Source organism: Phyllostomus hastatus, unplaced genomic scaffold (assembly GCF_019186645.2).
Source record: "Phyllostomus hastatus isolate PE091 unplaced genomic scaffold, TTU_PhHast_1.1 phas_scaffold_1066, whole genome shotgun sequence".
In the NCBI taxonomy this organism is placed as follows: Eukaryota; Metazoa; Chordata; class Mammalia; order Chiroptera; family Phyllostomidae; genus Phyllostomus; species Phyllostomus hastatus.
In genome coordinates, this window is record NW_025334004.1 from 19,931,582 (window position 1) to 19,992,529 (window position 60,948).

The window sequence follows — 60,948 nt, forward strand, 5'->3', positions numbered from 1 at the left end:
TCGTCTCCAAAAGTCCCTTCTGGCCTGAAATTTTTAGGACCAATATGAAGCAATCACTAATATTTGAAAAATACTTTCCAAAACACCAGTTTTCTTGAGGCTAATGACCAGCTTGAAAGGAATGAAGGGGATAGTTGAGGAAGCTGAGATTTAATTAGACTGAAAAACACACACTTAGCTAATCAGGTGCTAGATCTGGTCCAGGTTGCATGGCTTCTGGCTTCTGAGTGTGTATCCTTTATCCCTCACTGCCTTTCACCAAAGAGAATGTAAGACCTGTTTAGCAGGGAACGTTCACAAAAAGTGGAGAAATGCTGCTTTTGAGTTCTTCAGGAAGATTTTGGATCTGGGACTGAATGACAAAAACGGAATGGAGTGGTCTGTGTGGTCAGGATTGAGAATGGAGTTGGCCCTACACCTGGGTACATACTCAGAAGAATTGAAAACGGGTCCTGAAACAAATCATTGTACAGACATATCATCAGTGTTGGGAGAATGAATGAGCCTTTATGTCACTGGACATCTGGATTTCTTCACGGACAATCATTTAAAGGCAAAATCCTTAACTTCCAAAGTCCCCAAACATCTATCCTTCTCTTGCCTTTCCAGTCTAATCCTCACCCCTCCTCCTCAGACACCGCACTGTCCAATTCTTCCCCACACCTGCCGAATTTCCTGCCACCATGTCGTTGCTTGGTCGCTATCAACCATTCCTTGGACTATAATTGTATTCTCTTCCTTCATAGAAACACGTCTCCAGTTCTAAAAAGCATTCTTTGATTCTTTGAGCTGGAAGTGCTCCTCCCTCTTTTTCCTCTAAACCCTTTCCTCTTTCTTCTCTGTATACTTTACTTTTCTCTGATATTGTAATTATTCCTGAACTTGCCCTTAAGTGGTGCACTCCTTTAAGAGGAACGTGGACAGACACAGAACACAGGATTTAGGGATTCAAAACAATCTTATCTTGATCTCCTAGGATGCCAGGGGCCACTAATTTTTACCTCAAATTTGATACTAAACAGCTCAATACAGAGTAAGTACACAAAATATTTGTGGAATATTATTCATTCATTTGATTTCAAGAGCACTGCAACATTAAAACTCTTTTTTGATCTTTAGTCCCTAATTTATTTAAAAACTGGCTTTTGGAGTAGTAACATTTCGTACCAAAGCGAATTTGTGAAATAGCCAGGAACTCCCATGAGCATTTTTAGGGAGTTTTCTCCTAAAAAAAAAAAAGGGGGAGGCACTGAAGACCAAGACTCGGGGCCTCTTCCCCATGGCTCGATCCGGCTGTCACCAGGAGAACCTTCACCTGGGAGACAGGATTTTCTTTGTGACATATTTTTAAATCCCCCAGGTGGAAACATGCTAAACTGAAAGAAAATATCTTCGTTTTGTTGCTTTCAACCCTTATTCAGTTGACTACTGACACACATACCTCATCGTGGCACATGTTGAAAGTCATGAAATATTTACAGTGCCATGCCTAAGGCAGGTGATGTATAGTTTATTCATTCTACAGCTCTGCAAATTCTGAATACAGAGACTCAAAATGATCCTCTCAAGTTTTTGCGTCAGTGCAAAAAAACTTTCCTTAAAACTAAAACCAACTGTTCATCTCCAGAATTTGATTTTCATTCTGAAAGACGGTGTTCTCTAGATAAGATGATATAACCAAATCAAGGGGCTATAGCACATTCCTACAGCCATCAGAGCACATCCGCCTTGTGACTGAATCACTTCTGAGCAGGTGACACTCGTCCTGCCATTCCTAACATGTTAGAGCTACCACATAAAAGGCTACATCTAAGCATGTATTTGCTAAATGAAATAAAAAAATCTCAGTTGAATTTCCCAGAGTTCTGAACAACACCACCGTTTTCGCTGCCTCAGACAAAGTGCTGGCTACATCAGTGAGTTTGTAACCCTGGGCAACCACAAGTACCTGGTGGCAGACAGGATTCCAGGCGGGACTTGCCTAGAGCCTTTCTTTGTCAGAGACTGAGAAACTGTTTGATTAACTTCTCCATTTTATTCACCGGCCTCTTTAAATCATGTCGCCTCTGCACCTTTCCTCTCTCCAGTGATTCCTCAACCATCAACCTTTGGGATCTTTTTTTTTTCTTTTCCTTTCTTGCTTTGTACAATAGTCACTAGAATTAGTTCATGGGTGCTCAGTAAATATTTGTTGAGTAAACAGGAAATTCTTCGTGAACCTTTGTCACCACACGTGAGGTATTGTGCTCGGTGCCAGAGATGACATTGTGAGAACAAATGTGGCCTCTTACACCGTGGACTTCACAGCCCAGTGGGGAAAACAGACCATCAGCCAATCACGACCCAATAAATGCTGGCTCACAGATGCAACAAATGCTGTGTAAAAACAGCACGACGCCTTCTGGAGAGATCAAGAAAGTACCAGTATCGACACATCTCACTCCGAATTCGTGAATTATACGGTATGTGAATTGTATCTCATAAAGTTGCGATTTAAAAAAACAAGTACCTGGGGTTGGGTTGGAAGACACAGGCCTACAGGCCGAGCTATAACGTCCAGGGACAGTGCCGGAGCGTCCTCACTCGGTCCTCACAGCCTGTAACGGGCAGAGGCCCCCACCAACCTCACTTCACAGACACAGAAACGGGCTCAGGGAGGCTGTGTTTTCGCCCAGGGACTCACAGCTGTGCCTGGCGCCGTCTGCTCTACCACCGTGCTCCTCGTCGCTGCAGCCTTTCACATGCTCCTTCCACCGTGGAAAAATAAAGTAAAACTTTCCTTAAATAAAAACACCAATTTCCTCCTTGATTTAATACAATCATGATAAGAAGCAACCAACATGGCTTTCAATAAGTGCATTAGACACAAACTGATGTATTTATTCAACAGAATATTATTCAGTAATAAAGAGAAACAAGCTATCAAACCACAAAAAGACATAGATAAATCTTAAATGCATATTGTTAAGTTCAAGAAGACAGTCTGAAAAATCTACATGCTATTTGGTTCCAATTCTATGACACTGTGGAAAAGCCAAAAGTACAGAGACAGTAAAAAGATGCATTTTCCAGGAGCTTAGGGGAGAGGAGGGAGGTCTGAATAAGCAAAGCACAAGGTATATTTTTTTAGGTGGGGACACTATTCTATGTGATACTATAATTATGGATACATGACACTATGCATTTATCAAAATCCACTGAAACTGACAGCACAAACAGCAAACTTTAATGTATGCAAATTGGAAAAAATCATTTAGGGAGTTAGGAGGGTCCCCAGGTAGGAGGCAGAAGTTCACTGTATTAAAATGGAGGAGGCGACCCCACTGAAGGGAGTGGGAGGACAGCGTACGGACTTGAGTAACTCGGGCAGTGGGTGGAGTGGGAGAACCGAAGCACAAGGAACTGCGCGTACACATTGCACTGGGCCCAGAGTGAGGCTTCATCAGCTATTATGACTCCATCGTAGCCCCACTGCCATGTTACTCCTTCTTCTGACCCCAAGTTTTGCTCTGAAAATTTCTGATGGCAATCTCCTACTTTTTCTACTATAACTTACTGGATCACTTGTCTGATACTAAAGGATTTTTTAAATTTTTCTTTAAAGTATAATAATTCTATTATAATATGTCCTGTTGGTCATTCGAGGTCTAGTTATTTAGTTTTGGAGTGTTCCATTTACACGTGTAGTTTCAAACTTTCAGGTTTTTAAATGTCAGAAATGTTTTTTCTAGAAATTATACTTTTCAATGTTTGTTCTATTTCCTTGCTTTGATTTTCTTCTTTGGGGAAACCTATTTATTTATTATATGAGGTCTGTCTAGAAGCCCAACTATTGTTAATATAATGAAAATGGTTTGTGTGACATCAATGTAACCTGGCAGCCAAGGAGAGTGGGCTGGAATACACACACATGAACAGTGACAACTTCACTGTACTAGTCAGTGGGGTCAGTAGATGCTGTTGAGTGAGCATGTGTACTGTGTGGCCATCACATTCAAAAAGACTGAGCAAGTAGAGCCACAAATCTGCATCACAGTTTGCATTAAGCTTTAATATTCCTCCCTGGAAAATACTGGGATAATTCAGAAGGCCACAGCTATGGGCAACTGGTGATTGGCAGCCTCATCGTGACAATACACCCACTCATGCATCATGACTTATGCAGAGATTTTTGGTGAAACCAAATCACCCAGGTGACTCAGCACCGCTACAGCCCATATTTGGCACCCTGCAACTTCTGGCTTTTCCCAAAACTAAAATCATCTGTGAAAAGAAAGAGATTTCAGACCATCAATGAAATTCAGGAAAATACAACAGGGCAGCTAGTGGTGACTGGGTGAACTATGTGAGGTCCCAAGGTGCCTACTTTGAAGGGGACTGAGATGTCATTGTCCTATGTACAATGTTTCCTGTATCTTCAATAAAGTCTCTATTTTTCATATATTGACTTTTTTGCCTGTCTTCTACATTTGTCATTTTCTCAATCCTTTTCATTCATTTTACTTTGACTTTTTAAAGATTTCCTGTTATTCACCTTGTACTTAAGACACTGTCATGTTTATGTGTTCCTTTTAGTCTTCATATTTAAAATGTTTTTTCTAATTCCTTCCTGAGTTCTCACTAAATTTTTCAGCTTTTCTAATTGTTTTGTTTTTCTTGCATATAGTATCTTTAAATCTGTGTTTTTTCAAATATCATCATTTCCATCTGTTTTATGGACAAGTCTTTCTGATGTGGTTTCACTGAACGTCATTCTGCACCTTCTCAAGTTCGCCTAGCATTTTACCTCAGTCTGTTTTCTGTTGTTTTTTTATGTGAAATTAATCTTTCTGAAGTTCTAGAAGAGTTCATGAACAGTTTTTATTTAGGGCTCTTAGACTCTTTCCCCCACTTCTATGGTTGATTCATGACCTTCTTTACGCTGTGCTTGCCTTCTGCCATTTCCTGGCTGTTCCCTGACTGAACTTCTCCTTCCTTCGTCTCTCCCACACCGCCCTGGCTCCAGTTTGGGCCGAATTTCCAGAAGTTTCTCATCAGTGCAGGACTGTGCCGGCAGACAGTTCGTGAACCCTCACCCTCACCGGCTGGAGTGTGCAAACAAACAGCTCCCAGTCTCCGTGCTGTTCTCAGAGTGGCTCACTGCTTATCCCACGTCCATCAGACCCGCCCCCACTCCCACCCAGTCGCTTCCTCCGGCTTCCTCCGGCACGGACGCTGACAGCAAGCTCGTGGGTCTTCACCTGCTCATACTAGGGGTTTGTGGGGATACTTAGCACCTCTATTTGCTATAGTCTCATCCATGAGCTTTAGCTTTGCTATCCCTGTTTGTATTGTCATGGAACGATCTTTAGAAATTCAAAAACTGATAAAACTGCCACCACTTAGCCAGAATCTGCATTTTTGTTTTTGCATTCTGTGCCCGTGAACTTAATTCTTACTCTCTGTACAACTTTCAGCAACTGACAGCCACAGCATGGACTTTAAACTTGTCCAGCACCCTCCCCAGCCCCCCACCCCACCCCCCTCCAGCCCTCCTGTTATTGCACGTTGTGTCGTGTCACTGCTGGGGTACATCCCCCGGCTGTGGGGATACCAAGGGCAAGACCCCCTCAGGGTGTGAGCACAACCTGGGCTCCTTTCGCCACTGCCCACTCCCATCTGATGAGAATGCCTGAAGCTGTCAGTGCCGGGCAGCGGGATGCCGGGCTGGGCCCTCGGGCTGAGCGCGTGCTGAGAGCGGGGATGGTGGGCAGGCCCCCTCACAGGAGAGGCCACACCGATGGATGTTTTTCTTACCAAAGGGTGAACAGCTTCTGAAAGCCAGCCCTTGGATGCCGACAGCAGACGCCCTTCCTTGAATCCTAACTGTCTTGAACACAAATCGTCTCAAGGGTATGAAGGGAACAAGACAAAGAAACGAGATCGGCTTCCCTGGAATTATTCTATAAATGTGGCATAATGTTTGTTTTTTCACCCAACCTCTTTGTAAATCATTTATTTAAAAGAAGGGTGAGTCTTTCAGTCCACGTTTTTCTCTCGCCTTCCCTCTGAGCTCCTGCACAGTCCAGGTTTATCCTGGTCCTCCATCTTTCTGGGGCCGCCTCACCCAGTTTACGTCTCTTGGGCTTAAATGCCGAGACAGGCAGGTCGAGGCAGGGAGCTCTAGGAAACTTTGCTGCTTGGGCTTGGGCCAATTAAATCAACTTTGCTCCGAGGCTGCCTTGGGAAGTGACAGGCCTAACAGCCTGATGAACCAACAGTGGAGGTGCCGTCACACTTGAGTTACATTCTGCTTAAATTCCAAAATCAACTACAATTCACAACCCCCGTTTTCTGAGAGGGAGAAATATTCTGGGTATCAGAGATGATGGTTAGAGTCCTCAAGGGGAGGTCTCTCAACTTTTAAAGAAATGACAGATGAGAAACATGATGAATACATCCTACCATTTGAGGAGAAACTTCTAAGGCCAATCCAATGGACCATACTGGAATTACAAGCAAATGGGAACCAAAGGCATTCAAGAACTGATCTTTGGTGAGTCAAAATATGTCCTGCTTTTGTGAGGCCACGTGACAAACACAACCTGAGAACCAGCCATGTTATCTCGCTTCTGCCCACAGAGCACGTTGGAACCAACGGCCCCTGAGAGAAATGCACAGCGGACAGGCGGTGCAATTCGGCAAGACTGTTTTTCGGCACTGTGTCACTTCAGGCTCACCCCATCTGTAAAATTTTCCTTGCTGCCACCCTGGTTCTGAATGGCAAATGTAGATTAGTCCCTTTCATTTCCTACCCAGCTGGCTGGAGAAAGGAACAGACATCGCCAACCATGCTTTGGGGAATGGCAAAACCATGCTTCTATTTATTCATCTTCCAAAGCCACCCAAATCAAAGAGATGGGTTCAGATTTGAGACTATTTAAAAAAAAAAACCATAGCCATAGAGTACAACAGTCTACGGTCATTAAAAATGGTTAGATCTATATGTACCAATATGGAAGAGTAACCTGGCTAGATTGCCAAGTTAATAAAGCAAATTGGATATATACAGAATGACCCAATTTTTGTACAAGGGATATAGGTGTGTATGCCTAAATTCCTTTATATGTGCACACATACTCATTCTATATGTAACTGAATACTGAATACAAAGAATCAGCAAAAATATATAGCATGTATTATTAAATATATAAGCATACTCATATATCATATATTTATGTACTTAATATATAGCATCAGCCCTGGCTGGCGTAGCTCAGTGGATTGAGCGCGGGCTGCGAACCAAAGTGTCGTAGGTTCGATTCCCAGTCAAGGCACATGCCTGGGTTGCAGACCAGGGCCCCCAGCAACCGCACATTGATGTTTCTTTCTCTCTCTCTCTTTCTCCTTCCCTTCCCTCTAAAAATAAATAAATAAAATCTTTAAATATATATATATATATAGCATCTGCATTAAATATCTATATAGTAACAGAGGTTAGATGGGTACATTCTCAGCTGGGCCCTAGAGAAGCACGCCCTAGAACAAGGATGTGCATGTAAATAATTCACTGGGGGACGGCCCTAGAAACAATGGTGGGAGAGAGGGAGGCAAGACACGAAAAGAGAGGAAGAAATTGAAGGACGTGTTATCAAATGAGTTACCGTGGTGGACAACAGGGCTCCGTCCCGTGGGGAAACCTCAGGAGACAGTGTCGACCACGCCTCGGACACCCCAGCCGAGGGGGGAGAAGTCACCTTCCCATCCCCAGCCACGACGGCCTGAAGTCTGCCAGGACATCAGCTCTGCGGCCCCCCTCCCACCACCCCGTGTGCGAGTGGAGAGAAAGCCCACTGTCTACAGGTGGTAAGACCACGACAGCTGCGGTGCTACGGGGGAGACATCTGCCAACATCTACCGCAGTGTGGGTTGTGGAAGACTAGCTTTCGACATTGTGACTTTTTCATTGTTTTTTGCGTATCGATGACATTTTAAAATCGGGGGGAAAACTGATCATAAACATACTCACCAAAATATTCGGTTTTCTGAAGAAAAAGAGGCTTACCACTAAGCCAGACAATCTACAGGGAGGCCGGCGGGCTCTCCTCAAAGGGGCCCTTCCACCTAGAAGACGTCTGCCCTGGAGGCCACCAGCCCTGGAGGCCACCAGCCCTGGACACGGGCTCAGCCGACGTGCAGGGCAGAGAGTGCCGGGAGGAAAGAGACAGCTGAGACAAGGCACCTTTGGACATTTTATTCACTGGTCAGAAACACCGTCTCATGAGCAGCAAGCCGACCATGATAATGTACTAGCACCTGGAACCTGACCGCCACCGAGGACTCACAGCTTCACCGCCGCCAGCCAGGGCACTCGCTCACTGCGGCTGCGCAGGCGGCTCCGCGAGGGAGTGTTCGGCTTTGTGGGGACCCTGCCTCTGGTGCAGCGTGTTTCTTCTTGGCTCGTTCTCAACAATTTTTAAAAAAATCATAGAAGATCAAGTGTTTGCAAGAAAATATCAAAGAGGATAAGAAGATGTTCAGTTCTTCTTAGAGTCTCAAAGTAAAAAGGGGAGGTAGGAAAGGAGGGTGGGGGGGACATGTCGGGGGTCTGCCAGGTTTCTCCTTGCCCCGGAGCACTTTACAGAACAGACCCCGGGCGTGTTAGTGCTGCCTGGAGATGGGCTGCGTCTCTCTGATGAGCCACTCGAGAGCCTCCTGGCGGCCCTGCTTCTGCAGTTCCTTCCCGATCACATCCCTGCAGACCTGGTGGTAGTTGTTGAGCCAGTCGCACTACAAGAGGGAGAAAGACAAACAGACGCAGCGTGCTCACCATCGCACCTTCACCCAAGGCTACAGAGGCAGACAGGGAGGGCCCCACCTGCCAAGAGCACCAGACAAGAGTCGAACTCTTTCACCTGCTCATGGACAAGGGGCTTCCTTGTGTTCTAGTTCCCTGGACACAGGTGGGACAAGGCCACGTCGCTTACAGTGGAAATGCTCCAGAAACAGTCTACTGTGTGGGGACTGGCAACGACTGTGAGGGAACCATAAACACCCAACGGCAGCCATGGCCTCGGGCTTCCCTGAGAACAGAGTGACTTGTGACGAGGTGTTCCGCTGACAGGCCATTAGAAGAGGGAGGGGGCAGGGGGTCTTGTAGCTCCTGCACCCCCATGCAGTGGCCTCATTCCCCTCCACCAGAGCCATTTGGGGTGGTGGGGGGAGAGGGCCTGAAAAATTGCCCCTGGACTGCTATGAAGGCTCCTGCTTAGAGACACGCCTGAAGCTGGCCTGCCAACAGGCTGAGTTCCTATCCTGTTTCCACTGACCCGGCTGAATAAACTAGGATGTGGGTCTTGCATGTGTGGCCAAGGACTGCGGTACTGCAGGGTGGGCTGGGGAGTGAGCTTGACTGCCAGACCCTCAACTGAATGTGGCCACATCAGGAGATAAAAGAGGCAGAAAGGAAGGAGATCCCATAGGACTTGGTCCCTGAGTGCGGGCAGATCCACTGGGTCTGCTGGTTCAAGTTCTACAGCTGTAAAAGGGGGAGATCGTCCCCTGGAGGGGATTGAGGGGAGGGGATGAATGCTGGAGTGAAGCTAGTTTCTACCGAGAGGACAAGAGCCCACGAGGCGGGCCTGACTGGGCACCCAGCTGCTGCGAGGCTGGCAAACTGCCACTACCACGGGTGTGGTCGTTGTAATGAGCCAATGCCATTTAGGAAGGTGGTAGTGTTACAAAATCATGGGCTCTGGGGACTACTGTCTGGACCAGGGACCAAAGCCCAGCTAAGGGGTCAAGACATGAGGGCAGACCAATGGGGTGATGATGCCAACTGGTGTTGGCCACCCAGGCCTCAGATCTCCACTGATAAAGAGCCTACTGGCCCCTGCTGGCACTGGGGGAGGGGACTGTGTCTAAAGGAAGCTAAGTGCTGGGTCTGCAGCAAGGCCAAGCTGGGCTGCAAGGCACCTGCCGCCCAAAGCAGCTCAACAGTGAAGGCCACGGCATGAGCCAACCACGGACCACAGCAAAAGTCCCTTTGGATGGAGAGGGGGAAGAGGGTGAGGGTGAGCGAGAGCAGCCTGCCAAAGGCTGACCTTCCGCAGCTGCCAGTGTTCACATCCAACCAAAATCCTCTGCTGCCATCTGGCGACAATACATGGGAGTGCTGACCCAACCCCCAAACTCCCCCAAGTGACAACGGAGACAGTTTGGGAGAGACAGTGAAGGGCCACGACCAGGTATTGTAATAGCCCAGTGAACAGACTCTTACTCTGGGGTATTACTGTACTCTGCTTGATGTGCTCAATACTGTTGTCTACGGTTATCTTTGGAAAACCTTTATGATCCCAGGGTTGAGGTATCCATTCTGTAAAAACTAAAGGAAGAATAGTTCAGTAACTGGGTGTTCAAGGTACAGTGATGAGCACTGGATGGGACAGAGCCGTCTGGTCCCTCTGTGTCCAACGTCACAGGGCAGACTGTGAGCCACGGGTTACCGACTCTCCCCTTCAAGGCAGAGTGGCCTCACTTAACCTTCCTCACGCACTGCTTCCCCGGAAGAAGAGGGATGTCATATGGGAGAAGTGCCTCCGGATCAGCACACTGTATGTAGACCACGAGGACTGCATGACCGAGAGCATTACTCGGTAGGAAGCCATCACCTTGGGCTTCCAACGGAACACCAAGACTTACTACTCCTGGAGAGTCCCCAGCTGAGACCCTGGAGGCTGTGCCCAAGGGCCATTACAAGAGACTGTTCCCGACGGGGCAGAGGCGTCTACTCAGGGTGGCTCCTGTGCCCGCTGTGTTCTCGCCCCTTTCACCTAAGGCACCCCCCACGGGGCTGAGAAAAGCCACTGGACCACTGCAGGGACTCTCCCGGCGGAAGAGACACCCCTGACCCCGTGCTGCTGACAGGAGGAGGTTCCTGTTCTGCAACGTCTACAAGCTGAATGAGCCAACATCAGCAGGGCCCGTGTCGGTCCAGAGAGTGGGAAAGTTTGGCTGAACCAAGGACACTGATGGTCACGCAGAGGTGCCCAAGCACAGAGGGAAGCTAAGCGGAAAGTGGGTGACCTTCCTCTGTCACCCATCTGTGAGCCACGTATGGCAGAAGAGGCCTCTGGCTGGGGAATCCACGCCACAGCCCTGTAAGAGGGGGTCCCCAGGCCTCAGAGGGACGCTGCCTTGGTGCCCCGCACCAGGCCTAAGCAGGCCCCCCGAGGACACGTTCCTGCCTCAGGAGGCACCCAAGGGCCCCTGGGACGAGGCCAGTGGTTGCCTCCAGTAACAAAAACTTCTTATTTCTCGAGCAATCACCATGCTTGTCCTGCCTTTGGCCCCCACCAGTCACTTGCTTTTTGATGGCACTTCTGATCACCTGTCTTGCTCCAGAATGTGTGTCCTGGCTTCTGACTCCCTGGCCTTGGAATTGTTTTGTCTGTCCAGTGCTGACCACTCCTGTCCCTTTTCTGGCCTTTGTCTCTGCTCTGACCTTGATCACCTGCCCGGCCCCTCAAGCCTTCTCCAGGGTCCCGGGCCTGCCATCTCCCTGGCCTCGTGAGCTTGGGGAGCGACCCTGGGATGGGAAGGGTTCAAGACCTGTGACCCTGTGAGCTTGTAACCCAACAAGGTGAGCACCATTGTGCTCCCGCTTTGTGAAGGATGTCACAGCCCAGAGGGACCAGAATAGTAGGCATCACCGCTCTGTGCATGAAAACTAGGCATATGACAATAGACTTGCTTCTCGTCTCCTTACTGTTTCACACAACACAAGAAAACAACCTGCTATGTGCACAGCCAACAGACCCCACCCTGCCTGGTTTTTGCAGGGAAGACACGCGTGGTCCACGTTTGCCGAGCACGCCTCCCAGCGGCTAAGGCTCCTGCCCTCCTGGAAAGCAATGGCACACGCCTCCACCCACAAAACCCTGCAGCCCCACCGTGGTCGGGGGGAGCGGGACCATGTCTACCTGGAGGCCCAACGAATGCAGGAAAAGCACCTGCAGTGCTCAGGAGACCTAGATTATCGGACTCGGTGGGCCTAGACCTCTGACATAAACAGTGAGAACGCAGTGGAGAACACAGGGCAGCTCTCCACCCCACCCCCACTGCCGTCCTCACCCGAGACCCCCTCGTTACCTCTTTGTCTGTAAGAGAATCCACATCTATCATTTTGGTCTGTATGGGAACCAAAGTTAGAGGTTCAAAGGTCAGGCTTCCCCGGTTACTGAAGTTGTACTGTGGGAAAAGAAAGAAAACAAAGTTTTGATTCCTCTTTACCACCACGAACCATCACGAAGTCAGTCCCACTGGACATCGCCAGCGCTCAGAACCAGGTGTAACTGGCTCTCAAGAGTTGACCAGCCGGTCAGTGCTGTGACGGGCACAGGGGGCAAGATGCACACGGCTGACTCTCCAGGAGCTGCTCTGAGGTGCAGACAGAGCCTGTGCCACCAGGAAAAGCCACACAAAGGGAGCTGAGGGGCTCCCAGCAGCAGGGCCACAAGGCTACTGTCCACCGTGATGGCGAGAAAGTAGGGGCAGGGTATGGGGTTGTCTGAGCTCACGGGTTCCTCTGGCTTGGGTTCTCAAGACTCTGCTGGGGTATAATACCCAAAATCATTTTTAGACAGTCACACATGTGGCCAGATATGACCCAGCCAGGCTCACCAGGTGACAGATAAAAAGTGTGGTATCACACTGCACAATCTGCAACAGCCTGGGCACGCAACAGCACAGTGGGTCTGTTCCTGGCAGGGTCTTGGGGAGGGAGGTGAGAGGCCACTTTCAAGAACAGTGACTTTACCGCGGCAGCGGAGAGCAGACCCTTGTCGTCAACCTCGTTGGAGGTGTAGAAAGCCGCCTCCCTCACCTGTTCGATTTCCACAGTCACCAACAGAGGAGGAGCAAACACGTCTTTCAGGCAGAGCTCCACACCGAAAGCCCTGTGACCTCGTGGAGGTGCTGGTGCCCCGGGGAGAAGGTGAAATGCCTGTTTTCCAAAGGGCGACACACTGGTCCCACTGCCCACCCCAGGGCCTGACACAGGGGTTCCTCAGCTTTACCTGAGAAAAACCACCTGGGGCGCTTGTTAAAAATACAGTTCCCAGGCCTGGAAACTGATTCAGGGTCCGGGAGGGGCCTTTGAACAGGCACCCCCAAGCAGAGGAGACTTCGTGACAAGATGTAGCCTCTAATAAACTCGGAGCCCCAAATCACGTCAAGTGCACACTCCACTTCTGGGTCCCAGCTCACTAAGGATTTTCCTTCTGGCTTCGCAGGGGACAGTGAGCCCCAGGAAAGTCCCTGATATCAGGGAAAGGAGACTCCATTTCGGCCCCAGAATGGCACAGTCTTGGCTCCAGATGTGCAAGTCTTCAGCTTTCCCCATTAAGGAATACGGAAATATTTAGAAACAAATACATCAGCGACTCACCTTGGTCTTCACAGGAACCACCAGGACAACATTCTCAATGCGGATTCCAAAGGCCCCATCTTCGTAGTACCCCGGCTCTGGAACAAACCAAAGCCCCGGATGAGAGGCGGACCGCGATGAAGAGCACACACAGAGAAGCTCTCCCTCCTGGGATGACAGCCCGCCCCAAAGAGGGGGCAGAAACAGGCGAAGGGCCCACTCAGTATGCACGCAGGGCCCAGATGCCCCCTTCTCCCAGGTGGCCACCTGAGGTACGGGAAGAAGGAACGTGAGGTTCCTGAAAACTGACGGCAGGGTCGTGAGGACAGTAACAGGGGACCCGCCCAGCAACTCATGCTGCAGATCCGACAGGCACGATGACGCAGGCGTTAAAACACATTCATAAGAACTTGGTGATGACATGGGGAAAAACAATATACTAAGAAAGCAGAGTACAGACAATATGTCCAACATAATCTCAATTTAAAAAGATACATCCATATACAAAAGACCAAAAGCTACCATATCAACATATTAAGTCATGTTTCCCTTGGGTGGTCAGATTACAAATAATCATTTTTCTTTATACTGCCCCAATGCCTTTCTTTTTCTACGATGAACACATATCACTTTTATGGTCATAAAGAGTTGTTTAATTCAAGATGACAAGTGGAATTATTTCCAATTTACTTAAAATGACTGAAGTATAAGAAACAACACAGAGCTCTTGAAGAGACTGGGGATCCACGCACACACACCACGGGAGGGCCGCCTACCATCAGTGACGATCATGCCCGCCTCCAGGGGCTCATCGGAGAACGTTTTGTAACTGATGCCGCAAGGACCCTCGTGAACGTTCAGGAAAGACCCAACCCCGTGTCCTGTTCCGTGCAGGTAATCCAGGCCTGAATCCCACAACGCTGAGCGGGCAAAGGAGTCGAGAAGGTGGCCTGAAAGACAAATTAAGAACCATTTGCTGATGTTTGCACAGTCCTTTTCAACTTGCAAAGCACTTTAGCGATTAGACTTATTATGTCTAGCTCCAGAAGGTGGAACAGAAACCAGGGGTAAAAGTTACTAGAGGGTTCAGATTTCAGCCCAGCACGAGGCAAAACTTTCCAACACGCAGAGCTGCTCAGGAGGGCAGCTCTGCAGGCAGGCAGCACAGTCTGGCGCTGGAGGGCCCTGTCCAGGATGCTGGTGAGGGGACGGTCCCCTGCAGCTGGTAAGGGCTGCATTAGATAACATGGACATCGTTCCCAGCCCCAGGACCCTGAGGTTTCAGAATTACAAAGATGAGGTTCTAAGCAGACTGCAAGCAAGCAGGCAGGCACAGCAAGTGAGGAAAGCGATACCCAGCGAGATGAGTGCAGGCCCAACCTAAGCAGATTGATTCAAGCCCCAGGCCTTACTGATCCCCCATTCAATGCCCCACCGCCAGTCCACAAGGAGGTATCTACCTAAAGTCAGGTGCCCAGTAAAATAAATCCCAACAAGGGTCCTGAAAGGAGGCGCTGGCCCAGGGCTGAAGGACAGACGGGAGGCTACACCAACATCCACTGGGGTCCTGAGGCCTCCGTGCCCTGCTGCCCTCTCCTGGGAGGCGCCAGCCTGTGTCATCCAACACCGTCAGCAGGCAGCAGTGGCGCACACAGCTGACACACGGCCAAACCATACACCCAGCTCCCTGGGGGGCCCTCTGAGCTCAGTCAGCAGGTCCAGGAGACTCACTCTGTGTGGCACGCCACTCTTGCCCTGGGTGGGCCTGGAGTGGGCTGGGGGCCAGGGCAAGGGGGGAAGGACATGTTCTCCCACTCCAACTCAGGCATTTCTGATGCCTGAACGAGGGTGAGCCTGCCACGTGACAGAAGGAACCACCTACCTTTGGTTCCAGCAGGGAAAACGGCTGCACTCACAGCTATGTGGCCCTTGAGGACATACGTGAAGCATTCCTGCCGAAGAAAACCCAGGGGGCATGTCACAGAACGGGCACCAGCACTCTGATCCTGCAGTTTCCTGGCAGTTCAGAAAGCCTTGCCTCTGAAGCTGTTTTAGCAGTACCACACGGAAAAATCAAAGCAAAAAGGTAAAAATCTGGTGGAAAAAAGGATGGCCTTGGGACCAATTATCCAGAAAATCTCAAAATTAAATTTAGTAAAAGAAAACAGTCAGAGAGATGACCCCACAGGCCTTTCCCTTATAATGAGCATTCCGACACACTCTACTTCATCTAGGCCGCAGGAAGACTGGGAAAAGCAATGATCAGTGCTGCTGACACCAGCTCCCATCCCTCAGCTACTCCTCGGTGACGGGCAGGCTGCTGACCACCATACACATTCCATCCCACGCTCCATGACTAGGCACTGCTGTCACCTGACAGAGGGGTGACGAAGTAGCATGCCAGGTCACGCAGTTCCCAAGGCGCAGCCTCTGGCCTCGGAGCCAGGCAATCCTGCTTCAATACCCGTGCTCCTTCCCAACACGCTGTACTCAGGGGTCATCCCTCGGGCCCAGACAAGACGTGTGCCGTCTGGAAAGTTGGTGGCTTGCGAGCCCTGGCCAGGTAGGTCAGTTGGTTAGAGTGTTGTCCCAGTACACCAAGGTTGTGGGTTTGATCCCCGGTCAGGGCCAAGAATCAACCAATGACTGCATGAATGAGTGGAACAACAACTTAATGTTTCTCTCTCTCTCTCAAAATTAAAAAATAAAATAAAATAGAAAATTAGTGGCTTGCCAGTAAGGTGCAAAGTCAGGACTAAACCCCACACTCCTCAATCTGGTCTGGGGCTCTTCCCACAGCACAAAAATAGTCACACCAAAGGTGTCTGGACCCAAGGTCAAACTCTTACAAGGTGCTGGTGCCTACAAAGAGACAGGGCAAGGGACCAAAACGATGAAAGCTGCCCCACCGCATCACACAAAACTCTCCTTCCCTAGGTAAACTCCCTGAAGGAGCTCCCCGAGAGGCACTCGGAGACTCAGCCGACACTCACTGGGCGGCGACTACGACCCAGGAACCTGCTCAGCCCGTGGAACCTTCACGACCAGCCTTGGAGACGGGTCCCTTCCCCCTCATTGTTATGGATGGTCCAAGGGTTTCATGCAAGGTCATGGAGCCAACAGACAGCAGAGGAGCCCAGTCTCCAGACCCCGGGTGCAGCCCTCTCTACCTCAGAGCTGTTCCTTCCTTCCCTCGCTAGGCAGACCAGAGACTGGGCATTGTGCAGCGCTGCAGAGGGTTCCTGGAGGCATGAGCCCATAAACAGAAATGCTGAACTTGAAAAAATCTAGACACTTTTTATAAAAAGCATGTTATTTCAACATCCCACTCCCACCCCAAAAAGACTTCCTGACAGCCAAGGCCATTTACACTGGACTCTGAGCTGCTTTGACCTGAGCAGACAGAATGCTTTTAAAAGTTCTCCAATAATTAATTCAACGAATGTCATAAAGCAGATAAGCCTGGCTCCACAGTAATGGGCCATTTTACTACCCCACACATAATTTTTACTGATTTACACCATCTCTTTTCACAAAAACAATGCTCTTCTTAAGAAAGTAGGGAGGGCCTCCCAAGTCTGCTGTTCCATCTTACCTTCTCATAGGCTGTAGGGGTCCCAAAATGCATGGTCCGGGTCACATCGGTGGTTCCATCCCTTTCCAAAAGAAACGGACAAGTTAGTTTTTGGTCAAAATAAGCTTTTGCTCAAATATGAGACAGGCAAGGATATGGAGAAATTAGAACCCTCATATATCGTTGGTGAGCTTGTAAAATAGTGTGGCCACTTCACAAAACAGTTTCTAGTTCCTTAAAAGGTTAAAACCTATGACCCAGCAATTCCACACCTAGGTAGGTAAATACCCAAAAGAACAGAAAACGTATGTCCACACAAAAACCTGTACATGAATGTTCGCAGCACTATTCATAATATCCAAAAGATAGAAACAGCCCAAATGCTCATTAACTGATAGAAGGACAAACAAAATGTCTATCCATACAATGGAATATTACTCAACAATTAAAAAGAATGAAGCACTGATTCATGCTAGGACACGGACGAGCCCTGATGACATTATGCTAACTGATGGAAGCCAGACACAGAAGTCCATATAATTCCATTTACAGGAAATGGCCAGAATATAACATAACGTGATCACACAACTCCATTCATAGGAAGTGTCCAGAGGAGGTAAATCCCTAAAGATGGAAAACACAGCAATGGTTGCCTGGGTAGGGGAAAATAGGAAAGGACTGGCAATAAGAATGGGGTTTCTTCTGTGGGGGATGAGGATGTTCTAAAACTGACTGAGGTGATGGCTGCACAAGTCTGCGAATACACTAAAACCATGAATTGTACACTTGAAGTAGTAAATTGTAAGGTATGTGCATTATATCTCAATAAAATTGTCGCACAAAATAAAATGACACAAAGTATGCATGAAAGGCTGGCCCAGCGCAGTGGGAGTGAGCTCAGTCGGGCCCTGGCGTAGACACTCTTGGTCCACAGCGTGAGGACCGCTTCACGGGAGACACTGCCAAGGGGATGATGAGGAAAAGGCAGGAGGACAAAGTCAACAGGAGCCGAACTCCAATTCCTCCAGTCAGGACGGCAAGTTTGCTGGACCCTAAAAATATCCAAATGCATTTCTTTGAACACCCTAATCCACACCCCTGACATAGAAAGGATGACTTCCTGAATCCTGCTAAAGTTTAGAAGTGAGCCAAAGCTTACCCATTACCCAAGCAACACGTACCCCCAAGGCCAGGTTGCGGTCTCCACGGACTTGGCTGAGCTCACTTAATAACTAGGGTCCCCGTCTGCCAGGGACCCGGCGGTAGTGGGGAATGGACCATTAAAAGGCCTTGCTGTGCTTAGTGTAGACAGCACCTTTTCCAGCTCCTTCTCACGGGTTCCACATCCAGACCCAACCAAATCTTGGGTTCTCCTCTGAGAGACTATTCTAGAGGAGGACTAGGAAAGCAGCAAGACATGAAGAAGGAAATTCATAAATTCAGAGGCAACTGTCACTTCTCATTCGTTCATTCAAAATAAAGCCCTCGCTTCACAAGGCCCCGGGCCGCTTGCTGCAAGCCCAGGGAGACAGCAGGCAGTTTATGAGCTGGGGCAGAAGACTCCCCAATGGTTCTGAAAGCGTGCTTTCAGTTATTTATTTAGTTGCTAACAACCTCCAGCCAAGGACTTCATGTTTCTATCAAACAGTCTTCTGTGGGAAGGCAGTCATATCTGGGCTATTTCAACTAGGGGTGAAGAAAAGGACAAGACACAGGAACAGCTTCATTAATGGTGAGTGCAGAATGAGATTACCAGCTGAGCACTCTCGGCTGGGGCTTGGCTTGCCCCCTTCTCAACTGCCCTGACTCAGCAGAGGTAAGTTCTGCTGCAGCCCCAGTTCACTTACTTGTACTGAGCACCGGAGTCGATGAGGTACACCTCATCTAGCGACAAGGTCCTATTCGTCTCAGGGACCGGCCTAGGAGAGGTAATTAAACATTGATTATCCCACACATGCTAAATCTGGAGGGAGGGTACACTTAATACTATTCTTGTAACTTATGCGAAAGTCTGAAATTATATCAAGATACAAAGTTACCCAATAAATTAATTATTCCAACCAATATTAAACCCCCACTATTTAAAGACTCAGTCAACCTATCTCCCCAACTAAAGAGCTAAGAAAAGAATAACATGCTTCTTTATACCTGTCTCCATCTGTGTATGAAACAAAATAGGCATTCATGAGATAAATGTAAAAGCTACAAAAATAATAATCAACAGACACAACGAGACCAAGCCAGAGTCTTGTAAACCAGGGAGAGAGCAGCCTGGAGTCATGTGTCTCTATGTGTGGGGGCCCAGGCCCCAGCCTCAGCCTCCGGGTGCCTCCCTCAGTCCTGACCTGAGCAGGTGCCTCCCCACTTGCTTCTCAGACCACCAGACCGGCAGGTGAGTATCTCAATGTGGGAGAAAAACCACAAGGGACTTTTGCTGGGGAAAGGAGTGGATCATGATGCTCTTATGCCAGAGTTCTTTTTCCAAGAACTCTGGAATGAACAGGAGGTATTTTTAAAAAGTGACCTCATTTCCTGTGCCTTTTTCCACACAATATCGCTGCACCAGGAAATGCTACCAGGGATGAGAGCAGCCCAAGGCCCTGCCCCGCAGCTGCGAGCGGTACTCCTTTGGGTCCAGGTCCCCCGCCCCCATCGATGAGGCGTCAGCAGCCCCTCCAACCAGACGTGGAACCAGATCCAGAACCCTGCTCTCAGCAGCCTTCCAGCAGCCTCCAGTGAAGAAATGCCAAACAAGAAGCAAATGTCTCCTCCTTGCTGACATTTTTTTTAATGTGTTAATTATCTGGAAATTCTAGGGGAGTGTCCAGCCAGGAAATTCATCACATAACTTAAACATAGACAAAAGCTGAATGCCTTTTGACATTTTAATGTTCTGTTCCAAAACAGAAGCATTACTGTGTGAGAACTGTGCAGTCACATTTGTGACTATCTCACTGTCACATTTGTGACTACCTCACACACGTGGCTTCAGAATTTGCCCCCTGGCTAAATATCTGAAAAGCAGTGATCAAAAGCGGGGTGGGAACCTGTGCCAGAGTACAGAACAGTACTCTGCTGTGAGAGACAGACCAAGTGCTCTCACTGACTGCACACCACAGACAGGGAGCAAAGAACTCGAAATGCCCAACACAAGGCCCAGCCATCCGACTGGGCCAAGCCAAAGCTGGAGCTCCATGGCCAAGGCAGTTCCGTCTCCCATCATCTCCACAGGCAGAGCCACCAGCCCTGAACCCAGCAGCACCCTTCCTGTCTCACAGTGCAGGGGTGCTCGGCCCCGGTCCCTGGGCTCATGTGGGTCACCTGGTAACAATCCCCACAGGCTGGGGTGCCAGGCCTCAAGCCCACAGGGAGGGAAGAGAAGGGGCTGATTATCTCCCTACCTGTAACAGGGTGTTCCACAACGTAGTTATACGTTGTTTAAGTATGGAGTTTCTTAGAACTAGTGTATCAAGAAAGCTGATGTTATCAGAAAAACACCCAGACACACACACACACAAAGATTTGAGGGCTATGACTACAGCTTCTGCAGCCTCAGGAAGGAGGGAGGAACAAGCAGTTGACTACCCTGTGGAGAATGTCCATGCCACACATCTGAGCCTAAGAGGAGGCTCCCAAACGCAGAGGCTGGGGAAGAGAGCAAATAAGACCTTACAGGTCTCAATTCCCACATCAGAACAGTGTCAGCAGACACGTGGCGGTGGGCACTGGGGCCCCTGCTAAATAACGCCCCTCCCCTGCTCCGGCTCCCGTGCAGAAGCAGCAGCCCAGCCAGGCACATGCTCCTCTGCAGGCCTTACGCGTAGTGAATGATGGCCCCGTTGGGCCCCGTACTGGAAATCGTCGGGAAGCTCAGGTCCACAAAGTCAGCCTGTTGCCTGAAACACAAAGACACGCAGAGCAGAGTGACTGGCAAGTCTGCTGAGAATCAGGGCCCTCCCAGCCTCACTGAACTCATCCAGGAAACAGCACAAGGTTCATGGGACCCCAGACAGACCCTTACCTGCGAAATTCCTCAGCTTTGTCAGCAGCTGAGATCTCTGTCACGCCACCTTTGGGCACCTGACAAGGAAGTTGCTTATAAATCACCTGGTATGATGATTCATGTACCTCCTACTTATTGAAGAGGGTACCTTGAAAGCTTCCTTTCCCCTCAGTTCCCATGTCTCAACTGTCCCATGTACAGGACACAGCTTATGTCTCATCCTAACGAGGAGGGGATTGCCAAAGGTTCTCACCAAAACCATCTAAGGTGGAGGGCTTCTCGACCTATATTTCTACTCAACTATTTTAGACCTTGGTATTACATCCTGAAGCCTCCCAAAACTTAATACACCTAAGTTTAAAAATACAAAAGCACCCATCCCCTCCTAAGTCATCCTAAATAAATAATAAAGATAAATGCAACGATATTGTTACAGGGTTACTGAAAATAGCAAAAAAAATGTAAAAACAGGCTAAACATCTAAAAATAGGAGGACTCGGTAAATAAATCTGGCCACTGAATGCAGTCTCCGTTTGGATCATTTCTTAAACACCTTAAAGCACGTGGAAAATGCTCACACTATGATACAAGTAAATCCAATAAACAAAACAAAGTCGTGTTCGTGCACCGAGAGATGAGTAAAAATGATCTACACAGAAGAACAACAGCCAGAAAGAGTTACACTGGTGGCAATATGGGTGATATTTTTCAAATTTAAGCTACTTCTAAAGAGTTGTTTATTCAGTATTTAAAAGAAACATGGTATCATGTAACAACAGCACAAAGAATCACCCTCCTGTCAACCCTAGGGAGTGAACTGGCAGAAAACTAATGGCTAAGAGTCTACGCTAACACAGAAAGTTTAATGCCTTAAACTGATGTTCAAAATGTACAGAAAGATGTTTTTCTCTGAATACAATCAGTTTCCTTATAATATTATCATGAGAGTCATTTTTCCTCATAATGAAATTCCACCTAATTATAAGACAATTCCTTAACCCCAAAAGGATCCACTCTGTTAAGGAATGTCTTCATCCTTGTTACTATTTTCCACAATTAAAGAATTTTAAAATATACACACAAACATTTTCCAGAAAACAACTACTGAAGGAGAGCACTAAAATCAGACGAAGATCTGAGACAGCACGGTCACCAGGGCACAGAAGGTGCCTCGGCCAGAACCACACGTATTCATCCCTGGACGATCTACAGCCGTACATTAAACGAAGACTAACACACCAACCTCTTTCTCCAGCCAGTTAAAGAGTTCACAGAGGGCGACAGCATCTTTTATCTGTGCAAACAACGGAGACAGTTTTTAAGTTACTGCTGCAATGCGAGCGAGCGCGTTCGGAGCCCAGCCCTGACGTGACACTGAGAGGGCTGCGCCTTCCCGGCACAAACCGCCTTCCCGGCACAAACCGTCAGCACCTGGGGGCCACGGGCACCTCCTGGGACGAGCCTGCCGCACCCCCTCTCGGGGACAGGGCTCCTCTGCCGGTCAGCAGAGCAGGCACAGCGCGGCAGGGGCCCGCCTCGGAGCGCACGCAGCTCCCTGGGAAGGCTCCCTTCTGTCCTCCCAGGGCCAGGGAAGACAGGCCACCATCAAAAGCCATCTCTGGGCCCCACATCTTTCTAGACCCTCCGTGGGTCTCACTCCATGGGGTCTAAAACACAGCCTGGGCCTTTTAACAGGCTCCACCTTCTTCTCTTTCATCCTCATCACCACCACCATCCTCTATACTATCATCATCTCGTTTTGTGTTGTATGCTAGAGTCTGTAAAGATCTAGCCCATCAAGTGTGTCTTATGTCATTCTCTCATTAAACCTGGAAGGCTCAGAGAGGTTCCGACCTTGTGCCAAGCTCAAGGCCACAGAGCAGCTGGGCCTTCTGAGCCCCGCATGTCCCCTCTTCTGCACAGGCCGCTTTACTCACGTGAGCTCGCCGCATGCCCTCTGATTCGGCAGAATTCTTCACAGCTTTGGCAATGCAGATGGGCGTGTAAGGCATATAGCAGCGATGTCCCTAGGGGCAAAGGGCAACAGGATGGGAAATTGAGCCCAAGACCAAGGTGATCACCTCTTCACCCAGCAGACCACATAAGACAAATCGTTTGAAGAGCTCCCACGCGGGGCCCAGCCAATCTGGCCGAACCGGGAGACCCAAAGACCTGCTTCTTTTGGTTTATGCCTCTGAGCCTAGCAAAAGGGGCTGGAGGTCACCAAAAAAAGATAAAGTACATCTAACAACTATTTCTTTTCAATCTCCCAACCCCTTACGTCTGAGACTGTCTGCTGTCATCAGCAAGATACTGCTTTTTGAGCCTGAGTAGTTGTGGTCAGAGTCCACCAAGGGCTCAGAGCTGGACCGAAACAACCCCTTCACTGCTGCCCAAAGGAGACCTTCCCAGCGTCTGGGGACACATGTGACTAAGGAGGAAGGGCTCCTGCTCGTCCCCCTTCTCGCTCAGGGATCGCACCTCAATTACTAGTCACGGTCTGATCTTAAAGGGCCAGCAAAACCCTTCCCGACTGGAGAACGAGTTAGGGTCCAGCCTGTGTTACAGGGCGGCGGGGCTCGGCAGCACCGTGCACTTGCACACAGCTAGCTTCTCAGACGGCCTCTGCTCCCTCCGCTCTCCTCTCCGTACTCTCTCGCTCACACTCACACCCTTCGTGAGACAGAGAGGGCAGGCAGGATCCCCAAGTAATAAGTCGAGAAGAAGAGCTCTGAGCAACTGAGTGTCTCACCCTGTGACAGTCACAGGGGTGTGATGACACGCCAGGTCTAGGGGGCAAGGCCTGGGCTCTCCCAGGTGGCCCGCAGCTTGACTGAGAAGAGGGACATCACTGGGCTTGTCAATGGCCACCTGGAAGCCAGACACCCAGGGCAGGACAGTCAAAATGGTGACATCTAAGTTGGCTTGGACTCCAGTCCTGCCCCGGGCCCCAGTGAAATGCAGGGACGGGTATCACTCAGAAGTTCAGTCAAGGGCAGGGCTACCACTATTATTCGACCTTGGACAAATCCCCAACTCCCCAAGCCTCTCTGGGCCTCAGATCTCCGCATCTACAAAATGCTGGGGGGCCGGGGATGAAGTCATGTTCCCCAAACTTCAAGCCGTCTCATACCCCCTGCACAGCTCCGACCCTAGCAGCCGAACCCCTGGACTCTTATTTACTTAATGCTTTCTTTAAACTATCTTTAAATCAGCTTAGTTTATTAAACTCAACTTTATCTTCGGAAGTAATTTGTATACCATGGTCTCATATGCTAGGTATATATTTTTTCCTAGTATACACTAAAACACTTTTAAAACACTTTGAAATAAACCAAAGTATTAATGTACACCACCTACAATCACCTCTCGTGCCACACCCTGGAAAACCCGGACTCGATGGGTTCTAAGGGCCCTCAGACGCTCGAATGGCTCCAGCCCAAAGGGCTCACCCAGGGAGATGCCGCCTCTGACCCAAGAGCCAGTCTTGGGGATCTGCCTGACCAGCCCGTGCTTCAAAGACAAAGCTACGAGACGCCAGGACTGGGCGGGGGACAGCGGCTGGAGTGTGGCAGGGTTTAGATGGGCTCCAGTGTGGCTACCAACCTTGGGGATGGCCTCGCTCACGGCATAGCTGGCCTTGTCACTGACCCACACCTTCTCCTTCGGGGAGAGGCTGCTGCACAGGACCTTGAGCTCGCTCAGGATGGACTTATAGGGAAGCACCTGGATTCTGTATTCGGCTTCCAGGCTCAAGTCCAGAAGCAGGTGCTCCTTCACATTGGGGGCATCTATGCGGTCACCATCAATGAAGAGCCTGCAGAGGGGCCGCAGGTGAGGTGACAGAAAAAGGAGGGCTCATGAACGAGAGCACAGACCCACATGTACAACAGGCTCCACCCTCTGGCAATCCGAACCAAGTGGCTTTGCCCTGCTCCCCAGTCCCTTCCCAAATCCTGCTCTGCACACTGTACACTGTCACCATCCACCCAACTTCCTGAGTCAGGATCTGGGCACTGCCCCCCTTGATACCCCACCCCTTCTCCTTAAAATCTTTAGCCCAATAGCCTAAACACCTATCAAATCTGTCCAGCTTTAGCCACCGCCTGGCCCAGTCATTGCCCTGGTTCAGGCCACAGCCATCTCTCAGCTGAATTAGTGCCACAGCCTCCGACCTGGTTTCCCTGCCTCTAGTCTTTCCCACCCATCCTGCTTTTCATAGCCATAATATTCTTCAGGATTTACAAGGCTGATCGATCATGTGGTTCCCTGTGGAAAACTCATTCAATAGCTCCCCACTGTCCTCGGGGTAAAAGCCAAAGCTCCTGAACGTGGCTCCCGAGGCCTCCCTTTATGTAGCCTCTGCTCACCTCACACTCTATGGTCCACCCACACCGACCCCTCCGGGTCCTCCACATGCACTGTGCTCTCTCCTGACCAAGCCTCTGAAGCACCCTTCCCTATGCTTAGCCACCCTCCCTCCATTCACCTAGCCAACTCCCATGTACCCTAATCTCAGCTCCAGTATTGCTTTCCCCAAGAGTCTGCTCTGACCCCAAGTCTAGCTCAGGCCCCTCCCCTACACCTGTACCCATCCCACTGACCAGCTGGTGCCCAGAATCCCCCGGGGAGACACTCATCTGCCCAACTCTCACCAGGGACCCTGTCTGTCTCATCCAGCCCAGCAGCCAGTAGAGACCCTAGCACATAACAGACACTCAATACCTATGTTGCCTGAATGCAAAAAGCCACCTAACTGGCAGAACAATGGCAGGAAGGCCACAGGCAACACATTAAAAGATAAAGTATGATTTGGGGAGGTGTGACTCAGGGGAGTCTTCCTGTGTCATTCGGACCTTGAAAATGACTGGGTTTATTTGCACTGTGAACCCAGGTGTGTTAACTGAGCCATACACCCCTTGCTCTGGCTGCTAGAACACTTGGAGTCAAAGGTGTGGCCTGAACGAGACTTTGCAGCGGGAATTTTGTGAACTAACCTCACTTGATTTTGCTTTGATGTCCCTGCCTAGTTATTCTTTTATCTCGAAGTACTGTAGAGACTTTCACAGATTTCAGTCATTTAGGATAAAGGCAGGATGTACAGAAATACCTGCTGTTAACGAAGACCAGAAGGGAGAGAAAACGGAGGCAGGAGGGGAAGACCAGGAGAAAGGCAGCGAATCGGCAGCACGTGAGGCAGTGGCCAGTGGCTCCGACCAGAAAGGGGCACCCTGGGACGGGAGCTGCCTGCCCAGGGAAGGACTGCAGGTGAGGGGCAAACTCACATGATCTTCTCTAGTCCGATGATTGCGTAGGAGAAAAATACCGGATTGTGCTCCACATCTGACCCTCGGAGATTGAACAGCCCTGAAAAAGAAAAAACAAGAGTCCCTGTCACCTGCCCGACTTGAGATTTTAAGGGGTGGCTTGTAGGGCAGGTGAGAGCTTCGGTCGCTGGGGAAGGAGGCAGTGGCTTCTCTCAGAAAGGCAGGGCACCTCATTTCCTGCGCACCTCTGAGCTGCAGTTGCTCACGGCCGCCAAATGATGGCACCAGAACTGTTTCCTGAGAGGCCACCTCACTGTCCCAAGGAGGGAATGAAGGAGTCATTAGTCAGAAAACACAAGAAATGCCCTCCAAACAAAGAGTTGAAATGGTCCGCCTGGTGGTGACCTGCCAGGCCCTGCTGCAGAAAAGCCTCTGGCACTCCCAAACAAAGGGGAAGGAGCCAAGCACTGCCTCCCTCCTGAGGCAAACAACCTAGGGCAGAAAAACTGAGACCCAACAGGACCCAGGCCAACTGAGGCCCTCCCTCTGAGGGTCAATGGGCCCCGTGGAGGCGGAGCTTCCCGGCAAAGGAACAAAAGCAGTGAGTCAGAGGGGCCCCCAGCTGAAACCTGAGCCTGCAGCCCACCCGGGGGTTAGCAGGGCCGCTGGGCTGGGTGGAGGGCCCGCCTACAGCCAGCGTCAGGGGGTCTGGTGAGGTCACCGCCTGCCTGTCTGAGAAACCAGAGGGACCAGCCCCGAGCCCAGATCCGGTTCCAGGGCTTCCGGCGGCCCAGTGCTCTCCCTCCGAAGGATCGGAGTGCCAGAAGGCCGTGGGGGGAAAAGACTGCCTCTATTTTAAAATAATGGCTTCTCAAAGTAAAGTGGTGAGGCAATATTTTTTTTTTTTTGCCTATCAGACAAAACTAGCATTTAAAAAAAAAAAGACAGCGCCTGGCGCTGGCAAGGGTGTGGCAGGATGGGCCTACTCCTGGGCCCCGGTAACAACCTCTCTGCCAGGTAAATGGCGAGATAAAGCCCAACCAGGCAGGTATTCCCTTACCCGTAATAACACCACTAAAAGCCGACCAGAAACAGGAAGAAAATGATCAGAAACTAAGTCACAAATTCTGATGCACCAAGATTTTGATGGCAGTATCATAATAAAATCGTGGCAATACTGGAATTAACCAAAGGTCATCTAGGGGAAAAGTTAAGAACACTGTGGTATAACCACATGCCAGGATATCTAATAATCAGTTAAAATCGTGCTTATACATGCTTAGAGTACATATTTTTTTTTGGTAAGGTCATGTTCTCTTGATTCTTTTTTTAAAGATTTTATTTATTTATTTTTAGAGAGGGAAGGGAGGGAGAAAGAGAAAGAGAGAGACATCAATGTGCGGTTGCTGGGGGCCATGGCCTGAAACCCAGGCATGTGCCCTGACTGGGAATTGAACCTGCAACACTTTGGTTCGCAGCCCGCGCTCAATCCACTGAGCTACGCCAGGCGGGGCTCCTTAGAGTATATTGATACACTGAAAAACTCAAGCTGCAAAATTATATATGCACAGAATATTAAAAGTGATTATCTCTGGGTAACACGATTATTGGTAATTTTTTTCTTCTTTCTACTTCCTCTGCATTTTCAAGATCTCCCACAATGGCAGTGTGTTGTGTTTGTTTGTTTGTTTTCTTAAGTAACCAAGGGGAGAAATTAGCTTTATATGTCATTTTCTCAGATGTTGAGGTTATTAAGTTAATTAGGGATGTAAGTCACTGATACACTTGAGACAGTCTGGGGCTGGGGGCTGGAGAGGTAGGACACTATTTAGGGTCTCTTTCACTAGTGAGAAAACAAAAAGTTAAGGCAGAGCCTCTTCCCAGTTATCCTGGGTCAAATCGAGTCAGAAAACAGCAGACAGCACAGGAAGGCTCAACCTGATTCCTTCAGGTTCTAGAAGATAACAGAAGGTACTGAGTAATTACATGAGGGTATTTTAAGGTTTAAACTTTGAGAAACAGCTATTGTGTCGAAAAGCTTTGTAACAGACCCTCAGTTTCTAATTTTTCTGAGGCAGAAATATTTCTAGAACATTCTTACAGTAAAGAACTTAGGGAACCACAGGAAAAGTATATAAAGAAAAAAATGTCTCCAACGACCCCACTTGTACACCTGTAGAGAGACATGAATGTTGACAGGCACACAATGTATAGAGAAAACGTCCTTTCCCATAGGTGTCACAATCAAGAAGAGACTGGCCAGAGGTGGACATCACCCCCGAGTTAATTCACACCAGCCCTGGCTGAAACACTACTCGGGGCCAGGCCAACTCCCCCTCCCCCACCCCCTGTAATCCTTTCTCCACCCTACTTGGCATGCGCATGACCATTTGGTGACACAAGTCTCTTCAGTATTCCCTGGCCACGCAGAAAGCTGAGTGGCATGAGAACATGGATTCCCAGAGAACCAAAGGAGAGATTAGGTAACACGCCCAAACAGTGAAACCAGAGCACTCACATGCAATCTCATCCAGGGCAGTGACCACAAACCACACGACGTTCCTCTCAGACATTTTCATCCGGAGGTCCGCAACCTTGTCCTTCCAGGAGATGCCTGCAAAAACAAGCACGCTCGCAACCTCAGCCCTGGTCCTGAGGATCCATGTCCCAAGCATTCTCCACCAGCACCACACCCCAGGGAATGTGTTGTGTGAGCAGAGAGGAAACCTGGAATCAAGCCGTGTACAAGAGGTGTGACTGTCCAAGCCAGTCAGTCGACTGTCGAGAGGCCTGACTACCTCACCAGCAAAATAAATTCATTTGTTCAACAAACGTCTGTGGAACATCTAGACTTCCCAGGCACAGACATCTGCCAGGCACCGTGCTGGTCATTGCTGTTACAACTCTGAGCTACACCCAATCCCTGCCCTCATGGGGCTTATAAAGCTCTAAGGAAAGACAGGCATTGAACTCAGCCATTAGTTACACTGTTGTACAAAAGTCCATGCAACAGAGGAGGCACAGGGAGCTCTGCAAACATACTACCCTGCAGAGAGAGTTGATCCAGTCTCAGAGGTCGGGGGAGTATCACCCACCACTTCACATTCCTGGAGCAGCCAGACTTGCCTTCCAGTCCTAAGATCACAGGAATTCCCCGAAACCTGACCCACTGTGACTCTCATTTCCAAATCACACTCGCCCTGTAAGAGCCAGCCGGGGCCTCCCCGCTGCTACCCAGGATGACATTGAGGCCCTAGAGGAGCTCACCCCACCACCACCACCGTCACCTGCCATCAAGCAGCACTTGTAACTCTGGCTGCAGCCAACTGTGAACAGGGAAGACATCTGTCCTATTCACCCAGCACCTCGCACAGTGTCCTGCTCTCACATGCTTGCTGAACAGAAGTCTTACCAGCGGCATTTGCTCTCCCCTCTCCTATAAGCAATAGGTCAGAACCTCTACTGCAGTTTTGTTTTGTTTTTTAATTTCAAAACATGCAGATGGAAAATGTGCAGCTGACCTGGGCCACTCATTGGACCCATCCCCCACCCCCTCCCCCCACCTCCGCATCTGCAATACCCTTGGTGAGGGTGTCACAAGGAGAGTGAGCTGGGGCTGCCCCCACAACCAAAAGCTGCTTTGAAGCTCCACACAGGAATGCTATTTAAAACTTGGCTGAGAGTCCGGGCTGCAATGCTTTCTTCCCAGGACCCCTCTGGGCAATCTGCCTGCATTCCAGACATCCCCCATCCACCTCTCCTCTCCCCTTTCTACACCCAGGCTCCCTCCCCTGCAGCCCCACCTCCCAGGCCTTTCTCTCTGCACCCCTCGCTGTCCTATAAACTCACACCTTCATCTCCCACAAACTGTTCACAGCCCCTGCTCCTCACCCACCACTATCACACAGGCCAAAGAAACCTACCCATACCCAAAAGCCTCTAAAGCAGAAGGTACACGAGAGCAGGGGGCTTAGGAAGGTACGCCTACAAATGCCAGCAGAAGAAAAGGAAATGGCACCCAAAAACCTCTAGGCTCTTTTACCAATATCAGACATGTTAATGGGCAGCCAGCCGCTGCATGGTTAAAAATATATGCATTTTAGCAGCACCCAAAGTCTGCCCAGAAAAGCTCTGCAAGAGTAAACTACTCTGGATAAGTGGTAAGTAGGTGGCAACGGTGGAAATAAATAAAGCTCCTGCTTTCACCAAATCCCCCACTGTACCAGGGTGGGGCAAAACCTTCTATCAGCTCAAGCTTAACTTTGATTCAGAGGACCGAGACGGAGACCATGGTGACACGTGGAGGGGACCACGGCTGGAGGCCCTGTTGAGCACAGCTGTGGTTCTGACCTGTGTAATCCAGACCCAGAGTGAGGAGGGGCTTGCACGGGCGCTCAGGACGGTCTGTCCAGATCTTGTCCACAAGGTTCTCCTTGACAGGAAGAAGGTGGTGACCGGCACTTCTCAGAACCTTGGCCATCTTCTTCCAGTAATCTGAGGAGAAACACACACGGCCCAGCTGTGAACGGAATGTCCACAACAGGCCGCAGGGCTCTGGGCGCCTGGCAGCTTCTGAAAGGCGATCCTTCCGTGGCCTGCGCTGGATGTGCGGGGTGAGAACCTGTAAAAGGGCACCTTCACCACCAATGGCCTTCCCTTGCCTCTATCTCCTCACCTTGACCTCTACTGTGAGACCAAGTCACAGTGAGCCTACAAACGCTACACAACCCACAAGCAGACAAGGAGGGTGAAGAGGCACCTAGAACCCACTTCCCTACCCAAGATGGAAGGGCCCAAGCTCACTCACCTGTAGAAATAATGAGTGGATCCACGCCAACCCTGGATCCTTCAGGAAGTACACTCACCAGCCAGTCTTCCTGAGTCGGCGTGTCCTTCAGACCTACAGAAGGAAGCGCTGATAAGAAACAATTCCCCGTGCGCCCAAGCTCACTGTCCTACCAGAAGGACGCAATTTGCCAACAACAGAACAGCAAGGTCGTTATTAAGCATCTTCTTAAAGTAGATTGGCAGCATGTGGAAAATCTGACCCTCCCTCACCTCTGGAAGGCTGCAAGAAGTCTAAGACGGTATGTTAAGAAAGCATAAGGGTGAGAAAGAAGAAGAAAAGTGGAATTTTCACTGGTAAAAATGGCACCCCAGGACTCACTGCATCATAGGTGCACTGTGTCATCGCAAAGATCAACTCATCGGCCTTCGGTCCCTTGTGTGGTGATATGGTCAAGGCTGGGGGCTTCCCTTACATCCCACAGGAGGTAAGGGGAACACGTGCCACAGGCCCCCCTCCATCGTCGGGAGGGGCGGCATCAAAGAGCGGAGACCCTAGCCCCACAAACAGACCCGATACGGGGGCTGAACACATGTCTCAGCAGCAAAACAATCTTTCCGGAGATCTCAAGAGAGACACAGAGGAACTGCCATCGCCACCTTGAACATGGCTCCCCGAGCTTCCCAGCTCCCGAGAGAAAACAGCGCTTTCTGTCTTCAAGACACCAGTCATGGGATATTAAATAAGCTTCAAGAAAGGAAATGCAGTTATTTTTGATATCCCAGCTTTTCTTTAATGAAAGCCATCTATGTTTGGAATGTATACCTTTTTAATTATATTTTTATGAAACAACATCTTGGTAAAATATATGCACATTTAGAGTGAAAGTTCACATATTCTAAAACAGTACTTATCTTTACTGTTTTCCCTACTGAGAACCAATAACCTCATAACCACAGAAAGGAAGTTCAAAGGTTTAAAAGGCAATGAGCTCATGAATCTCAGTTCTACAAAAACTGCCTGGAAGCTGGCACTGAGTTGTTACTTTGCTATTTGAGTCTTTCCTATTTTTTTTTCAAACAGTTAAACAAGCCAGTTACTAACGAAATTTCTTCAATGCCCTCGTATAACTTTCACAGGATAAAGCCCTGTCATCTCCTACCAGACAGGTATTTGGCAAAGCCCCAGGGATGAATCACTCACTGGCCAAACCCACCGGAATCTCCCGACACAGGAGACACGGCTGAGGAAAGGCAGGTGTAGGGGAGAGGCACCTCGGAGGAGCAACCAGAGAGGGGCTTGGAAGGAACGAGGACTCACACCTGGCGCCGCCACACACCTACTTTAAGGAGCAGGCAGACAGTACGGCTCCTCTGACCCTCTGACCCCCAAAGTGCTAACAGACCCGACAGCTGGAGTTCCGGGCCCCAAAGAGAGATGCCCAGACCACAGGGGCATACTAAGGGACCCACGGGGGTGCAAATAGAATTTCTATTTGTGGTTATTTTTCTAAAAAGTAAAGAAATTAATCTTTGCTCATATACGAAGTACAGATGGACACTAGCACATACATACAACATATAAACAAATGTGCATATGTGTTAAGGATGCATGAGCCACCACAAAGGCATACGATTAAAAGTGCACAGCGCTAGTGGCCTGTCCATTCATCACAGTCCCACAGCCACAAATGCCTGCGTGTGTGTGAAGGGGCGGGGGCAGGTGGAGAGAATAACCTCAGCAATAAATCCACTGCCAAGACAAAACTGTTCCTAAGGCCTCCCTAGGATAAACCACACACACACACACATACACACGCATATGGACAGCGTGAACCCACTGCCCGTGCACATGAACGTGCACCCACGCAGACCCTCAGCAGGCTAGCTGCTCGGATCCTGGTGTCATCTCAGGTCAACTCAGTGTCCACAGCCTCTGTTCCCCGAACTGTGAGGCTGGTGACAACCCGCTTTCCTCTTTACTTTCCACAACAAACAAGAAATATCAGGTGTTTCCTCGCCTTCTCTTCCTCACTCGGCCCTGGTAGCTCCTTTTCCTTCCTTACCTCTCCCAAGTTCAAAATTCAGGAGAAAGAGACCTTTGTACAACCACTAAAACCATGTTCCTAAGGGCTGTTTTAGTGACAAGGCAAACCACACACAGCACAAAATTAAATGAAAAATCAGAGTACACATGCACACTTAGTACTGGATGAACACTGAACTCAATGCTTTCTGTGTACTATTTCTTTAATTCTCACCTTTTTATGTGGTACTCACTATTATTTTTATCCCATTTTACAGATGAGGAAACTGAAGCACTGAAAGTGGAGTAACTTGTCCAAGAAAGTTCCAGACCCACACTCCTGCCCTGTGTTCTTCCCCACAGCTGAGCTGCCAGAAGTGAGTTCAGGATCCTCTGGGGGAGAGGTTCCTAGCCTCTGCTGTCAACAGCCCCTGACCTCTACCTTACTCTGAATCATGAGGCAGCCAAGGACAGACAAGAGGCCCCGGGTGCATGAGTCAAGTGCACGGTGAGCTATGCGGTCTGCAGCAAATCAGCTGTCCTCTCTGGCCCTCAGTTTCCGGTCACTAAAATGAGAATCCTGAACCAAGACCTTCCACTACTGAACACACAATGGTACGTGTATACCAGAATGCTATTTTCTTGGTTTTCCTTGTGCCATGAACTAGACTGTGTCCCCTCAAAATGCATACACTGATGCTCTAAACCCCAATGTGACTGTACGTGGAGACAGGGGGTTCAGGAGGTAATTAAGGTTACATGAAGTCATACGGGTGGAGGTCTAATCCAACAGGACGGGTGGCCTTCTAAGAGGAAGAGGAAAAAGAGATCCGGCCGTGTAAGGACACAGTGAGAAGTCCGCAAGCCAGAAAGAGAGCTCTCACCAGACCCTGACCACACCGGCACTCTGATCTTAGACTTCCAGCTTCCAGGCGAAACAAATTTCTGTTGTTGAAGCCACCCAATCTGTGGCATTTTGTATGGCAGCCCAAACAGGCTACAAAGTGCCCATGACCCCATAAGAGGGTTAAGAGCCAAGAGGCCTGAGGAGCTCTAGGGTCCCTTCCTGGAGCTGGCCAGCTAAGGGTGGGATGGGGCTCCCTCTACACACCCATCCTCATGAGCGTCCAGTTGCTGTCCATCTGCTTGGCAGCCTGCAGAAAGTAGCGCCCGTCAGTCCACATGGCCGCATGCTCTTCTGTGATGATGGCTGTGCCTGCAGCAAGGGGACAAAGAAATGAGCAAGGTTTCTGACCACCACCCGAGAGCTGTACAAACTGACCGTAGACGGACAAACAGCATGCGAGCACCAGCTCCTGCGAGGAGGCCCGGCCACCCACCGCACTCTGAGTGGGGCAGACGGGCCTCGGACTCCAGGGCGGCCCCTGGGCCAGAGAAGACACAGCCACCGAGCACCAGCTGTGGGCCAAGCTCTCAAGAAAACAGTCCTGAGGCAGCGCAGGCTGACTGGACACTGGTCCCTGCACGGAAAGGCCCCAACCTATGCAGCACGCATCAAGGCCAGGAGAATGGGGGCCTGTGGATCTCCAGCCCAAATGGCTTCATGATCAACAACAGAGGTGGAAACGGTTCCCGGGCAGTGATCAGCACGATCTGCTCCACCAGACGCCCCACAGGACTGAGTCACCTCTCCCAAGAAAGACCCTGTGCGTGTTCCTGATGACCCAGCAGGAGTGTGTGCCTTCCACCTCTACCTGCCTCAGTTCCCACAGGCCTGGCAGAACTCCGGGCTTTTGGCAGAGGTGTCCGCCAAAACCGATCCTAAGTGCCAACCAACACAAGCACTTACATCAAAGGGAGCAGGAGGCTAACTCTGAGGAGAGAGGGGCTCTCGCCAAATCTAGCTAGCGTAAGGGGTGCGAGTCTCAAGTGGGAAACACACCCTGAGAGTCTCAAGTACACAGCAGCTCTGGGAAAAGTGAGGGCAGGGCCCCAGGGTAGCTAAACATAATAAACATTACTTAAGGCGAAAGTGAAAAGTCAGAAATCAAAAGCCAACCACTTGGAGAATTAAGCAGGACCACTAAGCTAAGGCGGGGGTGCTAGGAGATACTAGGGTCCTATTAATTATCTGCAGTGCTAGTTGCACAGGTACATTCAGTTTAATTGATGATTTTCCCTATTTATGTCATATTCGACAGAAAGTTCAAAAACACTTCTTAAGTAAAAATTTTGTGAAACTTTAAAAGCACAGGCATAGAGAATAGGGTCACGACAAGGGGACTGTAGGGAGCAGGAGGATGCTGGAAATGCACACTTTTCTGCAGGGGCTCCACGGAGAACGTCTGGTTTGCATTTTCTTTTTGGTGCTATATCACAGGCTGAAACGCATTCCAGTTATTTTTGGGAGGTGAACAAAAGTACAGAAAGAACAGAGAGAGAATTTAGCGACTCACCCGCAGAGCCGTCGAATCCAGAGATGAAGGCCCGCCGACAGTCGCACGGAGCAATGTACTCACTCTGGAAAACAGGAAGGACAAGGAACTGGACCCCGAGCAGCCCCGTGCCGGCACCGGCATGCTCAGCCCCGTGCTAGGCCCAGCGGAGCATACAAAGGCAGGCAAATCCTTGGCACCTGCCTTCAGGGAACAGACAGTCTAGCCTAAAAGGCAGGCTAAACATTAAAAAAAAATTAGCTCATAGCACATAAGACCCTAATTAATTAAGGGCTGAAGGACCTTTTCCCACTAGCCTCTATTTCCTCATCTGGAGAACAAAAGCAAGTCAAGAGAAAGAGATCAAAACTGCTCTTTCCTCACTGAGATCTTACCCAAAAAATAACAAACCCATAGCCTTTCCTCTTCCTTCCCACTGACATTTAGGCATCTGTTATGTCTCTGAAAAGTAAGGCTGAATGTCTGTTTTAAGTGCCAATAATTCTGCAACTTGAATCTCTTTAGGTTCTAGCTTGTTTCTGAGTTTCCTGTCTGTGTCCCTTCCTAAGGCAGCATCACCGACCGCTCCCACGCAGACAGACCCTGTCCCCTCCTCCTGTTAGGAAAGAGGGGGAACGCCTCCACCAATCCAGGAGGCTTCAGCAAAATAAAACATCCTGTCCAAGTCCAGGTCCTTCCCAGAAGATAATCCCCCAGCCTCTGGATGGGAGGGGGCTAGGGACCAAAGAAAGTGAGAGGTTCTCATTCCTGGGGAGAGGGTAGGAGGCCACACAGTACGCAGCCTCCGGTAATAGTCAATGGGGCACCGGGAGTTAAGTTAACTTGCCTGACACCATGCAGCTAGTAAGCAGCAGAGGCAGGATTTGAACCTGGGCTGTCAGCTCCAGAGTCCAGACTCTGACACCTCATGCCATGCTGCCCCCATGTGGCACATTATCTCATCTTCATGACGACCAACATCAAATGAGAAAAGGGAGGTTCAAAGACAGACTCTTTAAGTAACTTGCCCACCACCAGGCCAACAGCAGGGCCAGGATCTGCTTGAGACCAGAGCTGCTGCTCCTTCTCCTATTAGTAGTTTTCCCTGAGCTGAAGTAGCTGGCAGGGTTAAGAATGCTTAGGACAGAAAACGGGGCTTCTGGCTGGACCCCGAGGTGGTCCACATGATGTGGGGGGGGGAGGTATCCATGTTTTGCTCCTGCTGTGTGAGTGAGGGCTTCTCTTTTAACCAAGGCAGCCACAGTCACTTCCTTAAACCAGCCGCAAGACCACCGCCCTAGACGAAGATGCTAGAAAAGCCAGCGGGAGAAAGGAGCTCTGGGCCACACCTGCCCTCTGCCAGCCCAGCTACGTGGTCTGCAACAAGTCTCATCGCCTCTCCTGGCCTCAGTTCCTCACTTTGAAAAGGGTCATTTCAGACTGCAAAATGCAACAGCAGGTACATGCTTTATCCCCAAAACGTACAGTAACATGTTGTAGATGGCACTATAGACATAGAAAGAAACAGCTGTCCACAGTACCAACTGTAGAATCCTCGTTTGTTTCACTAACCCAGTAATCATGGTGCAAGACGAAAAAAAAGGGCAAAAATGGGTGGAGAGAGGGGTCTCAGCCTCCACCTAGGACTACCGTGAGGGACAGTGACTTAGTGTTTACAACAACTCACCAGAAACGTAAGAGTGCTACATACATGCAGTGGAAGGAATATTGTTCATTTCTGCTTCCTGAGTGGTGAAAAAGCATCTAAGAGGCTGGAAAACTAAGTTAACAAAAATAGCCCTTACACTAAAAATCACAGTGCAGGAAGACACAGAGAGGAGGTTCCCCTGGCTTGGGGCTCTCCTGCCTGTGACACGCAGTGAGGGCAGTGACAAAGGTCTGGCAGAGAAGGGACTGCTGATCTTGGCCCAGCGGGACTCTTCCACTCAGGGACACAGTTCTGGAGGAATGGCCCTGGCCAATCTGGCAAGACTCAGAGCACGGACAAGGCACCCACAGGGGTTACCCAGAGGTACTTACTCATCAGCAAAGGCAGGAGGAAGGTTTCTCTAAAGGAAGGGGATATTTTAACAACAGGTGGAAATGCTGGGTTTCGGATCGAGATGAGGTCTGGGGCAAGAATGTCTAGACATGACCTAAGTGGTCAACATGCCAGAAAGACATCGCTTACCGAAGCTGTCACCTCCACACCAACAGGCTAAACAGAGGCCAGACAAGCGCTGGGCCCAGGCCTCCTACTCTTCTCCCAACCAGGAAGCTGTCAAAGCCTGGGATCATTCTCCCTTGAGAGCAGCAAAGGGTCTAAAATAAGCCAAAGTCATAGCATGCAAGGAAAAGGGCACAGAAGCACAGCTGCTGGCTTCTCCAAAGGCCATCCAATTCTCTCCATCTCTTATACCAGCACTCAGTCCAAGGCTCCACCATCTCCATCTGGACCACCGTCCTTACAATCCACTGTTCACACACACTCAGAGTGAGCTTTGCTAAATGCTGAACCTTTTAGACTTCATGCCTACGCAACCACAAGATAATAAATTTGTGATGCTGTAATTCACTAAGTCTGTGGTAATTTGTTACAGCAGCAATAGGAAACTAATACTTTCCAGGGATGTCAAACTCATTTTCACCGGGGGCCACATCCGCCTCATGGTTGCCTTCAAAGGGCGGCATGTAATTTTAGGACTGTATAAATGTAACTACTCCCTAACTAGGGGCAAGGAGTTCGGTGCTGCCACCAGGTAGAAACAAGGTACTGGGCCGTATAAAACAAGGTGGAGGGCCGGATTTGACCCGCAGGCCTTGTGTTTGCCTCCTGTGCCTTATCCAATAAGAAAAAGACCAGAAGGGATTATAACTGGAGCTTCAAACTCAAATGCCTTAGAGTTTCAGCAGGTAAACTAAACTACCCATATTTTGCCATGTACAATGCTTATTTCTTTGCCCAAATTATTGAGGGAAAAATAAGGATGTACGTTATATGTGGGTAGTATTAATTCCATATTTATATAAATGTTTTTAATTCTTTTTTTCAAAAGATTTTATTTATTTACTTCTTTAGAGAGGGGAAGGGAGGGAGAAAGAGAGGGAGAGAAACATCAATGTGTGGTTGCCTCTCAAACACCCTGCACTGGGGACCTGGCCTGCAACCCAGGCAGGTGCCCTGACTGGGAATTGAACTGCAGCCCTTTGGGGTTTGCAGGCCAGCGCTCAATCCACTGAGCCACACGAGCCAGAGCTAATTCTTTTATTTTTTTAATTGTTGTTCAATTACAGTTGTCCCCCCTTTCCCCCCATTATTATCCCCTGCCCTGCCCACCCCCTCCCACGCTGAATACCCATTGTCCTTGCCCATGTGTCCTTTATACTTGTTCCCTGACTTCACCCTTCTCCTTTCATTTATGCTTATGTGTTAAAAGTGTAAGTCTAGAAAGCAGTAACGATACCTGTATGCAAAATAATACCCTGGAATATGATAAGTGGTTTTGTTTCTAAATAGAAATAAATAAATGATTGAATTTAAAAATTTAAACGAAATATTTTTTTTCCTGAAATTCTGGGCCAAAATCATGAGTGTACACTACAGTGGGAGCCCAATATACACAACAAAATACAGCAGCAAAACAGGACAAGGGCACGTGTTTTCCAGAGAGAGCAGCTCTGACTCAGCTCCGAGTCCTGTCGTGCAGGAACGCAGGCCACGCACTGCCAACCATCAGTATCTCAGAAGATAAAGCATGTGTGTTCATGGGAGATCATCCAATTTTTAAATTTTGGCCTCTAATTCAAACAATGGAAATATTCAACAATACACAGCCCAATAAAGCGCATCTATCAACTGCAGGGGTGGAGGGGCGGGCCGCGAGCCTCAGCCATCTCTCAAACTCCAGCCTGAACACACCGGGTCCCACAAAGCTCTCGGACTCGTCCGGTCTGCAGCAGTCGTCCACATCTCTGAGTTCTACAGGGCCATCCACGTGGGCATCCACCCACGCGCTCCCTTGAGTGATGGTAACGCTTCCTATTCACCTGCTCTCACACTGAGCGGCTGTTTTTGTCTTCCCAGATGAAAGAAGTCCTCAAAGGGAAACATTTTGCCGATGTGAAAGAGGTGAAACAAACAAACAAATAAACAAACCCGGCAGAAGTACTAAAAGCCATCAAAATCAACAAGTTCAAAACTGTTGAGCAGTGGAAAACATCCCAATAGGTTATTGCATCAAATGAAAAGTCCTTTGAAGGTGACTGAAGTTTAACCATGTAAGAATACATACACAATTTTTTATAAATAAATTCCAGAGGTTTTTGGGTCCCCCCTCATAATACTAAGGTTTACTACATACCTACTAGTTGCCAAAAACTATATTCATTTCCTCTAATTCTAATCCCCAAAACAGCTCTGGAAGGTATCACCCTTCCCATTTACAGATTTTTAAAAAATCAAAGTTCAGAGAAATAAACTATTTCTCCAAGGGGCAGCGCAGAGATCTGAGCTCAGGCCTGACCTGCAACAGCCCCTGCCCCTCGGCCGAGCAGCCTCCATACCGTGTGCAGACTGCGCACCTGGGCTACACAACGGGACTACAGACTCGGAGCAAACGAAGGACATGCCTGCGCTGCATCTGACTCCGCCTTCGTCAACCATGTTCACATGCCTCCCACACCCAGCAGTCACCTGTGTCCACGCCTGGCTCCCCGACTCAGGAGCTGGGCAAACCTTGGGCTCAACCTCATCTGCTGATGATAAAAGTGCCCTCGTTGGAGGGTTGAGGGGTCACATAAAGCAATCAGCACATGCTAAGTGATTTTAACTACTCAACAGGTGAGGCACTAGACTCTATGGGAAATATAATAAAGTATCTTCTTGGAGTAGACAATCTGGCCAGCAAAATAAGGCAGATTTGCATGAAATATTAGCCCTGATAAATAGCCACATGAACCATGCTGGATATGCAACATAGTATTTGCTATAGTTTCAAGGCCGCTCAGATCTGCCGTAAACCCACAGGCTGAGATCAGAGGTTTGGTGAGGGCCACTATGGACAGGTGAGGAGAAGCAGAAAACCATCCAGGGAAGGGGAAAGATGTGAGAAGGCCCAGAAGCAAGAGGTGAGAGAGAGAGAGACAGAGAGAGACAGAGAGAGAGAGAGAGAGAGAGAGCGCGCCCATTAGCCTGACTGCTGGGGCAGAAAGTTCAAGGGAGTGGCAGCCAAGAATCCTGGAAAAGGAGGCTAAAGACAATGGTCAAGAACCTCAAGTATCGCACTTTTTTCATTGCTTTTAGAGAGAGAGGAAGGGAGAGAAACATCAATGTGAGAGAAACCTCCATTGGTTGCCTCCCGTACATGCCAGGACCAAGGATTGGAGTCACCCAGAACCAAGGATAAAACCTGCAACCCAGGTAAGTACCTGACCGGGAATCAAACCCACAACCTTCCAGTTATAGGACAATGCTCCTATGATCACCACAGGACTGGCCACATGCAGATGAAAGGGATAAACAAGGCTGATAGCTGAGTGGTGAGATAAGGTTACTAAAGTTATCAGGGCCCATGCTGGGGTGGCACCTTTGCCCCTCCCCAGCCCTTCACCTTAATAACCAGGACTCTGACATAGTGCCTCAGACATATTAGGTTCTGAAACCAAATGAGCAGACAACTGTGTGTCCACAGGAAGTCCCACAGGTTGGACTGTGAATGGAGATAAGGGCTACCCGTCCCCAGAGACAAGGGTGACTTCCAGTCTTTGGTACTTTCTCCTAAATGAAACCACCTCAAGATACATGGGGAAAACAGCTGTCCAATGATGCCTACCCTTTCCTTAGTGTACAGTTGCTGAAAACAGGTTTGCCATCCAGGACTTCATTTCCCAGGCCCCCTTGCATTGGGGGGGGGGGGTCACATGACTAGTTCTCACCAATGAAATGTGAGTGGAAATGATGTCTGAGTCAGGGCCTGACAAATGGATGTGTCTTCACCACACTCCTTCCCCTTTCACGAGCTAGAAATGTAGTGTCACAGGATGGAACGAGCCTAGAACCCTAAATCACTCTTCTTCCTGGTGGAAGAAAGTCACCTACCAATGCGGAACACACTCTAGACTGTTACACGAACAAGAAACGAGGCTCCAAAGAACCACAAGGTTTCAAGATGTATCACCACACCTCGCATTACTCTGGTTAACAGAGTGGATACAATCACTCTGGGATAAAAATCACCACCCTCACCCCAGGAGAAAGTCTGTTTAAGAAACACAAAACAGGAAGCCGACTCCAGGAGGAATGAGAATAGGATCCAAAGAGTTTAGGAAAATCTGATTCATGTCTTCCCGAAGGAGGAACCATAAACACAGTCAAAAACTTAGTTGGCTGGGTCGCCCCTGACAGAATGTGAACCTTTGACAAAGTTGATCCCAAGAGGGGAACAGGGGGCCTTACAGACGGGGAGGACGAAGAATTCGGATTTCTAAAAGAAGTCCTATTGTCTTGAACCTGATGGTAGGTTCAGCCCCAACCAACGCCTCTCCTGGTTTGGGGCCAACGGTGTCCACCAATCTCAATGTTGGACTTAGGTGGTCCATGAAAGCACCCGGGTTCCTGGACAGAATGGACGACTCCCCACTGTGGAAGTCCCCCTGTGCCCACACTCATTAACACCACAAGCCCTGTTCAGAGTGGACAAGGAAAAGGCCCCGCAGCTGCACAGAAGCCGGACCCCTGCCCTGCCAAGTCCTTGCGCAATCAGCCGTCTGGGGTACATTTTCTCTCTAACACAGAACAGTGTGTGGGTGCCTGTATTTGTCTTTTGGAAAGTACACAAAAGACAGAATTCAAGGTTCCCCTTCATTCTCCAATACCCGCCCTTCCCCACCCGGAGGAGAAATTCCATCGCCCTGAATCTAGCCTGAAATGAAACAATTAGGAACAAGAGCCACAAAGAACAGCAACCTCTCTTTTACTGAAGAGGTTGATGCGGCAGGTCACACTAAGCCAACCTGTCCTCCTTGTCCTCACGGTCCGGGCAGGGACGCAGAAAGCCACTGAACAGTCTCACAGCTGTGCCCCACCTCTCCACAGAAACCGAAACAAGGGACTCAGGACTTCTTGTTCCTTCCTGTGGACGGCACCTGAAACGCTCGGGCTGCAAACTTCCCAACGCCCTCGGCCATCTGCCCGCATGGTCCACACACCATCTCTGTTCTACCTCTCCGCCCCTGCACCCCTCCCAGCTCCTCTGCTCCTAAAGCCAGCACCCAAGTCCAAGCCCTCTGGGGCCCTACAGCGGCCCCCTAGCAGGCTTCTCCACTTCCAGGGTTCCCTTCTCCAGCCCAAGCTAAACACCGCTCCCTCCGGTGGATCACGTCACTCCTCGTCCAAAGACCCTCAGTGCACCCCTACTACCTAACAAAGGCCTCCACTCCTGACTCTGGTGGTCAAGGACACCCGTGACCAGTCATGGGTGGCTCATCGAGTGGCCTTGACCAGGTGCCTATTTTTTCCCCTTTTCAAGGTTATCATTCTTCATGCTCTCCTACCTCCATGGACTCGCTCACGCTATTTCTTGTCCCTCTCTGTCTCAAGCATTTCAATTCTATCTGTTCACACTCCAGGTAAATGTCCTTGTGCCCTGAAGCCTTCCTGGACCCTGCCCGCTCAGCACACTCCCTCTCAGCTACGGGCTCAGCCCCCACTTGATCGAAATCTGTGCTGTCCCTTACGTCCCCACCAGCCGCATGCGGCTGCTGAGGGCCTGAAATGTGACTAGTGTGACTGAGGAACTGAATGCTTAATTTTGTTTCATTTTAACTAATTCAAATATAAATTTTAAGATTCAAGATTCAGTCACCAGGAAACTTTTAAGTATGTTTGGAACAACTTGGGTCTGGTAAGTCTCCTTTTTCAACTGTAAACACAGACCAAATATTTTCAATGAACGTTTCACATTCAAATTGACATGTTTTGTACATGTAGAGTACACACCAAATTAGTAGACAAAGTGTTATCAGTACAAAAACAAATGTAAAATAGCTCATTAATAATCTTTTCTATTGGTGATATGTTAAAATAATAGCATTTTGGGCATAATGGGATAAATAAAATATATTACGATGAATTTCACTGTTTTTTACTTTTTTAAATATGGCTATGGGAGTATTTAAAATTACACATGGACTTTACATATTTCTACTTATATTTTACTGGTAGTGCTGATCCAGTGCTTTCCTAACACTTTGTGTGAGCATTTGTGACTGGCTTATCTACCCTTAAAATCTCCGAGGGAGCATTTTCCCCTCACTTAGCTCTGTCACAGTAATAGTGACAACAATAGCAATATAACCAGGCTTATCAGGTGACAGGCGTGCTTTCAGCGCTTGCGTCTATTAACTCATTTAATCCTGACAACTATCCTATGGGATGGAATTGTCACTATTCCCTTTTTGCAGATGGGGAACCTGAGACCCGAAGAGTTTAACGAGTACTCAGGAATCTGAGGTAATCTGCCTGAGGTCAAGCCGCTAGGTGAGTGTCAAATGGGGCACCTGAACCTGTTCGGTCTACAGAGCCCATATGCTTGCTTACCCTCACGTTAACTGCCTGTCCTCTGCACTTGCCCCGAAACTCAGTCCTGAGCAGGCCATTGGAAAACGTGCCCCAAATAAACACAACACGAGTCCTCCCGCCTTACAGGGCAGACGGCTAAGCTACACCAGTTAGAGATGATAAAAGAAAAATGGGGAGGGGGGGAGTAGAGGATAGCGACAGTACAAGAATGTAAGTGCAAAGCTTAAACAGCAACTTTTGTGACAAGTGCCAGCTAACAGAGAGCAAGCTTTATTTTTGGTGTTTTTAGGATATTGCTGGAAAACACATTTTTCTAGGATTAGAGCCCCAATTTCGTAATCGAGGCAGGAGCCACCCAGTTCTGATGCTCCAGAATCGCTAAGGGATGGAGTACGGAGGGAAAGCCTGGGATGCCGCCTGTGGTCTGGCCATACTCACTGCCATTGCCAGAGTTCAACAAGGAACTGATCTCCGTACGAAGTAGGCCCTCATCTGCTGTCAAAGAGAATTTTTTTAAATCGATGAGGATATTGGACCAAAACCATCTTTATGATGACAATGAAGCTGGCTCAGAAACAGCATCCAGAACCAAGAATACCAAGATAAACTGGCCTGGACTACAAGAGCCTCCTCTACTAGTAAATACAGATTTGCACCGTGGCCGAGGCAAAACAAAACTGAACCTGAAATACCAATACTACAGAACTTCTAACACGCCCCGCCCTGAGGCCTTCACCTTTAACTCAAGTAAGGTTCACAGGTCCAATCCTTCCATACAGTGAGGTCTCCCTGGAGGGGAAGGTTCATAAATAAAGTAGAACTATGAGACATCTTTGGCTGCAGCTCCACGACAGCCTGCAAGACCCCTTTCGAGGGAGAGACCCGATTTCAGGCAACAGTGAGCTAGTGGACGGTCACAGTCAATTTCGAGTGTCAACTTGACTGGGCTAAGGGATTCCCGGAAAGCTAGCTGGCAGAACATTATTTCTGGAGTTATCTGAGACACTGTTTCTGGAAGAGATTAACATTCAGATCAGTAGACTGAGTGAAGATGGGCCTCACCAATCACAGCAGGTGGGCAGCACCCCATCCACTGAGGGTCTGAATAGAACAAAGCGGCGGAGGAAGGGCAAGATTGAGTTCTCCTGGTGACACTGAAACATTCATCTGCTCCTGCCCTTGGACATCAGCATTCCAGGTTCTCAGATCCTCAACTCGGACAGGGATTTGCACCACTGGTGCCATCTGCAAGCCAGTGGTATGGTTCCAGTCGCACCCTGAAGATCTGAGAACCAGGAGAGCTGATGTTGTGTGAGCCAGTCCCTCACGAAATAACTCTCTCTACATGCTGGTATGGATATCTGTATATATCCTACTGGGTCTGTCCAAGAATCCTCACTGATAGAGGAACTTACAGAAGACTCCAAACCAACTGCTACATAAAGTGCTCCAGCCGCAGGAACCACCCTACTGCTGAGATGCGGGCAATCAAATCAGCCCAGGGCAATGGCCTAATGCTTGAAAGGCAGAAAATAAAAAACACCACTTGTGAATTCAGCAGAGAAGCCATGTGACCTGAGGCACAAGTCCAAAGGCTGGGGCCTGGGACTGACAGGAGGCGGAGAAGAGCCCATCCAGGGGGCCTGGAATCCCTTGAGGACCAAGCCCGGGTCTGCCCTTCTTAAACAGTGGGGTACCTGGTTCCTCTACTACTTATACCTCCTCCCAGGCCTCAGGCCCAAGCTGTGCTGGCCAACCTACCTACTCACCCAGTCCTTGGTCAAGAGGAGACTTTGGGCCCTGGCTGGTGTGACTCAGTGGATTGAGTGCAGGCCTGCGAACCAAAGCATTGTCAGTTCAATTCCCAGTCAGGGCACATTCCTGGGTTGCTGGCCAGGTTCCCAGTGGGGGCCATGCAAGAGGCTACCACACACTGGTGTTTCTCTCCCTTTCTTTCTCCCTCCCTTCTTCTCTCTAAAATAAAATCTTTAAAAAGAGACAAAAAAGATGAAACTTTGGTTCCTATGAAGATGGTGAATCTTATTCATCAATTGCAGAGGACAGAGGTAAATGGAAGAATTTCACTACCAGCCCCACCCTAACCCTCACCAGTCTCTCCTCACCTCCCCAGTGTCTACTAAATTTAATGCTAACGTACCCAGCTTCCTCCCATGCCGCCCACCCCTTTCCAACTCAGTCTTCTACTTCCTCTATACTCATAACTCGTACTCTCTCACCTCCCCCTTCACCTACTCTTACGTGCAAAACCATGCAAAACCCTTCACTTCGGTGGCCTCCCCTCTCCACACACTGGCCTCCCCTTCCTCTCACCTCTCTGAGAAGCAAGTTCTAGCCCATCATGATGGGAGAAGTGCTACCGTGGGTCAGCATGGAACAAGAGCCTGCTAAGGCCACCCATGAGACAGCTGCGGGAATTCCACAGACACTGAAGTCTGAAAAATGCTGAATACTTCATCCAGTCCCTAGAGTTACACAATGCACAGGAATATATTAAAGCCCCTGAGAATCCTTCAGTTAAGAAACTATTCAAATGGGCAAAGGACCTGAATAGACATTTCTCTGAAGAAGATACACCAGTGGCAAACAAGCACATGAAAAGATGCTCAACATCGTTAATCATCAGGAAAATGCAAGTCAAAACCACGATGAGATATTACCTCAGACCCATTAAGATGTCAATATCCAAAAAAACCCCCAGCAAATCACAAGTGTTACTAAGAGCAGAGAAATTGCTAAGAATGTTGATGGGGATATAAAACGAAAACAGTATGAAGGTTCCTTAGAAAAAACTAAAAATAGAATTACAATATAATACAGCAATCCCACTTCTGGGTATATACCCAAAAGAATTAAAAACAGGATCTTGGAGAGAACATACCCATGTTCATTGCAGAATTATTCACAAGAGCCAAGAGGTAAGAGCCACCTATATGTTCAATAACAGATGAATGGATAAAGAAAATGTAGTACCGTATATATAAATACAATGTAATATTATTCAGCCTTAAAAAGGAAGGAAATCCTGACATCAGATACAACCTGGATAAACCTTGGGGACATTATGCTAAGTGAAGTAAGCTAGTCACACACACACACTCACAAAACCAGTATTTCATGATTCCACTTCTATGAGGTAAGCAGTCAAACTCGCAGAGACTAGAATGCGATTGTGGGGGAGGTGGGAAGTTGTTCAACGGGTATAGAGTTTTGAGAAAGAAGTTCTAGAGGTCTGTTGCACAACCACGTGCAGTTAACATTACTGTACTGTACACTTAAAAAATTAAAGAGGTAAACAGTGTTAAGCCAAGAAAGTTCAAGTCTCCGGGCAAGAATCCAGTCTGGATGTTATGCCCACATTAGTACTGGCCTGATACTGTGCCAACCATCTGGTCTGGCAACTTTGGGGAGGAGCAGAAAGGAGGCCAGCTAAAGTGGACATCTTTTGGGAACTTTGCTCAAATACAGAAATACTCTTACCTGCCACCCCCTCCATCATGGTGGGCCCTCATTAGTCACATCTGTGCCATATGCCAATATTCTCTCTCTCTCTCTCTCTCTCTCTCTCTCTCTCTCTCTCTCACACACACACACACACACACACACACACAAGGACCAAGGGTAAACACCAAGCTCTAGCTCAATCTGGTATCTCGAAAGTAAAAGATAAAAAGATACAAGGGTGGGAACTTAGGTGGCAACATACTTTTACTATCTACCTTGTTGCATAAGAAAGAAATTGATGTGCAGGAACAGCTGAAACCCTTCTGTCCCAGTTCTCCTTGAGGGACAGCTACATTCCCACCCTCAGATCCACAAGACGCCAGACCTGAACCCTTGACATTGTACGACTGAGAGCATCATTCACAACCTGGAGCTGTGCCAGTGCAGCGGCCCTGACCCTAAACTCCTACAAAGCATGTTTACTGCTCAAGCACGTCAAGTCAAGTTGGGTTTCTGTGACCTGCAACTAAAAACTTCCAGAACACCACCCATATTGCCCACTATTGCTTTTCACTTCCCTGGGCTTTTGCTGGGGAACTTGCCACATTGTTTCTGAAAAGCACTCCCAGCTTCCCTGCTTCTCTCCCTTTACTCCTACTAAGCCTCCTGCTGGGTAGAATCCCTCTCCAGCCACCACCACTTACTTATTCAACTCCACCCACCCTTCAAGGTCCAGTTTAAAGACCTCCCCTGCCCAGGAAGCCCTCCCTCACCCTCCCCTCTCACTCTCAAATTCCCACAGCCCTCTGTTCGGATGTTCTTGATGGTACCTCCACATTTCACCTTGCAATACAGACACGTATATGCATATCTTAACTCCATTACTAAAGGGCATGCTTCTTGAGACCAGAACCATTCTCGTCTTTGGGTCATGTAGGGTACCTAAAGCAGTGCCTCGCATATGAGCAGAAGCTATTAAAAATACATATGTATGGATGACTCTATGGAAAAACAGCACTTTGTATGTTGTCTTATCTCTCTGCTAAACTGTAAGCACTGTGAGGGCAGGAATTCAATCTTCAATTAATCTTTGTAACCCTACAGTACCATGACCACAAAAAGGTATGCAAACATTTGCTGGCTCAATAACCTAAAAGAGTAGAGCCTAGAATTTTTCCATCCTTCTGCCTCCTGTCCAGAGCATGAGGTCTCCACCTCTGCAAATCCTACTCTCCCGTATTTAAATCACTGGTGTCCTCAGAGGTAAAGGGCACTTATTGAGCTCTTTCATTAAAGATGGAGGCTGGGGGAAAAGGAGAGTGATATTCAGAATCAACCCTAAAACCTGCTAGGGTGGAGATCAATAATGACTTTCTTGATGCTCTCCCCTGGCTATGCCAGAGGATGGGAAACCTGGATGGAGGGAAGGGAAGAAGAACAATTTTGTTAGGGACACGTTGTAACAGAGGAAGTAGGGTAAAGTGTGTCAGCAACAGAAAGGTCTAAACTTCTGCCCTTTCATTTGTCCACTAATTCTTCCACCATTTATTGAAAGCTGGCTATATTCATTGAAAACAAAGAAGCCAGAACCAAATCAACGGGCATTCGGTGGAACCCTGCTGGACACAGGTCCCTGTGCCAAACCCTGAAGGCCATGTTCAGCTGTGGGGTGACAACTAGAATCTGATAAACACACTGGGTCTAGGGGAGAAAGAGTGAAATGAGAGGAGGGACGGGTGGGTTCCATCACCAGCCCGTCCCCCCTCAGTACCTGGTGGGCATCCCCCGACGGAATGATGTAGGCCTGGATGGGTTCGGTCACGTACTCCAAGTTCCTCATGGCTTGTCTCAGCTGCCGCAGCAGCTCTGAAGTCACTTTTGGAGGCATCCTGCCACCTGCAACAACAGGAGAGTCTGCTCCAAAACCAGCCTGCCCATGCAACTCAATGACTACTCAATGACAACTCAACCAGGGCCCCAGAGAAACGCCCGCTATGGACAGCCCACCCCCAGGTGCATCTTCACAATGACCACCCACCATTAAACCAAAACCACGGCTGCCAAAAACTCTGAGGTCTACAGTTCTTAAATGCCACTTCCAAACAGCCATTTGTGGCTAGAAAACTTGAGCCACTACTAATACTAATTTCCAAATTAGTTGGTTACCCCTTTTACTTCTAGCCACATTCAGTCCTCCCCCTGTTGTCTCTGTCCATGGGTCCTTTATACACGTTCCTCGACTTGACCCTACAGTTCACTCGTGGTACAAGCCATGGGGTCTGACAAATGTATAATGACATACACCCACATTTACAGTGTCCTACAGGATGGCTGAACAGCTTCCATTGCCCTACGAGTGCTCTCTGCTCAGTCTCTTCATCCTCCCTCCCGCAGCCCCTAGCAACACACCTTCACTCTCTCCACAGTTTTCCCTTTCTCGGGAAGTCCTGCAGTTGGAATCATGCAGCAGATAACCGTGTCAGGTCGGCTCCTTTCACTGAGCAGTAACAGCACTCCAGGCTCCTCCATGCCTCCTCATGGCTTAACAGCTCACTTCCTTTTAGTGCTAAATGATAATCCATTGCCTGACATATACCCCAGTTGATCCATTCACCTACGGAAGGCATCTTGGTTGCTTCCAAGTTTTGGCCATTATGAATAAAGCCGCCATAAACATCTGTGTGCAGGTTTTGTGTGGACATAAGTTTTCAGCTTCTTTGGGTAAATACCAAGGAGCATGATCGTTATAAAGAGTGTATTTGGTTTTATAAAAAACCATCAAATTGTCTTCCAACCTGGCTGTACCATTTTGCAGCCCCACTGTTAATAAATAAAAATTCCCATTGTTCCACGTCCTTGCCAGTGTTTGGCGTTGTCAGTGTTTTGGATTTTGCCAACCCATTTTTTAAACAAAAAAAAAATGTTTTACTTAACCAAAAATGTTCTGCTGCACAATGCTCCAAGTAACGGCATTACACCGAAGCAATTATACTGCAGGTTATCGTCAAGGACTGACACCCTGACTCACTGTGGCTTGTACCCACCAGGTGTAGATCCTTTTTTTTTTTTTTTGGTTCTTTTTAACTTTTTCATCTGCTTTTTTTCCTTCATTGGCAGCACCCTGGGTTTCCATATATCTGTCAATATGATTATCACCGAAAGAATCCTCTATGAGGTACCACATGGATGGGACTCACTGAAAAAGTGCCCCATTCCTAATCTGCAGCGAGGGGGCAGCTTTAGCCACAGGCCTCGGGGCTCCACCAAAGGAGTCTCAGAAGAACAGCAGCACTCAGAGAGCCCCTGCAGGCGGTCCCGTTTACAATTCAAACACGTCCAGACCCTTTCCTTACAACTGCTTCTGAACTACAACTGCTTCTGACCGCTCTTCAGAGGGGCGTCCTTTCCTTTGATCTGATGTCCTGAGCCTACAATTCCTCGCCTACCTGAAAAAGAGGGAGCGGAAGTATCTGGGCTGATGGAAGTTAATGTGTCAGCACCTTCACTGAGTCCCAGGTGAAGCCCGTGGCGACCTCCTAAGCTTGCCAGCGTCTGAAAACTACATTATGACACCTTTCAGGAGCTTCAAAACAGACTTAACTTGTTTCCAAACCATCTTTCTGAGTAACTTAACATTCTTAGATTCAAGTTAAAGTGTAGACTGCCTTTGGAGCAGTATTTCAACCTTGACTGCATATTAGAACTACCTGGGGAACTTCTGATTTAATTGGTCTGGAGTACAGCCTTCGCATCTGGAATTTTAAAAAGCAAATATATGATAGAAGCCAGTATATGTTCTTTTAAGATCATTAATTTCTTTATAGAGTCTGCTTTCTACTTGAGCACATTCTGACTTAAGGACTTTGATGGCGCTGACTGGGTGTTTGTAGTGTTGACTACAGAATGTGTCCACATTATCAGTCACTAATTTCATCAATAAAGTCAACAGAACCAGGGACAAGTACAAAGCCCTCAGCTACAAACCATCAAAAGGCAACAGCGACAGTGAGTGGCTGAGACAATGCACTGGGGCAGTGGAAGCAGCTACCCCTGAAATAGATACAATGAGCAAGGTGTTGACACAGCTGTGGCCACAAGGACCACGGGTCTTGGAAATAACTTGAGTGGATGAGCAGCCAGAGATGAGGAGGGGACAAAGCTGATGCAATTATAAGACCCAGCCATTGAGGTGGCAGCAGCTGAAAAGGTAATCAAGAAGGAGAAGATGAAAGGCATGGCTAGTGATCCTCATAGCATAATTTTTATAAGGATTAAATGGGTTACTATATATAAAGCACTTAGAAAGAGTGCCTGGCACATAGTCAAAGTTATCTGCTTACAATTATTAGAGTTAGATGCACAATTAAGTAACTATGACAGCAAGTGATAAATGGTGTGACAGGTGAATATACTGCTTCTCCTTAAAGAGGGCCCATGTCATCTTCACCTCTGAATCCATTATCTAGCCCAGCACCTAACACATACATATGCTCACTCAAAGATGTCTGAGTGAATATCACAACTTTGTATCCATGATCTTTTAGACTCAATATAATAAAGAGCAATGAACCTTCAGTGAAAGAAAGCTAGGATCGTAGAAGACGCTGTATTAGAGCATCTGTTCATTCCACATCCCATTACTTTTCAGAAATGTCAGAAGCAGCCAAGAGCTAATCAGGGTGTGCAGGGAAGTGGAAAGCCAAGAGCAACAAACCTAGTCCATGATGTAACATTAGCCCATACACTGCCAGGTATTTTTAAATCATGCTTTAAAATGAATGACTCATTTAAAAGTCTCTTGCATATGTGGGTCTGCTTTTAAAAATCAGTTCCTAAACCTCTAACCTTGACCACAAACAAGGCTTTTCACTCCTGGAAAGTACATGAAAAGCACACCTCTTCACCTCACTGGGTGGCTAGAAGAACTTAACATGACAACATGTGTGAAAGCAACATGCACAGCACATGGTGCATTGTGGGAGCTCCAGAAATACGATTTGAATCTGGATCTGGATCTGCACCGGCTGGGATGCCTACACGCCTTGTCATGAGAATAGAAGGGGCTGATTTTCTCCAATTTCAGCATCTTAACACGTGCAAGATGGGAAGCTCCTCCTCCAGCATCAATAGCTTTAGAGGTCGTGGTTTGTTTCTGTTCGCCACTGAGCAAGGGCAAAGGGTTTTACATACATTAATAGTTAACTCTCACAATGATCCTCCACAGGAGGTTTCACTATTCCCATCTTTCAGATAAAGGTATGGGAGTTAAAACACCAGAACTTGCCCAAGTCACCTGGATTATTAGGAACCGCAACCCAAGTCTATCTAATTCCCAAGTTCATATTCTATTACAACATATTATCTAGGGGAACATAACAGAGTCTCTCTTAAAGCATTCTAAGACCAATGGCATCAAAACAAGTGGGTTCTGATTTCCAGCTGGAATCTGCAACCTCAGACTACTGAACTCCCTGAGCCTCTATTTCTTCATATATAATAAAAAGAAAGAGCAGTTCTCGTCAGCCTCTGAACCTGATGGTTCTATCACTTTTTCCCTTTCTTTGCCTCCCTTTTTCCCAATCCTTCTTTCTTCTTCATCTCCTCCCTCCTAATATGGCCCAAAATGTGTTGCGTACAAGCATCAGTACAATTATAGCACTCATCTTCCAAAGAGAGATTAGTCATAGTATCTTGCATGCTTCAAGGGATTGATTTTTCACTCAGCTAAAAGGAAACACTGTGGTTCTCCTGAGAAGGCCATGGAAAAGCACTGGTGACAAGGGCTAAAAATACAGAAATGCACCACTTTCCAGAATTCAGGTTTCTGGCAACCTAACAATACAACTAACCAGTTCTGGGGAGAAGATATAGAAATTTTTCTAAAAAAGATTTCCCTGAATGTATAAAGCACAATAACACAGAGTGGAGCAAAAGTCGGTTTACAATTGTTCATACGGAAAATAATGCAATAATTAATAAATAATAATACATCAATAAACTCTGCAAGTCACATACAACTGTAAACCTACTTTTGTCCCACCCTGTATATCACAAACTATTCTCATTTCATAATCATATGATAAAAACTGAAAACCAACCTCTAAGGCAGTCAGTAAAGGATTATATTAGAGATTACAAAAACTAGACTAGGACTTTTTCAATAATACCTATCACCACCATAACTACCCCCAAAAAGGTAAATGCAGTAACTTCAATTCTCTAACCTAACTACCCTAAAAAAGGTACTAAATACTTAACTACCCAGGAAGCCAAGATACAAAATGGTTTTTAATTTCCAGATATATGTCCTCCTACCACCAGCAGTGATCAAAATTACTGACCCCTTACCTTCTCTTTTCTCCCACCCTGAGATTGAGGCAAGAGGACCTACACCCTTTTGAGATGCTCCATCTAATAATAATAGTCAAAATTATTACCTGTTTCCACACCTGCGTCTCCTGAATATGTCACCTCGTTAGGTTCGATTATTCTTAAATTTTTCAGCTGAAAATCCCGGTGACTCGCCCTTAAGGAGAGAAAGAACAGGATATTACAGACTTTGACCGCAGTAAACGTGGCAAGGCTTAGTGAGCAATTTTCCTTAGTGCGTCCAAAGAACTCCTACCCCAGTATCAGTAACGAAGTAAATAAAAGCCTCAGATAAAACATTAAGCCAGGCAGTGAAACACAAATACCATGATCTCACCTTTAACAGGAACCTAAACATCAAAACAAAGAAACAAGCAAAATATAGTCAAAGTCACTGAAATAGAGGACAGGCTGACAGTGACCAGAGGGGAGAGGGGAGGGAATTTCAGGGGAGAATGGGAAGGGTTTACAAGAACAAGTATAAAGGACACATGGACAAAAACTGGAGTTGGGGGGGGGGGTGGAAATGGGAGTAAAGGACAGAAAACTGTACTTAAACAATGATTAAAATAAAATTGGGAAAAAAAAATTACCATAACAGGTAAGCCTTCTGAGACCTAGCCTGCAGTTCATGAATACTCCAGCTATGTCTCACCTTCTGTTTAGCTAGGATAAAAGGATTTGCAATGACTTTGTCTCGTGAGCGAATTCTTGGTTCTTTTTCAAATGTGCCACTTCTTTCTTCATGGTGTCCTGTTCTTTCATATGGTTTCCTTTCCTTCTCTTAGCTTTAATTATTTGGGGCCTTTATTTTATAATTCATTCCAGACTTACCACTATAAGGTCTGGGGATAGTAATCCTCAAGTTTGCTGGGTCTACTGGCTCCCTCCTGGAGGGTCATTCCTTGCAGGTTTTGTAATCTTTTAGTAAGAGCTTATCTTCAGTAGAGACTATTTTATCTATGAGAATGAAATATGTCCTGGATTGCACAAGCATTATCGTCACTGTTGTTTTCTTCTGAGATTAATGTTCGCTTTAACTGCTTAGCTAGGAGATTTGCACACAAGATCCTGTTCCCATATGGGGGTAGTCTGACACCCTGAACCCCTGGTATGAAGGCCTGTAGCATCTCATAGCCTCTCCAAGGCTCAGCTTAACAGTTTAGCCCCCAAACTTCAGGCTCTAAACTCTACTATATTTCTGGTACCTGAGGATTTTTCTTTCAAGTCCATTCAGTCAACAAATATTTACTGAGAATCTTCTATAATCCAGGCCCTATTCTAGACACAACAGCAAACAAAATATACAATATCTCTGACCTTCAGAAGTTTACATGGGGGTGGGGAGGGAGGGAAGTTATTGGGAGGGAAGGATAGGAAAGGAAAGGCAACAGACACAAAACAAGAATACAGTATACCAGGTAGTATGTGTTCTATGAGAAAAACTAAAATGGGACAAGGAGAACAAAGGGTCAGAGGTAAGGGGAGAGGTTATTTGATATGGGGTTGCCAAGCAAGGCCTCTTTGCTAACAGATGACATTTTATCAGAGACCTAAAAAAAAGTGAGGGCTCAAGCCATGTGGATGTCTAGGGGAGGAACATTTCAGAAATGAAGAACAGCAAGTCCAAAGGCCCTAAGGCAGGAGTACGCCTGGTGTGCTGGAGGGAAAGCACGGAGGCCAGCGTGTTGGGAGATGCGGAAGTAAGTGGTTAGGAGACAAGCTCAGAGAAGCAATAAGGAGCCTGTTACAGGCTACGGAAAGGAGCCCATGTCTTTATACATTTATATCTTATTCAGCTATGAAATTAAAGGTAATTTTGTTATAATTTTACCCCATTTGTATGCATTGGTAGAGGGAAAGGGGTCCACATTAGCTCAGTCCACCACACAGCCAGAACCAGAAGGCCAGACATTTTCAGCATCACTGCAGGCCTGCTCTCAGATTGCTGCTGCTCTAACTGCATTGGGAAGAATGAGATGTTCTTTACTGGGGGAACCATATATTCTTTCATTTAAAAATAAGACACCTCAATATTTCTTATAAATATAAATGCAAATACCCTCAAAAACATTAGCAAAGTGAATCCAGTTACATATAAAAAAGATCTGACACCATCACCAAGAGGAATTTATTCCAGAAATACAAGATCAGTTCAACATACAAAAAATATATATATAATACAAAGTCTCAATAGAATAAAGAACAAAAACTACATAACCTCCATAGAGACAGAAAAAGCACTTGACAAAATCCAACACCCTCTCATGATAAAAGTACTCAATAAACTAGAAGAGAAATTCCTCAACTTGATGAAAAACATTACACAACCCATGGCTAACATCATCCCTAATGTTAAAGTCTGAACGCTTTCTCCCTAAGATCAGAAACAAGACAGATGTGTCCACTCTTGCAACTTCTAGTCAACATTGTACTAGGCAAGAAATTGAAATAAAAGGCATCTATATTAGAAAAGAAGTAGTAAAACTACCTATTTGCAAATGGCATTATGTTGAATATAGATAATTCTAAAGAACCCACAAAAAAAATTAGAGCTAATAAGCTCATCAAGAATGCAGGATACAAAACCAACATACAAAAATCAAATGTATTTATATATACTTGAAATATACACTCCAAAAATGAAATTTTAAAAAGTTCATTTACAATATAGAATCAAAAAATAAATACCTAGGAATAAATATAATAAAAGACACGCAAAACTTACACTCTGAAAACTACAAAACATTGTTGAAAGAAATTAAAAGAGACCTAAACAGACGGAAAGCCATTCAATGTTCATGGATTGGAAGATTTAATATAGTTAAAATGGAAATACTTCCCAAAGTAATCTAGGTTTCTAGTTAGTTTCTGCATAGAAACTGGTGTACTGGAAGGAAAGCACGGAGGCCAATTTCTGCATAGAAACGATGCAGAAATTAACAAGCAGATCCTAAAATTCATATGGAAATGCAAGGAATCCAGAAGTCAAAACAACCTTGAAAGAGAACAAATTTGGAGGAGTCACCCTTCCTGTTTCCAAACTAATAAAACTATAGTAATCAAGACAGGGTAGTACTGACATAAAGACAGACTTACAGATCAATGAAGTGGAATTGAGAGTTCAGAAACAGACCCTCACATTTACTGTCAATTTTTTCATTGCTTTAATTTTTATTTTTTTAATTTTGTACTGAATTTTCCCATTACCATTTAGTCCCCTTACACCCCCACCTCCACAATCACAACTGTTGTCCATGCCCGTGAGTCCTGTCAATGAATTTTTGACAACGATGCCAAAACCACTCAATGGAGAAAAACAGTCCTTTCAACAAATGAGGCTGGGACAACTGGACATACACATGCAAAGAAAATAAAGACACCACTTCACATCCACTAGGAAGATTATAATCTGTACCCTTACACCACATATAAAAATTAACTCAAAAAAGATCACAAAAATGTTTTCTTAGAAGAAAACAGGCATAAATCTGTCTGACCTTGGATTACGCAATGATTTCTTAGATATGACATGAAAAGCACAAGCAACAAAAGAAACAGATGTACTAGATGTCATTAAATGAAAGACTTTTACAATTCAAAGCATACCACTGAGAAAGTGAATATGGGAGGTGGGGGGTGGGCAGGGCTGGGCAGAGTAATGGGGACAGCTATAACTGAACAACAATGAAAAAACAGTTTTTAAAAACAGAAAGTGAAAAGACAATCCATAACATGAGAAAAAAATTTGCAACTCATATATCTGTTAAGAGTCTAGTATACAGTATATATGAAGATCTATTACAACTCAATAAAAAAAAAGACAAATACCCAATTTTAAAATGGTCAAAGGCTCTAAATGTCTAAGATACAGAAATGGCCAATAAGCACATGAAAAGATTTTCAACAACATTATACGCTTGGAAAATGCAAATCAAAACCACAATGAGATACTTCATATCCACTAGGAAGGAAAAAAAACAATGACAAGTACGGGCAAGGATGTGGAAAAATTAAAACTCTCGGACATTGCTGGTGGGAATGTGGCCCGGAGTTCCTCAAACAGTTAAACACAGAGTTACCCTATCACCCAGCAATTCCACTCTCAAGTGTGGAAATGGAAAACGTAAGTCCACATGAAACCCTGTATGCAAATGTTCTTAACAATATTGTTCATAATATCCAAAAAGGAGATCAAATAACTTGCTCAAGGCCTCACAGCTATTTTGTGACAGAGCTAGTCTAGAACCAGAGTCCAGAGTTCCCAACTAAACTCAGTGCTCTTCCTGTTCCCAGCACTTCTTCAGTCTACACCTTCTCAACATCATGAAGTGCTCAAGGTCGGTTAAGCGGAAAAGAAGCATGTAGAGATCTTCCTGTTCAATCTTTGCATAAGATGGCTACGGCACATTTTTCTCCCTCTCTCTTTTTAAAAAAAAACCCTGCAAGGTACTTCTTACCCTCCCTCTTCCCCCAGGCCATGATGAGCCATCCACCGCTCAGGAGGAGGCAAAACAAAAACCACTGAGATAGTCAATCACCCCTTGTAAGGTGAGGTAAGATGGAATGAAACAAGTTCAAGGGGGGATTAGTGGGAGACTCATCTTTGCCTACCCAGAATCCATCTCTTCCTCTTTTGAAGAGAACACCTTGGTTTTCCTTTTGAGACGGTCTCTTCTCCATTTTCAGCCCAGAGTTGAGATGAATCACCCACCAAGTTCTGGGACCCAGGTCTGATCAATCCATCCCTCCAGCCACAATCACTAGTTCAGGGATGGTCAAAAGGATCAAATCAACCCAGGGAGAATCGATCTGAGATTTCTCTCCCACCATTAAGTAAGAAGGCTCTATTTCTGCTGGGGCTGTCAGCCTAGAACTGTTGTCATTACCTGCTGTAAGGAAAGCCTGCCTACCAATGCAGGCAACACTGAAGAGATCAGAGCCAAGAAATGTGAGAGAGGGAAGTCTGATGCCAGTGTTGGTCTACTGGACTCAGCTGCACTAGAAGCCAGCTCAACCCCTTTTTACCCAAGTCAATTTGAGTTCAATTTCCATCACCTAAACTGAGTCATTTTTACATTGCGTGGCACTCAAATTTTGCCACAAAGACCCCCTTCTCTCAGCCTCTCAGTGGCCTCTTGTGTAAGGCAAAGAGGTTCTATCAGCTGATGCTGAAGGACCCCTGTGCCCCTAAAATGTTGGGATTCTATGAACCCAGCAAAGACCACCTTGGTCCTCAAAGGCTACTTCTCTGCTTTGGACCTAACTCATCATTATTCACTTGCCTGATGCCATTTCCAGCATTTAACATACAAGCAGCTCCTTCCACATGCAGGTTTGCCATACCTCACCCTTCCACAGGACAGGCATGGTTCTCTTCCCTAACGTGCTGTAGCAAGGCCAAGTCCAAATCAAGGTTGGCTTGGGATCTGTCCATTTACAAACAACACAAGCCATAGTTTGTGTTCAGCAAGAGAGCCTGTCCATATTGCCAACCAAGCATGTTCATTCAAATTTCAAATGGAAGATAGCTGACTCCCTGTCTATCTCCAGGGAGTTTGGCTTCTGGCCCTTGTGAACTCTGAATGTGTCTCTCAGTCTCCCATTTTGTTAGATGCTCTGGTAAGTATACGCGGGCTGTTGTGGGGGAGGGGAGAGAACAGGCTGAAATGAATTTAATGAGGGACTGGGGGTTTATCCTTCTGGCCTAGCCGCATCCCCGGAGAAGATAAGGACAGGTTACTGATGGGAGTTTCCTGAAGATTATGTCCAAGTGTTGCCTCTGAAACCATTTGGGTAGGGAGGCCCTGAGTTTTCCTATCTTTGTTATGGTGACAGATCAATAAAGCGAAATGCATGTGTCAGTACTGTCAGGGTTGTAATTTGACGATTATTTTCCCAGGATACAAGGGCGAGGGCAGAGGCTCGCCGGAGGAGGCAGGGGACATCAACTTCCAGCAATAGCAGGGCCTTCTGCTGGGCCAGGGGCAACGACAGCCACGGCCCCCTCGGCCGAACACGGCAGCTCAGCGGGCACACTCTTCCGGGTACCGGACTCCGGCTCGGGAAGCCTGGGGTAGCCCTCGGCCCCACCAGAAACAAACCGGAACTTGTCCGCTGCATGGCTCCCTCCCCCAGCGGGGGCTCCAGCAAGCCCCGGCCTTAGTCCTAGGGCAGCTGGCCGCCCGCCGCTCTAGACCAGCACGTCCCTGCCCTCCGGACTGACACACGTGCACCGGGCCCCGGGAGCCGCGCGCTGCCCGGACGCCGGGTCCCTGGCCGTCTCCTCACCTTACTCGCGGTGCCTTTCTGGAGGCTGCCATTCGGCGGTGACGTGCCCCAATCCACGTAAGGGGTGCACAGACCAGCTGATCACTCGCGGAAGAGATGGAGGGAGGGAGGCCTTCGGATGAGCCAGCGGTAGCCGCGCGGGGGTCGGCCACGCCCCTGTCGGTCGGCCACGCCCCTGTCGGTAGCGTGCGTGAGTGCCGTGGCCCCGCCCAGCCTCGGGCCCCGCCCATTACCCAGGTCTTTCTATCGGTGCTAAGAGGTAGGCAGTGGTCATCACGTCGCGGTGCGTCATTTCTGTTCGTTTTTTTCCCACCATTCCCCAAGGAAGAAAAAGAAGGGCTTAGTCAACTAAAATAGCTTCGGCACACCAAGGAGGAAAAAGAGGAGGGGCACGTGGCCAGTTGTGGAGATATCTCAGCAGGGTCTCACTTCCGGAGGTTTTAGAGTTGTCCCCAAATTAGTTCTCTAGACCACTTTAAAATCCAGCTGCCCACGCCACTTGAATGGCTACTAGGCACCCCAAACTTAATGTGTCCGAATGGCCTTCCTGGCCCTACTCACCAAAACAAAAACGTGCGCCACCAAACAGCAATAGCCATTTCAATCAGTGGCTACTCTATTCTTCAGATGCATAGGCCGAAATCTTAGTCATCCCTGCCTCCTCTTCACACCCCGTCTAGTCTGTCAGAAAATCGGGTTGGTTGTGTCTTCAAAATAGGTCCCTAATCCCACCCTACTATTCACCATCCCTGCTGTCCGCTGTCCATGTCACTACTGCTTCACCCATGTGAT

At 47.8% G+C, this 60,948-nt stretch overlaps 1 protein-coding gene across 1 annotated transcript; it reads right to left on the reverse strand.

Moving 5' to 3' along the window:
* Positions 1–8,218: 8,218 nt before the first annotated feature.
* Positions 8,219–60,305, reverse strand: XPNPEP1 (X-prolyl aminopeptidase 1). Its single transcript, XM_045854421.1, has 21 exons — positions 60,157–60,305; positions 53,934–54,022; positions 49,268–49,392; positions 35,478–35,541; positions 34,172–34,276; positions 31,057–31,149; positions 30,600–30,743; positions 28,768–28,863; positions 26,268–26,349; positions 24,589–24,799; positions 22,920–23,009; positions 22,226–22,276; positions 21,001–21,059; positions 20,798–20,875; positions 18,827–18,898; positions 17,001–17,061; positions 15,288–15,357; positions 14,182–14,355; positions 13,427–13,503; positions 12,130–12,228; positions 8,219–8,769 (listed from the first exon to the last, which is right to left on the reverse strand). Exons 1-21 carry the CDS (start codon positions 60,186–60,188, stop codon positions 8,641–8,643), a joined length of 2,001 nt encoding a protein of 666 aa, XP_045710377.1. The 5' UTR covers positions 60,189–60,305; the 3' UTR covers positions 8,219–8,640.
* Between the last annotated feature and the right edge of the window lie 643 nt (positions 60,306–60,948).

Coding starts and splice junctions, on each gene's coding strand:
- XPNPEP1 (XM_045854421.1), bottom strand. CDS start 60,188: ATGGCAGCCTCCAGAAAGGCACCGCGAGTAAG. Junction 54,023..60,156: donor AGAAAGGCACCGCGAGTAAG/GTGAGGAGACGG, acceptor TCTCTCCTTAAG/GGCGAGTCACCGGGATTTTC. Junction 14,356..15,287: donor TTTCCCTGCTGGAACCAAAG/GTAGGTGGTTCC, acceptor TTTGTCTTTCAG/GCCACCTTCTCGACTCCTTT.